Source organism: Rhamphochromis longiceps, linkage group LG23, assembly GCF_057381845.1.
Source record: "Rhamphochromis longiceps isolate RC_006_pf linkage group LG23, R_longiceps_female_GT1.1, whole genome shotgun sequence".
Taxonomy (NCBI): domain Eukaryota; kingdom Metazoa; phylum Chordata; class Actinopteri; order Cichliformes; family Cichlidae; genus Rhamphochromis; species Rhamphochromis longiceps.
The window spans coordinates 37,484,842-37,545,789 of NC_140578.1; the positions used below are offsets into that span (position 1 = coordinate 37,484,842).

The 60,948-nt window shown below is 40.0% G+C and overlaps 1 long non-coding RNA gene across 1 annotated transcript; it reads right to left on the reverse strand.

Moving 5' to 3' along the window:
* Positions 1 to 25,076: 25,076 nt before the first annotated feature.
* On the reverse strand, positions 25,077 to 60,656 carry LOC146642518 (uncharacterized). Its single transcript, XR_014909669.1, has 3 exons — positions 60,473 to 60,656; positions 52,602 to 52,741; positions 25,077 to 25,144 (listed from the first exon to the last, which is right to left on the reverse strand). It is a non-coding gene; the product is annotated as an uncharacterized LOC146642518 (long non-coding RNA).
* Between the last annotated feature and the right edge of the window lie 292 nt (positions 60,657 to 60,948).

Below are 60,948 nucleotides of genomic sequence, written 5' to 3' on the forward strand. Positions count from 1 at the left end.
AGGCGCACATGACGCTGTGACGTAGGCTAGAATCATGGCAGCAGTCAACAACGGTCCAGGCGTGGGATTTCTCTCGTGGAAATATGCACATTATCTTTTCCTTTCTATTGGTGGGTGGCACAGTGCACTTGTGGCAAGTAAGCAAGCTAGAAGACTGGCAAAGTTATGGAAGCAACACATTAACAAGAGAATTCTGAGTAAAACCAAAGTTACTTTCCCTAGTAACTAGTTACTTTGAAAGTAACGAGTAACTTGAAGTAACTGAGTTACTTTTGAGAGAAGTAACTAGTAATGTAACTAAGTTACTATTTTAAAGTAACTTACCCAACACTGCTTATGTGTAGAGAGTTCAACGGTGTCATTTTGACTCCCATAGAATCTATGTAAAATCCTGCTTTCCCGCATACCCAGTTGCCTAGCTACACATATTGTTTATACACATTTTGACATGAATTCAAGCTCTCAGTGCATGGCCCCATAAGCTCATGGCTCACTTGATACCCTTCCACACATCTGATTGGATAACCTATCTCATATAGGGCATGCTATCTAAGGCTGCTTTAGCCTGCCCACAGTTACTAAATGGTAAATGAACTGGTACTTATATACCACTTTTCTAATCCAACTGAGGACTCAAAGTGCTTCTTAGTTCAAGCCACATCACCCATTCACAATGCACGTCTATGCATTTTAAATACTTTCTATCAGTATGTAACTTATAGATGCTTCAGGGCCATTTTGGGGTCATGTAGGGCATGTGGACATGTAGACCAGAGGACATAAGGATTTAACCACAGGTGTCCTCTACTTCCAGAGCCACAGCTGCCGCTGTACATCTGCAACCTGCTTTGCAACCCATCTCCATCCTAGCTTGTTATTTTGTAATGTCTCCAACGTAATATCATATAGTCTTTCAGCTGCTCTCGGGCTTTCAATATATGATCATAGAAGCATGAGGAGGTCCCAGAACAGAGTCAGATGGGAATATTACTCTTCTTTGGTGCTGACCGAACAGTGGTTAAGCATAGGAAACAGAAAGACATGGGGAAAGACAATAAAAGAGAAATCTACTAAGTAGAGGCCAGTGATTTTAAAATCGTTTGCATAACACATGCAAAGTCTGATTGTAGGCGGTTGTTTATGAATATGTATTACTATCTTAAAAACCCCCAGAACATTTGGTTACCCTGGAGCACTGATTTCCAATGTGACATCTGAGTATTTAAAGAAATGGTAAAAACTAATCGCTCTTCTGACACTTTACAATCTTGAGAGAGTCTAGAGGAGAAAGGAAACCAATGGAAGGATATCAGAACTCAGTTGTTCAGCAGTTCAATTGTATTTATCAGTAGTTCTAAAGGATTAAGAAAAAAATCAGGTAAGGCTGTAACAAACACAACAAATCAAACAATACAGAATCACAGGACAAAATAAGCCAACCCAACCCTGTATCTAAAAAAAGGAGAAAAAGGAAATACAATAAAATAACAGTTTTCCCACTACATGACTTACTGACAAGAGGTCAAGAGAGTAATAATAAAAACGGAGACTAGAGGGGAAAACAGCAATATAAGGCAATTAAATGGGCAACCTGACTTTTACCATTTCTGTTAGCAATACAGGAGCGCTATGGGCTAAGGCCTAAACAAATAAGTATAGCAGGTGGCAAGGTTAGCCAGGAGTCCCAGACAGTGCACTTCCTCAGCCTTTATATGTCCCCAGATGGAGCGTGATTGGCTGCAGGGTCCAATAGAGAATAGAATATCCACCTCCTCCAATAGAGTAAAGGAGGAGGTGGGGCTATAGCTGAGCTCTATAGAGCCAAACACAACACATATTGACGCATGTCTGACGACTGTATTCAAAAAAATGAATATTTCACTTGCAGTAATTTATATTTACCACAATGGCTCTGTTCTGGGACCTCAGTGCCCATGTGCAGCAGCAGCAAGACCTCAGCACAGAACAAGGGAGGCATCAAGCAACATAAGACTTGATGTGATTTAGTAAGAAAAAGCATGAAAGGTTGGGCTGGGGCAGAGGTGGGTTGCAAAGTGGCTTGAAGATGCGTAGCACTGGTAGACAGGGTAAAAATCAAAGTCCTCTATGAGATAGCCAACTGGATGTGATCAGGGTTAGCTGAGCCATTAGCTTTTGTGCACTGAGATCACACGACCTGCCAGAAATGCAGCTGAGCATAAATTTGCAGTCTCTGAAGTTATCTTAAACTCAATATGTGACATAGTGTGACATACAGTCACCTGAGGGAGGATATGGTGTGGAAAACACATGAGATTTTACGTGGTAAAATAATCAAGAAATAAAGTATGCCACCTCATAAAGTATATTTGTGACATATTATTAGTCTTGTCTCATAAATGTCACGGTTGTTGTTTTGTAACATCCGTAGGCACCGTCAGCTCTTCTTTATATGTTTTCCTCCAAATATCCACCTCGGAAACTGGATCATATAGAAACGGTGATAGATGATGTTTTCAGAGCAGTGGTGACAAAAGCAATACCTCTTTTGATACACCTTCACACACACACACACACACACACACACACACACACACACTTACTCACACCACCAGCCCAAGGTGACAGAAGCTTGATCCATGTGTTTTGGAAAAGCTTCAACAATGACATTTAAAGCTGTGATTTGTAGTTGTTAAATCTCATGCTGAGTGTACACACATAATTGCAACGATAAGTCAGAATCCAAAGCAATACGCTTGGTGACACTGGTCTGCTGGTTTGTTTCAAAAGTCATTTTGTAACTCCGGCATCAGTTGAATCTCTGCAGCATGAAAGCTTCACCCCACGTTGTAAACAAATTGCATGCTAATTGCTATTGGCTCAGCTGGTGAAAGAAGAGAAGGACTGAGCCAACTTTCTATGTGCCTGGTTTTCTTGAGCTTGCTTACCATGCCTGGAGCAAAAGTAAAAGACCACTGCAGTGATGATTTCTTGTGATCAGACCTTGTAAAATGGTCAATACTGTGCTCTGTATCAACTCCTCTAAAGCTTAAGGCTATAATCGAAAAAGATCAAGACCAAACAGGGAAGTGAGGCTTGAAGATTGTTGGTTTTTTTTTCTTTTCTTTTCTGCTGGACTCAAAACTAAAATATACCCGTAGCAAAGGCCAGGTAGCATATGACAGATATTGTTCACTGAGAACAAATAAGACATTTTTGTGTTCAGGGAGCTTTTTGATTTCTGCTTTCACTCCACGTATTGACCAATATAATTTGTAAACAGTTCATTTGGAGAGCAAAAGAGGGAATGAACTCAAAAGCTCAAAAGGTTGTCTTGAAACCACTGGCTATTTAGCTAGCTTTTTATATTTTGCTGTTTAACGTTATCTGCATTTGTGAGCAGAAAGGCAAATCCCAACATTGGCCTATCAACAAGGGTCCCTCTAATTTTTCATGTGTCTGAGCGAACACACTAACTCCCTGAGCGGTCCCGTGGACCACTGTGAGCAATATCACACGTGTGCACTGTGGTCACGCCAGCATCGAATCCATCCAAGTTGCATGGTTTATTAAAATAATCCAATTACAGCATTTATGTTAGACTACTTTTAATTAAGTGCTTTAGCCCACTTACAATGAAAATTTTAAAAAATCTTGTTCATGACCTGTGTAGTATGTTCACACTATTGGAAGTAAAAATAACTTGAACTCCAATTTTGAAAACACAACTACTTTTTTTTTCTTAAGCTCTGACTTGTATTGTGAGTCTGTGGTCTGGGAGAGAGTCCTGTAACTCTCTGTCAGGAAAATACAGTAAATAATGACCATCCATCCATCCATATGCTTCCGCTTATCCTTTTCAGGGTCGTGGGGGGCGCTGGAGCCTATCCCAGCTGTCATAGGGCGAGAGGCGGGGTACACCCTTGACAGGTCGCCAGTCTGTCGCAGGGCCAACACACAGGGACAGACAGCCATTCGCACTCACATTCACTCCCTATGGGCAATTTAGATTTAGATTAATCAATTAACCTATCCCCACTAACTGCATGTCTTTGGACGGTGGGAGGAAGCCGGAGTACCCGGAGAGAACCCACGCAAACACGGAGAGAACATAAAGGAGAACAACAGCCTGATACCTGCAGGCCTGACAACAGGAGATGTATCACTCCTGTAACACCTGTAACATTCAGCAGTCGCCTCATTGTTCTGACACACACAACAAAACTATTGACTACACTACACACTAACTACACAACGTTTGCACTAAACGTCGCAAATCTCTAACATCTCAAACCACCGACGTCACTCCTAAAACTCCCCCCTTTCTAAACAATAAATGCCATGTTGCCATATCATTTTTTGATTGGTCGACATGGTACATTTTTCGACCAATAGGAAAGGGTGGTGGGTGGGTGGGTGGGGGGGTTGGTGTTGTTTTTGCTTACAGGTGGAGAGTACTTTCGAGCGTTTTCCTTATAAAACGTCGTTTTTACCGTTTCCTCCCACAGTAAACATAAACAAAGATAGTATTCAGGAAGAAAACCAAACATTGCATATATTTTTATCATAACTCTGGTTTTACGTAGCCTATCAACACAATTTAAAAACTGGTATAAAGTCCACACTTTTTCCATCAATTGCTCCGTCTGTCCTGCTCACATCTCCAATGGTTGTACATGTTATCATTAATATGGCTTCACTCCACATCAGCCACGCCGCTTTGCTAGCTAAAACACCGATGTCGGCACATAAGGACGCTGTCATAGCCTGTCAACAAGGTTGATTAGCTGCGTATATACGAATGTGAATCGCATCATTGGCTGGACTTTGGGATAAGGTGTCATCGTTCTAATCCCATACGGGAGCAGCCAGTCACTTACTGACTAACACTGCAAAACAGAATTGTTAAAGTATTAATTTTAATTTCAATTCAGGTTAGATTTTTTTTCTATGCGCAACACAGATTTTCTGTGCGTAGAGACCGTGCCAGTGTGCCAACAGCTTAGAGGGAACATTGCCTATCAGTACAGCTTTTAAGACAGTCTTCTCAAATTACAGATTCCAAGTTTCTTGATTTGTGTTCAGTGTTAGATGTTCCCTTTTGAGACCCACTTAAGAGGGATGTTGATTGCAAATCCCCTATATACAGTCACTGGGAATTAAAAATAGCATCCCTTGATCTTTCTGTTGGGGTAGAAGACACTAAAGTATCATTTTTTACTGCTGAGAGAAAACTTGAATATTTAAGACCTCAAACTGAGCTAGAACACATTCACCCCATGGGCTCTTCAGCTTGTCCAAATATTTGTCTCACACCGCTCCAGATCACCTGTGGATCGGCATATTCTCTCTCCCAGGGAGAATGTGTTGATCACATAATGATTAGAATCACATACACTTGGTCAGCACTCCTTGTTGCATTTCAACACACTGAGTACGCCTTTATCATCATATTTGGACAGGCAGACTTGTGCTACAGAGTACCGCACTGCTAGATGAAGAAACATCAAAACCCACAAAAATCCAAAGTGGGGTCAGGTGGGATGATGCTGCCATAAGTAACAGAACGTCTGCCCACAAGTTCATATCCCTTCATTTACCATGTAACTAAAGATGGTATAAATAATTTAAATACATCCCATTGCAACATTAAGCACTATACTTTAAGAAAAACATCCTTACAGTTTCTTTTCTACCACATTAATAACTGTCTGTGAAGAAACCAGCAGGGAATGCTTTGGTCTCATGGCATCTATTTAAAACACTCTGGGCCTTCCAAAGAAATCTATATGAGCCCCTAGATAGAAAAATTACACATGCGAGGTACATTAAGTACAATAAAATGTTATGCTTAGCAAGTCTGATGAGTGAAGTAAAATCCTCTGTTGTATCTGGATGTCCTCAATTGTTCAACTTGAGCGAGACTCTTATGGTGGGTTTTCAAAAACATGCCTCGTGACTTTTTTGTGGGTGCCCCGTGAGCACCGTGATTTCAACATCAACATCAAATTTCAGGCATCAACTTGTGCAACAAACACACATATATAACTATTTTAAACTTACCTATCATAGTGACGAGAGCTTAGTCTCTATCTGTGGCACGAAGAGCTCCAGCAGTTTTCATCTGAAGAATACATTATTACAACCACAAAAGAAAGGATTGGGGAGACCTGGAACATGTTCAGTCTTTTTTTATTTCTCTAAATGTGCACTGTGAAGCCTTTTGGGATATGACTTATAACAAAGAGTTACACAGATTAGGCATAATATTTTGACCACCTGCCTTGTTGTGGCCATTTTTGTTGAATGTTTATAAAATGCAATTTGTATTCATTTTTGTTTTTTCTTTAAAGGTGTAAGAATATACTGACCTGGTTTTGTTATGTAAATTTGTAATTAATTTTATTGGAGAAGCTTTTGGAAAGTGATTGGTTTATTAGCTTATGGACCCTCCCATTAATCAAGAGATTAAGAGCACCCTGGATGGGTGTGGTAAAGGGGTTTTTCGTTTTTTGTTTGCCAAATGTCAGATGGGAAGACGGGAGGGTTAGAGAATGATTTTTTTGACCACTTTTGAAGTTGTTAAAGCAAATTAAGTTAACTTTCGTTTAATTTTAAGTTTTAAGAAGTTATTTGGTTGATTTTTGTTTATAATTTTGCACGAAATAAACCACATATGATTTTTAAACAATGGAGTCAGAAGTGCGTTCTAAAACAAACCTCCCGTTGCCACCCACGGCCTTTTCTTGGACTTTTTTGGTGTTTGGAAAGTAAAAGGCCGCGACATGCCTAATATTGTTTTGGTTCCCCTTTTGCTGCCAAAAGAACCCTGCCCTGTTGAGGCATGGACTCCACTACCACTAGACCCCTGAAGGTGTGCTGTGGTATCTAAGGCACTGTGTATTCTGACAGCTTTCTGAACTAGCAGAACTTTTACAGCAATTTAAGCTACAGTAACTTGTCTGTTGAATTGGACCACATGGGCAAGCCTTTGCTCCCCATGTGCATCAGTGAGCCTTGGACCGCTATTGATAGATACTGTCCACTGCAGACCAGGAACACCCCATAAGAGCTGCAGTTTGGAGATGATCTGATCCAGTCATCTAGCCATCACGATTTGGCCATTGTCAGACTCATTTAAATCCTTACAGTTGCCAATTTTTCCGGCTTCTAACACATCAACTTTGAGGGCAAAATATATCACATCCACTAGCAGGTGCTATAATAAAGACATAATCAGTGTTTTTCACTTCACCTGTCAGTGGTCATAATGTTTTGCTTGATGAGTGCATGCTGTAAAGCCATGACGTGACTGAGGGAGAACATACAGACAAAATGATGTGAACTATGGTGCCTACCAGCAGGCCTATTCAGAGCACATGAAAAACACAGGAGCTTTTGTCCCACATCAACTCAATCTTGGCCCACCACCTGAATCATTTGTTAGATATGCTTCCCTGTGACTTCCTCCACTCCACAAAAATTAAAATCAACTTGAAGGACTGCAGTTTGACACTGAAGGAGACCCAGCACCCAACACAGAGGCACCAGTTCAAGACCTCGTGAAGGGACTTTTAAAATTTACCGCCTACCTCAAAACAGTCCAGGGGTGCAGAAGGTGTCCTTGGGTGTAAGCCTGACCAAATTTGAATCAGGCAAGGCTTTTGATTTCTATGGATCTGTTTCTAGAACTTTTTGATCTCGCCCTGCAATAACAGTTTAATTGAAGCGGAATGATTTCTTGACTTGTGATTCATAGTGTACAGTAACAATGAATAGATATAAATGGATAAGAGCAAGATTCTGTGAATAGGTCTAAACAGTATTCTTGCAGTCACTAAAATATGTGCTGTTATTTCTTATGCTGTTTGCAGTATAAGATTTATGCTGCACTTTGATGCTTCATGGCTAACACAGAATAGATCATATTTGCATTTTACCCCCTTTGCACAGCAAAGTGGTGTCATTTAGTTGTTTTCTCTGTAATAAACCACTGTGAAAGCAAGAAAATAATAATAATGATAAAAAATAAAGGCAAACTCAGTTATTTGCTTTGTGAGTCCAAAAGTTTTGGAAAACCTTTCATCAGTAAAAAACAGCAAAAGCAGCAGAAAAAGATGAGAGGCACATGCAAGGGAGAAAGAACAAAGAGACAAATATTTGCTTCTCTCAATTTACATTGTGATTTTTTTTTTCTTTAAGAAAAATTTAACTGATTATCTCCAGCAACAATGCAGAGCTATGGAAATGAATGAGCATACAGTGAAACGTGTATTCTTGCAGAGCATTTCCATAACATACAGAAGGTCTTACAGTGCCTGCCTTGGAGGTTGACTTATTCTTAAGCTATTGAAATTAAGTGCGAATGTAATGTTTGGGCCCTCGGCGCCTCTGTTCCGTGTGAGGAACATGTGCATTTCAAGTCATATCACCCTAATCCCCCAGCAAATAGAAGATGACACATTGTTGTCCCCACTGTGAATAATAATTAGCTGCTGGCAGCAAGCAAACAACAAAAAAATCATATTTAAACGGGTGTCACTTCTGCATGCTCACAACCACTTCTGCAACAAGTTTGTACACCTGGGGCTTCAATGATGCTTTTTTAAAATATATACATATACATATATTATAACCCATTACTCCCCGCCCCCTTACAATAGGAAAAACACAAACTGGGTTCAATAAATTGCTTTCTTTGCTGAGGCAATACATCACTCACTGTGCTGAACTCTGCAAAAACAGACCCGAAGCAACCACACAAGCTTCTGATTCCACTTGTGTAGCGCGGGAGACAAATCTCTTGTTACAGGAAAGGATGGGTGCCTTGTACTGCCACTCCGAAGGGAGAGAGGGCTTTGGGGCTTTTTGCACACTTTGCCATTACCCGGAAAGCTACTGAACTCTGAGTCAGGAGTGCAGCAGTGCCACAGTCTGCGCAACCCACAATGTGCAGTCTGCTTTCAGCTCTCGATGCGGTACCAAACACCACAGTCCTATCAAATAGGTAAACAGGAGGGCATGCTGTAGCTCAGCAGCAGCATTGAGGTGCAAATGAACTCAATCTAGTTTGGCTCGCCACTGAACTAAAAACAAACTACGGCTCCCTTTGCATGGAAATACAACATGCTCTCTGTCAAAACTTCCATTCACACGGCATTATCAGCAATTCCGAGCACTGCAAAAAAACATTAATCTGCAGACCGGAATGGGCACGAACAACTGATTCCGACCAATAGAGACAGGCACAGCTGTGCATCCCCCCAACACTACGCCCCCACCCGCATAGCAAAAAAAAAAAAAGTATTTCAATTAGGATTGTGGCTGGCAAGGCTAATCATACATCACTTTTAAAATGAACTGCATTTCTGAGAAGCTGCGGAGCTTGAATGAGGTGATGGTGTCTCAGGGAGGAAGACTTAAATGGAAAAATGCAAATATCAGAGAGAGCAGACATCTCGATTTTCGTTTCATCATTCGCACTCAATTGTATCTTTTGATTAGGAGTTCCAATCAGCTCGGCCTGTGGGTGACTAACTGTGCAACCCCTTGTGCCAGTGCAGTCACATCCTGCGCCGACTAAGACTAATTTTAATCATGCAAGAAGGAGATGAGAAAAATGTCATATTAGTCACGCGGTAAGTGTAAATAATGCCATTTGTTTAAATAAATAATATATACATGTTGCAAATGTACTTACTTATAATAATAATAATAATAATGGATACTTTATTGATCCCCATGGGGAAATTACTTGTTTTTCTCTGCATTTGACCCATTCACTCAGTGAAGCAGTGGGCAGCCCACTAAGCAGGCGCCCGGGGAGCAGTGTGTAGGGACGGTACCTTGCTCAGGGGTACCTCAGGGTAGCCGTTAAGTGGATTCGAACCGCCGACCTTCCGATCATGGGGCGACCACTTTACCTACTGAGCTATCCCTGCCCCCACTTATATTGCCTTCATAATGAGGATTATAGCTGTGAATTCATCTCATTTAATAATGAGTACAAAACACCTCTAGAATCCATAATCTAACAGTTTTGATCATTATTTCAGTTGTGCTGTATTTATAATTAGATTTTTGTGGATACATACAGCATAAATATTTAGCCATTAACAGGCCACCATGACTGAGAGTCCGGTAATGATAGTTCACTGTTGGTGTTCAAATGTTAATGAAACCAGTGTTCCTGTTATTGTGCGGTGTATGGAGCACACAGATTCAAGGTGAGATGTCTGTATACTTGTAATGCAAACACCTTGTACAAGTCTAAAACAGGGCTATTCAATTGAAATGAAGCAGGTTTCAAGCAAGAACATTTCCTTAAACAAAGGTCCAGAATATGAAAAAGTTCTACATGTATTATAACTCAATGCAATATATTGCATAGATTGCCAAAAGTATTCAATCACCCATCCAAATCATTGGATTCAGGTGTTGAATCACTTGTGTGGCCGCAGATGTATAAAATCAAGCACTTAAGCATGATGATTGTTCCTACAAACATCTGTGAAAGAATGGATCGCTCTCAGGAGCTCAGTGAATTCCAGTGTCGTACCGTGATAGGTTCCTCGCTACCAAATGTTCCACAGTCCACTGTAGAATCAGAATCAGAAAGGGGTTTATTGCCAAATGTTGAGCAGGTTTACAACATTAGGAAATTGCTGCGGTGCTTCAGTGCAAACATAGTGTCATAAATAGCACTTAAATAGTGTCATAAATAGCACTTAAATAGACATGAAAAAATAAAAGTAGGGATAAGAATTAAAAGTGCTACGTAGAAAGATATGTAAATGGTATCAAAACAAAATGGAAGGGATTAGAAACAACAGCAACTTAGTCATGAAGTAGTAGGCCACGTAAAATCATAGAGTTTGGTCAGTGGATGCCTAAGCATCCCAGAAACGACACAGAAAGTCATAAAGTCAAAGATAACTTTTAAAAAGACCAGTATAGGCCCTGAGGCCCTGATGGTAAAAAAGACTACATTTCCGCGAAAATGACGTCACTTCCGGTTTCAGGCAGGTAATGGCGGAAATGCAAAAGTTCGCGCTGACGTCTATTCCAACGTAGGAAGTGTTATGAACAGCTGATCGGATCGGCAAAGCGTGTTTCTGGAATATTATGTTTTTGTTCCTGCAAGCGCTTTTTATGCAGTTTTTGCAAAGCTTTATGTGGAAGGAAACCGTGACCGAGGACAAGCTGATGGCATAAGATGTAAGTACAACTCCTCTGGTTTCATATGCAAAAAAAATTTTTGCGCTAGCTTACATGGTTGCAGTCCTACCGGGATTTAAAAATAGTTATGCAAAACAGAGCGTGCCCGCTCCGATCGGCTCTAAAGGGTTAAAGTAAAATATGATTTGAATTCCAAAATAAAAAAAGAGCTTTTGAAAAAGTTGCCTTCAAATAAAGAGCTTAACAAAAAAATTATGAAATTGTGTAGTTTGAGTTTTCCTCCATTTATTATTTTTTCTTAATTACATTTCACATGTAAGCCATTTGAGTGTTAACCCTCCTTTTTGATTCAGTAGTTGATAGTTTTAGTAGGATTGCGTGGGATGAGTCACAATGCACGGACATGACTTTCAGATACCGTTGGACCCAGTGCCACCCAGTTAGGACATACCACGTTTCTGTCTAATAGCTCTTTGGGAATCGCCTTGTTGGTGCAAGCTTGTTGCATGCTTGTTTAACTGTTTTATCTTTGTTCCCATTTCCTTACTTGAATCTGCAGACAAAGTGTCTAAAGATACAGTTTATTATATTTCTTTACTAAGTTATCTGTCACATAAAGACGCTGTTTCTTCCTTTCAGTTGGATATGTAATTAAGCTTGAATGATTCATAGGTCAGTGGTAAGTAGATTTTCAGTGGAAGGTTTATTTTGGTTTGTTTAATCTAAGATACAATATAAGGTACAAGGACTGGTTTGAAAATGAGCAAAAATACAGCTATGAAAAGCTCATGAAAAACTTTGAAAGACCTTCAGAAAGCCTGGTGAACTATTACTTAAGACCACTTGAAAAAGAAAAAAAAGATACAGCAAAGTCTGGCTCCCTGGAAGCAAAATATAAAGAAATGAGAAGTGATTCAATATCGTTGCGCTGTACTCTATGAACCCAATTAGATTTTTGGAGCAGAATAGTGTTTATTAATAGTCATTTTAAAGACAGTCATAGGTAGTAAGCTAGCCTTTTGCACAGTGCTGTATTTGTTACAGTGTGTACTATTGTGATTTTTTATTTAAGCCGTGTGGAAGCAGGTCAGTAAAAGTCTTACTTGACTCATTACCTAGAGAAAATCTTATATATTCCAGGTCCGTCTCAAGGAGTAGCTGAAGATGGAGATAGATATAGCCTTCCTGATTGTGCCACAGAGGTGAATGCAGCATCAAGATGTGGGAAACTTTCCCTCACAGCCTTTTGAAGTTCAGGGAAGTGTGGCACCAGTGCTGGAAGCTAATTCTCTCTCTCTCTCTCTCCCTCTTTTCTGTCGTTCCTTTTGCTATGAGCAGCCACACTCTTAGGATACAAACTTGAAAGGAAATAGAGCCGTGGGGGAACAGAACACTGTTATTGTAGAGGGCTGGGTTCTTGTCAGCCTATTGAGTTGTTTACATCTACAAATTTCGACAAAAGCCTGTGTCCTCAAACACTGGCAGGATGCCGTGTGACCTGTAGCGAGGAGGAGGCAGAGGGGAAAACTGCAGGAGACTATGGAAAGCAGGCGACGCTATTTGAGCCACGTCCTTTTGCAAGACTGTAATCATAAGAGGGGGAAAGTAAACAAATGTTATCCATTTAGGATCAGTGCATTATCCGTGCTAATGTGAAACTACAGTAAAATTATCACATTTCCCTAGACTAAAAATAAAAAGGAAACAAATTAGTGAATATTTTTGCACTCTTTGAGTTTTACATTTGCTTATATTTGATTACAGACGACACACCGCCTGCCATTGTTTGGCTTTCCTGGCATCTCTCGGCATAAATTTGTTTTCCATTTCTGCTATCAGCAGTCGAAGTGGGTGATTAGCATGAGAAGCCACGGCAAAAAAGAACACAGAAAAGAGCAACTCCTACTCAAACTTCAATAAAAATCAACAATGTAGATGTACCGAGGGATGTCTGATTGACAGGTTACCTATTGTACTTGGCACTAATTGCTACGATGATGTTGCTGCATGCCATACAGTAAAGATTTCAAATAGACGAGTGTGTGTTGTTTCCTTGGACTACTGCAGTACAGAAGATGGAAAAACCTTTTCCCATACAATCATCCATATCAGCTCAGTCCAGCTTGTGATTGAAGCTATATGATTTTTACATTAAGTGGAATATTCAAACCTCAGACTCCATTATGTTAAAACTGCATCTTTTATACAACTGGAAATGTCACAGTTGGTGCTGACTAAACCAGGCAGATAGGAAACAATTCAGGTGATGTATTGATGATAAAAAATAATCTCTCAACAGATGGCAGTCAGGCAGGTAACAGAAAAGAAGGGGAACAATTCGACATTGGAATATCAATCAGGAAGCAGGAAACTAACGCAAGGGCGTGCAAGCACCAATCTGGCAAAGCCTTAATAATAGATATAAATACCCAGAAGTTGACTTGAATGTGGGAAGAGTTGAGGTGGCAGAGTCTGGTGGGTGGAAATGTGGGAGATATAGTAGTCATGACAGGAAATGCTCTTGCAGATCCTTCTACACCAATCTGGAGTATTTGGGATCTTTGGAAACTTTGAGATCTTGACTACATTTAAACCTCTGTGGATTTGAACAATGCTTCGTTGCACAGCGTGAGTTTGTAATGGCTGGTCCACAGGGTGCCAGTCAGGTGTATTAAGCATTCAACTCCAAGATACCCCATGGACTTTTCTGATAAACAATAACAGTTGTATCTGTGAGGCCTAAAATAGATTGAATGCATCCTCTTACAAAGAAAAAGAGCACTGCACTACGTTTAGAAAACAATGGAACATTCTTTTTTGGCTTGCTAGTAGCTTGTACAGTATGTTACTGTTTCACGGTACCGCACTGTTATGGTTAGACAAATAGAACTTTGTTTAAAAGGCAGTGAAGGGCAGCCCACACAGGTTAGCTTTAGGAGTTTCTTAGTGTTAGGCTAATTGCAAGTTAAGGAAACCACAATCTTCTGTTGAAAAACAAAAAAGTGAGCTACAGTCATGTGAAAAAGAACATCTGCTCATTGCTCTCTGCAGTCATAGTCACAGTCATGTTTCCAAACGAATTAAGTGGGTAAGCAGCAGACAGGAACTGCTAATCAAATCCACTTAATTAAGATTAATTGATTGTCAGCAAGTGTGACCACCTTGATAAAAGAAGTAGTTTGGGCAGTCTGGAACATTGAGGTGTGTGTTAACACAAGGCCAAGGCATAAAGTCAAAAATGTACTTTTGCAATTGTTAATGCTCATCATTCTGAGAAGGTTTATAAGGCCAAACACTTCAAAGTCCATCATTCCAGAGTGAGAAAGATTATTCACAAGTGGAAGACATTAAACACAGTTGCAAATCTTCCCAGGAGTGGACGTCCTAGGAAATCCACTCCAAGGTCAGAGTAGGCAATGCTCAGAGAAAATGCAGAAAACCAAGAGCAACAGCTTAGACTCTAGAGGCCTCACTTAGCATGTTAAACGTTAATGTTCCTGACAGTACAATTAGAAAAAGACTGAACAACTATGGCTTGATTCAAAGTTGAGTTGCTAGGAGAAAGCGTCCCCTCTCTAAAACAAGCATGGCAGCATAGCTTAGGTTTGCAGAAATGCATTTAAACAGTAGTACTTCTGGAACTTCTTATATGTCCAAAGGACATATTCACTCCACATAAAATGTAATAAATAAATCATATAATACAAAAACCAACTATTTACATTTTAAACTTTTAACTATTTAAATTTTCAGCTTTTTCCTTTTAAACAAATTTAAAGTGAAACAACACAAAACACTGCAAACCACAACACAATTAATATATAAATTAAAATATGAAAACAAAAAGAAGATGCACATTCTTTGTCATATAGGCCTGCATGATAAACTTTCTGAATCCTTTATCATCTGCAACTGAAAATAGTTGTGGATGATTACTATACCTTTCCAATGGTTGTTGTCCCTGGCTCTCTTTCTCTCTCTTTCCCTCTGTTTCTGTGCTACTGCGAGTGTAACTACCGCCCCTCCCCCCTCTTATCAGCACAAGCACAAGGCTCGCAGGAGTGAAGCGAAAAAAAGGGCGAAAGAGAGGGTGAGATAAAAAAATTAAAAAAAACCCACGGCTCGCGTTGTTCACTTCAAAGACCCGGCTCTAAGAACCGTTTCGTTCGCGACCGACACATCACTATGAAGCCGTAATGCTCCGACAATCCATCAAGCGGTGCAGCTCTGTAGCTTACCAAAGTCGTACTAAAACATTTTTTGACAGATTGCTGAGCGCCATGTACCACATAAAATCGGTTTGCGGTCAGTAAGCACAACCAGAATTCATACATAAGGCGCAGTGTCGATTTTTGAGAAAAAGAAAGGATTTTAGGCCTCGTTAGCGCGGTAAGCTCGTTAGCGCGGCTAGCTCGCTAACACATTGACGCCGTCCAGCCCCACGCACGAGGCGATCCACGGTAACTCGTTAACGGAGATTTGCCGTGTTCATCTTGTCGTTGCCTGCAGGTGAAGCTATGGGGGAGGGGGAGTTGTGTTCAGTGAAGGAGAGGCAAGGCTGAGTAACGTTGAGTAGAGACAAAAGTGGACGAAAGAGAGGCAAACTTGCGGCTCCACAAGTATAATTATAACGTAACATATACTATATCGATATAAATGATATTTTCACATCTTATATCTCATATGAAAATATATCGATATTTTTAAAAAACTCGATATATCGCCCAGCCCTATAATACAGAGTACCATGTTTAAAGAAAGCCAAACACACACATAAGCACAAACACCACATACTAACTAACTGGGTCATGAAACAGGACAATGATCCATAAAGCATAATTGATGTCCATTTATGTTTTGACATGATACCCAATCACGTTACAGTTGTTGTTGATAAGAACTGATAAGAAAAAACGTGTAAATTCTCAGATTTTATATTTGTTGTCTGTGTGTTATTATAAATGTAATAAATTTAATTCCTTGAAAATGTTGTGTATTCTCCTTTAATGTACATAATACACAGCATAACAGCTCTTATGGAGCTTGGCTTTTACACTTTTTCCATTAAATTTCACTCTCAAATCTCTTCCTATATTACTCACAATACAGTTAAACTACTGAAATTAATTTGCTTGGCTTGTCCCAGGTAATGTTACCTTGAAATTCTACTTATCTGGTAAACCAATTTCACACAACTTTTTTTTATTTCATTTTCAAACATATCTTGAGCTCAAGCTTGTTTATTAGACTTCACAGGGATCCCCCTGGAGCCAGTAAGATTTTACTTTATATAACATGTGCAGTAGTACTTCCCAAAACCTGTAAACACACTTTGATGTTAAAAATCAGCAGCAGTCCCCTTTAAAAGGATACCATGCTAGCATGATAGTAGAGCAAGAAATACAAGGTAAACAAGGACCAGCTTACCAAAATATTGCTTTTTAAAGTCCTTATTCCAATTGTGACCCATTAAGTTTAATTGAAAAGGATGCTTGATACCAGCTTATAACACTGTGTCTTTATACTGTTTATTTAGCATTTTTATGTAGCTTAAATTTTGCCTCTCATCTTTTTTTCCTCTTCTTTTTATCCAAATAATATACTTCCGGATGTTTTAAAAAATTACTCGGCTAACTCAAAGCACCAGAAGCTGGTAGGCAAATCAGACGACAGATTTTAGTAATCGAACCACAGGCACAACCGACGGTCAATATTTGTGGCACAGTGCCACGCTGACAGTCTGCCGGCAGACAAACATAATGATGTGGAACTGTGTTAGTAAGAGCAATGTCATCAGAAATTATCCTGCATCTGTATAAATCTTGCCTAATCTCAAGTTCCTCTCTCTCATTCGCTTTTTTTTTTGCTTATTTTCTGTCTCATTGTTTGCCAAAAATGCATGGCAACCAGAGTCCCCAGGCTGTAGCCAGCTGAGTTCAGCCCACACAAGCAGGCAACCTGGCTATTATAGATTATCATCAGGGTGACAAATAAGCTGCAGCGAGCGGCGCTCTTTTGTGTTTGCCCTCCTGCGTGTAGGCAAGGAAATATACAAACTTCCTCCAAACCGCTATTCGGTAAAGGACCTCACAGGGGTTTAAGAGACTTGAATTGCCGTGTCAATCTTCAAGACATCTGACAGGCACATAATCAATCTCCCAAGTGATTAAACCATGCACGCTAATTCGTGTGAACAGGACAAAATGTACATGAAAGCGTTGCTGTCACAGTGCAGTGACTGGCAGCATCTGGCATTTTTCTTAAAGACGGCCACAACAATTTATTTCCCCACTGGCTTTTTTGCATCATGAGGACGAATGTGAGACAACAGGCAGTTAGAGATTATATAATTACCCCTGCACACATGAGGTTTCTTTCTTTCGAATAATGCAGCCGATAACGTCTGAGGGTAAAACAGGAAAGATCTTGAAGCAAAAATGAATAAATAAATATTTAACCCGAGTTCGGGATATCTTGATAACTGTGTCAAGTGAAACCAAGAGGTTTTTGCTTGAGGTAATGTAACATGACAGCATTAGCATTCCTCCATAAAAAAAGTGTACAAATATTAAAATGTCCTCAAGATCCCAACACTGACACAAGAAAATCTTTAGCAGTGTCATATATCATACACTCTGGGTGGGTTAAGAACTGATGCTCTTTGAGAGTTCAATGAGACAGATGATATCTTTGAATAGTGCATATTCATGTCCTGGATACTAAAAAAGTAGGATTTGAAGCCCAATATGTTTTAATGAGCTCGCTTCCCAGGGTGAGCTACTAAATTTCTCATTTCAGTTCCAGGCAGAGAAGGTTAAAGGAGCTCTCCTCTGCCGGCGAGAGGAAGAAACAAATTGGAGAGCGGTGGTGGGTAGATGGCAGTCCAAACCCTTGCCAGGTTACATCCACGGAACTTCTTCTCTGTGAATCACACTGTAAACATATACATGCATATGAGCCGCTCCTCTTTCTTGCTGCATAATTCATACAGTATCCCTTACCGTGCAGAAAATGAATATTGCAATACGCTCGTATTTTATTCAGGTTATTTGCAGAGTTAATTGAGCTATGGGAAAGTCCTCAGAGGACAAAGAGTTTCATCTAATCCCATCTTATTATATCTAACCTCACAGTCTGCTTTAATTAACAGAGCTGCTGTGATTGCGTTCTAATTATGCATATGTCAGTTTGAGTCCGACAACTCCCTTCTTGATTAAAAAAAAAATTCTGATTATGATCAAAACAATATATTTCTAAACTGAATAATGTTGATGTACAGAATGTAAAACATAAAGTTTAGGTTCCTAATCTGGATGCCGGACCTGCTGAACTCTCACTGGACAATAACCTGATTGCTGAGAGAATACTTTGAATCTAAGATTCTAGTTGTTATTATAAATATATTCATTCAATGCCATTTTCCCCATTGCATTGAAAGCTTCCCCTCCAGTTGTGCTTCTGGCATTACTAAGTGACCCCAAGTCTTTTGCACTATGCTTCACTTCATCCATAGGACAGCAAACTGTCTGCATTCCACAGAGGAGAAGTGTCTTGTCATGGTCCTGGGTCGTGCGACCCAGTGTTTTGTGTTTAGTCTATTTTGATGTTTATTGATTGTTTAGGTTCATTAAGTTAGTCCAGCCATCTGTATATACCACCCTTGCATTACGTCTCCCTTGCCCTTCGTGTGTTCATGTCTGTGTGTCTTGTACTGTCAAGTTCATGCTGTCAGTTATGTCACCTCCCCCTGTACTACGTCTCCCCGGTTCATGTCTCATGTTTCCTGTTTTACTTTGAAGGCCTGCATTCACTGTCAGTGTATTCAGTTTCACTCCTCCTGTCCTGTCGTTAAGTTCATGTGTGTCAGCTGCGTTCCCATGTGTGGCCACTTCCCCTGATCATTCCTCATGTGTATTTAGTCTCTGTGTTTCATGTAGTCTGCGTCGCGTCGTCTGTGTTCCCACCCCCTGTGTTCCATATCTCCAGCCATAGCCTTTCCATAGTTTATGTCCAGTTTAGGTTTCTGTTTAGCTACTACTCTTATGCTGCCCTCACTCTGGTTTGTTCCTTTCATCAGCCTTAATAAAAGGCTCGCTTTTGTTTAAAGCTCACTCCCGTCTGTTCACTTGTGTACGCACCTGGGTCCATTACACGCATTCTCCACTCGGTCCGTCACAGCGGACCGTGACATGTCTTGCCTTGCTAAGTTAATAAACTAAGATCAAGTATGTGACAGTGATTGCACTGTCATCAGGCATACACCCCCTGCTGTCCCACTTTTACAGTAATGAGGAGGGACGTTCATTCTTCTTCTCCTTAGAGGAAAGAAAAATCACATCCAATAGCAGAGGAGGTTGCTCTTTTATTTTTCTCTTCATTTTTAACCACTTTCTTTCTGCTTGCACCCCTCCTGACCTTAACAGTCCTCATCTTTCGCTGGACCTCTTTTTCATCACTTGTCCTTCTGTCCTCTACATATGTGATCCACAGCCCGGTGGCTAAAAGCCTCAGCCACGTGCCACCATATCTTATTTTCTACATGCCTGTTTCCACAGAGTTGGAGTGATTCCTTGTCACAGTATCTACCTCTTGTACATGAATCATGTAAAATGAATGCGATCCCCTTGGGAGAAGTTAAAGGATTAGGTCCGACTGTTCATCATAGGGCATTTCATAAAGCACATGGTTGCCATTAATGCAAATGCATGCCTTTTTGCCTTGGATAAATTTCCATAGACGTTTTCACAAATGGACTCCAGACAATGTTGGGGGAATCAGGTTGGGACGTTACCCGAAGCTGCCCTTTCTTACATGCAGGAACGTGTCCATATGAGATGCATTATCTGACCTAGAAAGAGTCAGTTTGTTTTTAGGAAAGTGTGCTACACATTGACTTTGTAAAAAGTGGAAGCAGCTGCCATATTGTCACCTGGTGGTTAATGAACTGTTGTTTTCACCTTTGCTATCTTTGTGTTTTGAAACAGGATACGACGAGTGAGGGGTCAATGTAACTTTAATACCACAGCCTCACTGGTGAATCACTTCTGATCTAGGAGTTGGACAATCTGCATAATTCTCTTTTTTGGCTCTAGTAGCCTAATGGCCATAATTAGCATTTTTTTTTCTCCCGTCTGATCTGAAACTAGTGATTGATCCAATAAAATCATCAGGATGTGGTTGCTGACGTCACACAGCAAAATAACCAAGGGATATTTTCTTATAGATTTCTATACAACCACAACCACCATCTGCTGGTCAGTTAAAAGGCAGCATCTTTAAGGCACATCTGCACTGGCGTCAGTCTTTATAATTGCTGCTCCTTGGATACAGCAGGAGACAGGACACAATGTCCATCAATCACCTGCTCCATTCCCAAAATGGGTATAATCACACGTCTCCTAGACCTTGTACGAAGGAGATGGCATGGGATTGCACCGCCATTTTTTAAAATCTAGAAAAGTACAGAGTTGCTGTAAATGGTAAATAAGTACCGAACTGGAAAACAGTTTCACACAATAGTCATCGTGAGATTTTGAGGTTACATTGTGAATTCCACGCAGTTCTGTGCAAGTGACATCTTTTAAAGATAAACTGCTGCGCTTGGACCTGTCAGTTGTATTGAAAATATCTTTCTTTTCCCCTTAACTTCAAAGGAAGAGAGAGTGGCAAGAGGTGTTGGAGTTTGAAACCATCTTTTTTTTTTTTTGTCTTCAAATGCCTAATAAAATAGTGACTGCAGACATAAGCCACTTCTTGAAGAGCCCACAGATTTTGTTCTGGTGAATCAATTATTGATGGCTCTATCTTACTAGTGCTCAAAAAGTGGCATGATCAAGGTGCGACAGAAAAGCTCAACTTTGGAAAGTTTCAGCACACAGTGAGAAGGAAAACAGTAAGACCCAGAAGAGTCTACTTGTGCACAGTCAGTTTCTTTTTTTCTACTTCTGACTTCAAAAGTATTGCAGTTTATCTCACACTAGGCATGTCTGTCCTACTTCAGATATACCAGCTCTGAAGCCTAGCATCATTTAGTTATTTGGTTATTAGCACAAAAGAAGCTATTTGTCCCAACGAGTAAGGCTTAGCATGAAAAATAAAGTTCCCTACCAAACGTGACAAACGAGTGGGCTTTGATAATTTTTTTTTAAAGAGGAAAAAAAGATCAGAAGACACAGGTCCAAATTTACTGTAGGCACATTACCCATGCAATTAAATTAATAAAGCAGCAGCCCAGAACATGCAACTGCCTACACAGGCCTGGCCTAAAGTGGTCACATTGAACAAGCACTGGAAACGACAGGCTTCCCCCCCCCCTTTATCCAAAGGTGAAGCAAATGAGATTAACTATGTCATGTGAAAGTCTGGGGTAATATTAAAATAGGAAAAAGAACAGACTGAAAATAGCTGACGGGATCATTCCAGTCGGATATTTAGTCAACAGAGAATTATATAAAAGGAATTTCTTCCGGCTGTAGATATTTCTGTGTTTTTTCATAAATTTTTTTCCATTTGCGTCGAGTAATTACGTGTTTGCTTTTGTACCCCTCAAATGTCAGGTTGTGGATGGTTTGGGAGATGTTCCATCGATTACTGTACTCCTCACACGCACATACACATACAAACCAATCAATAAATAAAGCGCTCCTGGAGCATTTTTCAAAGAGGTTTCAATTGGGTTTAAAAAAAGAGACGCAGACATGACATCAGCTCTGATCGACTATAAATCTAACCTTTAAAGCTTGAGTCAGTATTCTTTTTTAGTCCTCATTATACAAGCATAATGTGTGGTGGAGAGCAGCCAGTTTGAGAGGTCAGATGCTGTAGCAGCTGAGCCTGACGGCTCTGCATGTTGAAAACTGGCAGAGGGATATTTTATTTGAAGGGCACTTGTCCTGGATAAGTACCAGTGGTCGCCTGTGTCATATTAGAGAAAGTGACACAAAATGACAGCAGGAGCCCACTGTGACATAACTGCACACAGTGATGATGATAAAAAGAACATTTAGTTTGATAAACTACAGCCATGCAGGCATCCAAGTACTGTTTTAAAAAAAACTGATATTTCCAATTCATCCCTACATCTGCAACTACTTTGAAAATCAAGGTTCGTATCAGTGTCCCTGTATTGGAACCGTGTCCTCCATTATTTTATTTTTTTTTGACAATGTTGTCCCAAGGCCTTAAAAATGCTTACAGTATGTTCCAAAGTTAAAGGGTTCCTGTGAAGTTACAGCTATTATCTTTTTATTTATATTGTTTTTTTGGGATTTTTTTTTTTTTACAGGTCTCAGTACAGTAAATACCTTTCTGTGAGTTGCTAACGTCATTTACGTTGCTACGCTAGCTACTGCATTACACAAGAATTTACAACTTGTCCAGCTGACCACGAATGATACAAAAATGTTTTTGACTGAAGAAGACCAGTTAACATTCATAATCACTACAATGTGTGGTTTTATCTGCAGTGCTTTGTAAAAATAAAAGTCTGCTGTTGTTTGCTAGCAAGCTAGCAGTTGGGTTTTTTTTTTTTTTGTTCTTTGATGCTAAAAACCTCCTTTTACCAGCTAAATATAAATGTAAGTACTTATGTAGCAGGATGTAAGTAATTCTCGCACAGTGTCACTAATGTTACATGGCTACAGTTCAATATGACTATAAAAATATTTAAAAGATATTAGCTCTTCTGCTTCAATGCCTACAGAGAAAAAAGACTTAATAAACACCAGTCATTAATTGGCAATGTTCTTAGGCGCTGTAATGCTGTATGTGTGTGTTATGTATGTGTGCTATTTTCTCCTCTCCCTCTCCATGGCAGATGATTGAGCACAGCTGATTCTACTTGCTAATCACCTGAGCCCAGAGTCAAAAGCTGAGAGAAAGGGCTCTCCTGGTGCCAGTGGGCTGTTTTGGCAGCATTCAAGCTGTGTGTATGAGAGTTGTTGTGGACCTGAGCTCAGTATTCTACACCTTCCTTTGGAGAGAGATTGTCTTTCCTTTTGTGCTTTGTTGAACCTTTGCCTCCGCTTTTGGTATATTTGCTTGTTTGAGTTTAAAGTTGTAAGTACTTTTTTGAAGCCCTTTTTTTCCCCATGTTCTACTTCCTCCCCAGGAAACATTTAGTTTTTCCCTTTATCTGTAGCCTGTTCTGGAGAACACCACACCATCTTATAAAATATTTTGACTGTAGTGATTGTAGCATATGTGTGAATATACGTCTGTATGTACCTTAACCCCTCCTTAACGGATGGACCAATCTGAACGAAACTTTATATATACAGCAGTTAATATATGTGTTTTTCTTTTAATAATGGTATATACTATATCCATCTCATCATCTTCTGTGAATGCAATGTTACAGGTTCCATTTGCATTTGCTTCACATGTCAACTTAAAAATGCATCGCCCGCAAATAATGATCTCCAACATTTGTATCCAAGATGGAATTTTGATTGAGTCGCCATAAAATACCTAATAGAAGAATTAGGCTTCCATCAGTCCTGATGTTTTTCAAAAGCATCTTCATCTTTAACGATTTTTTTTATGGTAAGTCTATTTGAATTTTAATGTTTAGTGACTGCTGCTGTTATTAAGAATAACAATATATTAAGTTTGTGCCATATATTTAAAAAAAAAAAAAAAAAAAAAAAGCTCATCAAATATAAAGAACTGCAACTAATTACATAACCCCTCCACCTTGCTTTATGAAAGGGTTCATGAGATCTAGCAGGTGGGCCATTTATATGGATACACCGTAATAACATGGGAATGGTTGGTGATATTAAAGTCCTGTTTGTGGCACATTAGTATATGTGAGGGGGCAAACTCCTCAAGATGGGTGGTGACCATGGTGGCCATTTAGAAGTCGACCATCTTGGATACAACTATCCAAGATGGCCATTATTTACAAGTTTCTGACCACTTATAAAATGTGTTCAATGTGCTGTCCATTGTGTTGGATTGTCAATGCAACCCTCTTCTCCCACTCTTCACACACTGATAGCAACACCGCAGGAGAAATGCCAGCACAGGCATCCAGTATCCGTAGTTTCAGGTGCTGCACATCTCGTATCTTCACACCATACACAATTGCCTTCAGATGACCCCAAAGATAAAAGTCTAAGGGGGTAAGATCGGGAGACATTGGGGGCCATTCAACTGGCCCATGACGACCAATCCAATTTCCAGGAAACTGTTCATCTAGGAATGCTCGGACCTGGCACCCATAATGTGGTGGTGCACCATCTTGCTGGAAAAACTCAGGGAACGTGCCAGCTTCAGTGCATAAAGAGGGAAACACATCATTATATAGCAATTTCAAATATCCAGTGGCCTTGGGGTTTCCATTGATGAAGAATGGACCCACTATCGTTGTACCCCATATACCACACCAAACCATCACTTTTGTTGTTCCAACCGTCTTGGAGGGATCCATCCAATGTGGGTTAGTGTCAGACCAATAGCGGTGGTTTTGTTTGTTAACTTCACCATTCACATAAAAGTTTGCCTCATCACTGAACAAAATCTTCTGCGTGAACTGAGGGTCCTGTTCCAATTTTTTGTTTTGCCCATTCTGCAAATTCTGTGTGCCGATCTGGGTCATCCTCGTTGAGATGCTACAGTAGATGGAGTTTGTAAGGGTGCCATTTGTGCGTAGCTAATATCTGCCGAAGGGATGCTCGACTAATGCCACTCTCCAGTGACATGCTGTGAGTGCTACGCTGTGGGCTCTTGCTGAATGAAGCTGAGACAGCCACTGATGTTTCTTCATTAGTGACAGTTTTCTTGCGTCCACATTTTGGCAAATCCAACACTAAACCAGTTTCACGAAACTTAGCAAGCAGTTTGCTAACTGTAACATGGGAGATGGGTGGTCTCGTAGGGTGTCTTGCATTGAAATCTGCTGCAATGACCCGGTTACTGCGTTCACCAGATATCAACACAATTTCGATCTGCTCCTCACGTGTTAACCTCTTCGACATGTCAATGGCTGTGAACAAAGAGAAACTTGTAAATAACTCATGAAAGAATAAAGTTACGTTGAAACCAATCACACCATTGTTTTTCTTGTGACATTACCAATAAGTTTGATGTGTCACATGGCCCTCTTCCTATTGAAAAAAACAAAAGTTGTATCCAAGATTGCCAACTTCTAAATGGCCACCATGGTCACCACCCATCTTGAGGAGTTTGCCCCCTCACATCTACAAATGTGCCACAAACAGGACTTTAATATCACCAACCATTCCCATTTTATTACGGTGTATCCATATAAATGGCCCACCCTGTATAGTAAAAGTCTACTTGCACAGAAGAGTTATGCCTCTGTGGACAAACCTCACATCTGGCCTTCCAAAAACAGAAAACACCTTAAAAATGATTAGAAATAAGCTTGCTGATCAGTGGATCTCCTAACCACGTTGTCCTGTGTTGAAGTGTTTGCACTGCGATACACAACTTGCCAAAATGTTTAGGATAACCAGTTCTATTCTCTGCTGTGGATATAGTTAGAAAACTTGTATATGAGTTCCAGTGGACCCCAAAATGAAGCTGCTTATACCTCTTAGGCTACGTTCGCACTGCAGGTGAAAGCGCATCAAATCAGATTTTTTTGACCCTATGCGACCCATATCCGATTATGGTATGACAGTGCGAACGGCACAAATCCGATATTTTCAATTCCGATGTGGGTCACTTTCGTATGTGGTACTGAATCTGATACATATCTGATATTTTAGAAGCCGACTGCTGTTTGAATGGTCATGTCGCATTAAATCCGTCTTTTATGTCACTGACACAGACAGACGCCAATTATCAGTGCTGGAGAAGACATCGCGAACGCTTCCTGGCCATCCCGTGTAGATGTTAGTGAAAATGTTGGGAAGACAACGTTGGAGAAACGTGAACATTTTATTTATACTGTATAATTTGCAGGTTCTGACAGAAATCTGCAACTATCCTTTGAAGCACCGCTCCTCTCTAAAGCAGCAATAAGGATAATTATTAGGTTATTTACATTATTATGTAAATAACAAAATAACTTAAAGCAAAAGTTGGAAAACATAAAGTCCAAAGTCTTTATATTAAGGGCCATCAGTCAAACAATATTGTTTGCTCTGGGTCTAAACAGAACGCGTTGTGTGTGACGTCTTCTTTTGCACATGTGGGCCGTTTTGAGGGTTCACACTAGAGCGCGTTTGCTGTCGCATTTTATTTGTAGTGTGAACAAGCAGACAAAAAAATCGGATTTGATCAAAAAATCGGAATTGAGCATTAAGACCTGCAGTGTGAACGTAGCCTTAGTCTCCAGACTACACATTTACACAATCTGTATGTGCATGTGCTAATGACAAAATGCTGTTCAAAATACTGTTCACAACACAAATGCTGGCTTTAGTATTTATGAAAAAGCACATTTGTAACAGCCTCTCAGGCCTCAATATGTGTATGAATTTGGTATAGAATGAACAGGACAGGAATTTTCTCTACATAATCTCACTTACGCAGACGTCCAAGTTAAATTGACAAAAAGGACTCACATGGTGGTTTATGGTCCAAAAATGCACAAATTTGGCTTTAAATATTTTAGGAGGAGCTTCTGAGAATCAAGCTATATCAAAAACTTAGGTTTTGTCAAACAAAAATCTTTAAAGACAGAATAAAATCCAACTCTTTGAACAGGACACTAAAAATTCTGCTGTGCACACTTTAAAAGACTTTTCAGTTACTAAATCAAAATCTTACTAAACATAATTTATTTAAAACTGTATCCCTACAGACACTAGCCTCACTGAAATCACTGTGTATCCGGACATGAGTGATAGCTGCTGTGTTTAACCAGACGGATGGATGTCAATTTTGTTACCAGTGCTGGTATTGAAATAATGCTAGTGTGACAGGATTGATACTTTGTTTCTGTTCAATATGTAGTGTTAAACTGATTATTTTTCTGAAATAAAAAACACATACATACATACATACATAAACATGCACTATACTATTTTATTCATAGCCTAAAACACAATTATTAAACAGAAGTTGCCCCAAAGAGCTTTGGAGAGAGGCACAGTTAAATTCAAGGCCTCTAAAAAGCCCAATTTTAAAGTACACTAAAGGCTGAAAGGTAGATTTTGTTGTGTTAACTAAGTATTGTGGAAAATCAGCACTTTAGAGGTCATTAAAATGTGTTCAGAATTTGGAAATTTATGATATTGATTCATCCCAAAATTCATAGGTTAAAAGTATTAGTATCTGTATCTGCAGTACCGGCTCTGCATTTACTCTGTATGTAATCAATACCAAACTTTGCAGTATCACACAGCTCTACTGGACAGCAGTAATGAAAAGTTCATGGAGCAAGTTTAAAAGTAAAGTAGTTCAGGGACTCACATTTTCATAACTGCAGCTGAAAATGGCATCCAGCTTTGCTGTTTAAAACCTAATCTTTCACTCCGGCTTGTTTGTGAAAGTCAGAGGCGACGCAGCTAAAACATGACTCCTCCTCTGATCGGACAGGGGTCAAAATGACGATTCTTTATTTAATTTTTTTCCAGGAAGGGGGACGGTGACAAAGTTGCTTAAGATTGAAAGGGGTGCTCCAATTTCGGTTACATTCCTCAAAGTGACGTATACGTTGCAATTTATAAGGTGACATAAATGCCTCTGCCAGCAATATCCTGCCGCTGCTTCCCCCTCCTCCTCGAGCCCGGCCATGCTTTTAAAACGGCAGAGCCAGCGACATGCATCAAAGCAAACTGAACTGACTCAGACGGACATGCGTGACATTGATATTCATGGCGATCACGCAGGTCATTTAGGCCCGAAGTAGAGGGAATTATGCAGAAAGTGCAGAGTGAGGCAGATTTGTCAGACTGTGGAGCGTCTGGGACCAAAAGATGCCCTTGGACCAGCCCCTTTTTTTCTTTTTTCTTTTTTGGTGGACTTTCGTGTAGGGACAGGAGTGGATGTCTGTGTGTCCCAACGTGCACGATCGTGGACACGTGCTAATTTGTCATTGTCTCAATATGTCTTCCTGTTGATGAAGGTCTCGTAGACCAAAATATCAGTTTCTCCTCATGAATATGTAAGCAGGGAGATGAGGACAGCCTCTCAAAGGCATTTGAAGAATGTGCATCCTTGTCAGAACATCTTTACACTCCAATCATATTGTTTCTCATTTAGAGGATTTAGCATGTAATAAAAAGAAACACGGAGACCTGAACAAAAAAAAAAGGAAAGACTTGCACTACTACTTCAACTTTTCTCAACGTCTTTAAATGTCACATAAAACGTCAGATGGGGTGGGTTTTTCCTTTTTTGGGCGGAGGGGTATAAAATATACAGAAATTTGCATGTTGTGCTTGACAGATTCACCCTATCTCTTAGTAGAAGTGTATTAGCAATGCTGCAGTGATGAGCAAATGGAAGCAATTCCAGTCACCACAGCTTGCTCATGTCATTCTCTATCTAGGTCACAAGAACTGGGAGACCGGCAATGCTAACTGGCATCATTACTCCGCTAAGTGCTCGCCCCCTTTTGACTTATTGTGCATTTCTGATGTACTTTTTCCCAAATCCTTTTTTTTATTCAATACAGCATTTTTTTCTTTCAAAAGCTGCAAACAAAGGCAAGAGAGAAGAGTGGAATCCAAAGTCTGAGGCTCTGAGGCTTTGCACTATTATCAGAGGATCAAACATCACATTCTTTGATCTGGAGTGATTTTTAGGAGGGGGGAAACTCTCAAGTGAGGTCATCAAGGCTACAGAGGATGACTGGTATCAAAGTGATTGGGATATGAATGGAAGCACAGTCTTCACAGGAAATACCAAACCAGGCTGGTAACATGTCTTTGAATAATCCAGCATAAAAAAAAAGAAAAGAAAAATCTGGCGACGATAAAATGTTACTGATGTCGCCAAGCTGTATTTTTGGTCATCAAAAGGACTCCACAGATTTGATCACAGCATTTCTAATGCATTGTGTAATCACTATTATAGGAATGAAAGAAAACAAAATGTACAATGTGTTTTTTCTAGTGAAAGAGGGAAGACCAGTAGATTCCAGTTGTTTCTGGCTCTACTATGCCAATGCCCTTGGAGAATTTGCAGTTAAACTGTCTAGACGGGCACATTTTATCAAATCTTTTTGAGCTACAGCATCTTTTGTTATCATTTGAGGAATCATCCTAATGTTCTTATCAGTTGATGTGACATACTGGTGAGAATTCACAATGTAAAGTTTGCCAAGTCACTCAGATAAGACTGAAATGGAAGGCAAATTCATTCAAATTCAACTCTTTTCTACTCGGCACACCAGACTGTGGCTACTGTCTGGTTCATGTCGTTTCTTAAGCGTCCTAAAAATGGCAAATGTTTACAGTGCAGGGCCAGGTTCTTTATGAGGCCATATGTGCTGGTCAGGTCTGTTTTCAGTCAGGCTCTTACAATCTGCTTTCACTTTTTGCCTGGAACCTGACGGATGGCCTCCTTTTGCCAGCAGTTTAAGATCAAGGAAGTTCAGCGGTATCGCAAGGAAGTGCACTCTAGAGCCTGCCACATGGTGTCCATTTAGCTGCTCTATGTCTTAGCGATTGAGAAAATGAATCTCATAGTGTTCACAGCATGTGTGTCAGATTATTTTGCATTAAGAACTACAGTCCTGTTATTGCCTTTCTCTATCCTTCAAAACGGAATGTCATATTCATGTCATATTCTAAACTGCAAAATATCTTTGACATTGCACACACTTTTGACTACCCCCCCCCCCCCACACACACACACACACACACACACACACACACACACACACACACACACACACACACACATACAGTACTCAGCGTAACCACACCTCTGCTAACATTAGCCTCACTATTTACATACATTATTTGCTATCAGTGTTTAATTGGCATTGACTGAGTTGTCGTTTGCTCCGTTGCCAAACAGGCATACAAAGGCTGCAGGCAAATTGGACATACCTGTTGCCTAACCTTTCTCTTCTGTTAACATCTAGCTTATTGATACCTAGCACCCCAACTAGCAAAGAAAAACGTAAAATTCATGTAATGGGCTAATTTATTGCTAAATATAGCGTTGAATCTAAAACTGTAATTTGACTCCGACTATGCTAATGATAGCTAGGTTTGCATTTATTGGCATGTAATATAAGAGTTCACAACATCCAATAGCTGGCACAACAATCACAGTCACAAATTTATACAGCAGATTGTGCAGACCATAGGGTACAAACTCTTGTTGTAAGCTAACCAAAATATTATAAATATAACTGAGACATACGAAGTTATGTTATTCATACTTTGTTCTGAGGTGGGTTCCCAGATAGCCTCTGTGTGGGGTTAAATGTAGATAATGATCAAACTCGTCCAAACCAAAGAAATCAGCATTTAGAGTTGGAAACATTTTATTTAAAGCCTGAGTGGCAGAGGTATAAAGACTGGTTAGTGACCAGTGGCAAGTTAGTCTTCTTTGCAAAATATAAGCGACCATAGCAATCTGCTAGGGACCAAAGCAATGATTTTTGGTGCACGTTACCATGTAGTGTTTAGGAAGGAGGTTACGTGGTTGGTTTTGTTTTGTACAGTATAAATGGAGGCCGTTGCATTGAACTGTTGCTACATAAATAAAACCAAGCTGAATCTGTAGTGCTGACACAGCTGGACCTGACATGAAAGCAACACTGGTTCTCACTAAATAATCACGACATTTCCTCTGCTTTTTAAAGCAGACCTCACTAGACTGGAAGGCTGTTACAAAAATATCACATTTGCCAATGTGAAAGTGAAGGAAATGACTGTTTAAACAGCAATATCCCAGGGTGGAGGGATCGCAACATGCTTAAAATGAGTTTAGGGGGCAATAAGATGCAATAAAAGTTGTGTTTTTGTGGGTTTTTTTTAACAGGTACACTCGTACCTTAATGGATGTCTTGCAAAATTACATCACACAGGTTCAGTGGTTTAGCCTACATTAAAATGTGTAGGTTAAATGTAGCAACAAAAAACAGGTGTTTATCAGCTCTCCTTTTTTCCGTGCATGGCCTCATAAACAGTGAATGAGCAAAGACTAAACTGATTTGGTGTTTTTTCCTGAAACGTGACAAATGGTTTCAAGTGGAAGAGGTTTACATGACTAGGAAGTTCATTGTTTGCCAGTGACCTGTTTTCTATCTTTCTATCTTAGATCTCAGCGATAGTGAAATCCTTAATGTGCTTTTTTGTGCTTTTCTCCAAAATGTCTCATTTTTTATTTTCTGCTAGTTTAAATTGTATACTTCTAAGCTCTTGGGGAGGAAATAAAGTCAATGGTGGAGTATAAACTTAGTGAGTCAAACTAAACAACCATTTTTTTCTTTTCTCTTATCCGGTTAAGTGCCATTAGACTTAAACCCTGTGGAAAAATTAGAAACTTGGGCGATGTTAAGTTCCTTGTAATTTCCTTCTGAAATGAAGGAAAGCTAGTTATTTTGAAACTCAACCCTAAGATGTCACATGTGTCACGTCAGAAAAGTCTGCAGGCCAACACCTGACAAACACCATCCTTCCCACGGGAAACATCTTGCGGTAATCCAATCTGTACACACCACCAGCAATATAATCATAATCATTCCTTTATTATTTATGAAGACCTGAAATGAACTCAGTAAAGAATCCCTGGCATCAATAGGATGCCTGCATTTACATTTGTTAAAATAAACAGGGTTAGGTCTGCTTCGTGCTTTGCTCACCCACCAGGCGACTCATCTTTATGCTGAGTGGCTACAGAGGAATCGCTTCTTGATTAAAAAAAAAAAATAATAATAATAATAAAAAAGAACCTGGGGTTTGCATTTACATTAAACGATGGAAATGTATTCTCGAGCAGCTTGTGATAAAGCCATATAAAGGAATTCAACGAGACCAAAAAATGGGTCATAGGATTATGGCAAAGTATTTCACAAACAATTGTCTTCTTAGTGCTGCAAATCTTCACTGCCCTGCAGGATTATCTGAAGAAAAGGATCACACATCAGAAACACGGGATGGAGATGGAGCTTCAGCGGAGCACTTTTAAAGGATGTTAAAAGCAGAATTTCTCAATTTGTTTAAGTGAAACTCGACGCAACCCACTTCCTTGTCTTTTCCACTGCATCCAAAGCTGTTTGTGAGGAGCTTTTATATTTACACACACACACACAACCTCCCAGTTGAATGCACAGCCGAGGTCAAGGGTCATTAGCTCATATGTCACACCTTGACAGCCTCACTCTCCCGTTTCAGCAAGGAGACGTGTCCCTGTGGTCGTCCCTCCAATACCCATCAAGCCCCCCCACACTTTTAAGTCAAAGCAATCGGCTTGTCAAGAGCCAAGACATGAACTGAAGTTCATCACTGTGGCCTCTTGCCAACGATTAACTGTTTGAAGTTGCAATGTGACTGACTGTATCGGATGAATTCCAAAGAGTGCAAATTCAGCGAGGAAACACTCGCTGAAATATTTATAAGAAAGTGGGGCGGCTATAGGCTGTGTGCCAAATGTTGAATTTGTTATAGAAACCCTGCATGTGGGAGTACATCATTGCATTGTGCTGGAATCATTATTTAAATCAGAAAAATGCAACTATGACTCAGAGGAGTCAACATGTAATCTATGTGAACTGGAAATACCAAGTAAAACTGCATTTTCTTTTTCAAAGTTTGAAATGCCAGATGTTTAGTGCAGTTCAGTGCATTTTTCCGTGCAGTGATTAACAAAATAAATTGAAATTCAATTCAGTGTACTGACACTTTGTAATACCCTCTCTATATAACAGTTTTTGCCTTTCCTGCTCTGGATTCTGTTTGCCTATTGTGCTGGATTAATGCTTTTTATTTTATAATACTTTGTCTGGCTATTGCAAAGCCAACATTGGCTTGTGGCGTTCTTGTGCGCTGCTGCTCTTAAAGCTGGAGGCTGGTTCCAAAAGCGAGTCGGTCCTCAGACTCTTTACTCACCCTTTTAAAACTGCATCATTGCAAGCTGAGGTGCCTTAAGTGAGTGCAGTCGACTGGCCCACTGGCTATTGAGTAGGCCTCACCTTGAAAAATGTGATTCATGAACTGAACATCTCAACAGTGTTTTGCATTGCTGGTGATTTCTTGCCTGATGTAAGGGTTCATTGTATGGAAAACCAGTTGGGAAAAGCAAAAAATCTATAATTTTGTATTTGTAAATTACTTAGGACTGATTAACAAGTTATTTAGCATCACCAGTTGACCTATCAGGCATGTCGTTGGGCTGTGGAAGGAAGCCAGAGTAACTGGGGACAACCCATACAGGAAAGACAGACAACCATTCACACTCACAATCAAACCTTCTGTGTATATTTCCCATGTCTCTATCTGTTAGCATTGTGATAGATTGTCAGCCTGTCCAGAATGTACCCCACCTCTTGCTTCTTAACAAACTGACAGCTGGAATAAGCTCCAGCCTCCCTGTGACCCTGGATCACAAGCTACTGGTCCGGACGGGATTCCCGGCCGCGTCCTCAGGTCATGCGCGGCTCAGCTGGCTGGAGTGTTCACGCACATCTTCAACCTTTCCCTCTCTCTGTCTGTAGTCCCAGCCTGCTTCAAAATGGCCACCATCGTCCCTGTACCCAAATCCTCCACCATCTCCTCATTGAACGACTGGCGACCTGTAGCCCTGACCCCCATCGTAAGCAAATGCTTCGAGAAGCTGGTCAGGGACTTCATCTGCTCTGCACTACCCGACTCACTGGACCCTCTACAGTTTGCATACCGCCACAACAGGTCCACTGATGATGCCATAGCCCTGACACTACATACTGCCCTGTCACACCTGGAGAAGAGAGACACGTATGTGAGGATGCTGTTTGTAGATTACAGCTCAGCATTCAATACCATCGTTCCCTCGAAGCTGGACAGGAAACTGCAGGATCTAGGACTGAGCAGCTCCCTCTGCAGCTGGATCCTTAGCTTCCTGTCTGACAGACGCCAGGTGGTCAGACTGGGCAGCATCACCTCATCCCCCATCACACTGAACACTGGTGCTCCACAGGGGTGTGTACTGAGCCCTCTCCTGTACTCACTCTACACCTACGACTGCACAGCCACTAACAGCTCCAACATCATTGTGAAGTTTGCGGACGACACTACAGTGGTGGGTCTTATCACCAACGGTGATGAGACGGCTTACAGGGAGGAGGTCAGCACCCTGACCCACTGGTGTCAAGACAACCATCTCACCCTCAACGTCGCAAAGACAAAGGAGTTGTTAGTGGACTTCCGGAGGTGCAGAGAAGTACACACCCCCATCACCATCAACGGCGCTGCTGTGGAGAGAGTGAGCAGCTTCCAGTTCCTTGGCGTACACCTGGCTGAGGATCTTACGTGGTCAGTACACACAAACAAAACAGTGAAGAAGGCGCAGCAGCGCCTCTTCTTTCTCAGGAGACTGAAAAGATTCGGCATGAGCCCCCGCATCCTCAGGACCTTCTATCACTGTGCCATTGAGAGCATCCTCACTGGATGCATCACCACCTGGTATGGCAACAGCACCGCCTACAACTGCAAAGCTCTCCAGCGAGTAGTGCGGTGCTCTGAACGGATAATTGGAGGTGAGCTTCCCTCCCTCCAAGACATCTACAGGAAGCGGTGCCTGAGGAAAGCGGGGAGGATCATCAAGGACTCCAGTCACCCAAGCCATAAACTGTTCAGACTGCTTCCATCAGGAAGGAGGTTCTGCAGCATCCGGTCCCGTACCAGCAGACTGAGAGACAGCTTTTTCCATCAGGCCATCAGACTGCTGAACACGTCATAGACACCTCAGCTTCACTACTGGAACTTCAACATTATGCACTCCACACTGTATATAAATGCCACTTGTTTTGCACATATTCAACTCTGTATATTTTATATATTTTATTATTATTATTATTATTATTATTATTATTATTATTATTATTATTATTTTATTTTATTTTTTTACTATTTAATTTGTAAAAATGTGTATACACACACACACACACACACACACACACACACACACACACACACGTAGGAAAATATTTAGTATACACATCCAGAAATGCATACACTATTATATATTGTACATAGATTTATTAGTTTCAGGTTGGCCATTCTTGTATTTTGCTCGTTTGTGTTGTTGTGTTTGCACATCTCTGTTGCTTGTGGGGCTCGCACACAAGAATTTCACTCGCATGTGCTGTGCCAGTGTGCCTGCACATGTGATGTGACAATAAAAAGTGATTTGATTTGATTTGATTTGGATTAGACAAGTGTTTAAGAAAATGGATGAATAACTATCAGGCATCTATGTCTGTGTGATAGTCTCTGGATATGGCTTGCTATGCAATCTTGCTGATCACAAGAGTATGTTGCAGCTGTTTTGATCTTCTATAAACACTTTAAAGTGCAAACTGAGCATTTCTTGGTGGCTCTTACAGTAAAGGAAACAAACAAATTCTTGGGCACCGAACACTGTTGTTCTATCAGGTGTTGGTGGCGTTGAAAAGATGTGTTCAACATGTGTTTTGAGGATTGAATATTAACAGAAATTGCCTCTTTTTTAAGAAATATATCAGATATAAATCAGATAATCAGAAAATAATAGAGAGAATAATAAAGAGAAAACCCCAATAAACTTGGCAACAGTGGGAAAGAAAAACTTCCTTTTAACAGAAATCTCTGGCACACCCAGGCTCAGACATCTGTTGAGACCAGTTGGGGGTGAGGGGAGGGAGAGCAGAGGAGAAATTAATAATTACTAATGACTAAATTCAGAGAGGTTTCTAAACACATAAACAGCGAAAAGAGATGAGTGAAAAAGAAACACTCAAAGTGGAATAGGCCTAGTCTGCTGGGGGCTTCCCATGATGCACTAAGGGAGGATCCAGGGTTACCTGATCAAGCCCTAACTATCTACTTTATCAAAAAGGAAAGTTTTAAACCTAATCTTAAAAGTAGAGATGGTGTCTGTGTCCCGTATCCAAACTGGAACCTGGTTCCTCCAGTTCCCCTTTTAAATATCCTAGGTTCTAAAGTAAGCCAGAAGTCTGAGAGCGATCAGATAAACTAGGGCTTGATTATTCAAGACCTTGTATGTGATGAGAATGATTTCGATACTAGTTTTAACAGGAAGTCATTGAAGAGAAGAATGCAGCAGTTTGGATCAGTTGAAGGCTTTTCAAACGATGACACTCATCCAGTGTGAGTGAGGAGTGATTTATAAGCATCCAGGTTAGACCAGTTGGGACTGAGACCCACCTCACAATGACATCAGTGCCATGATGCATTGGATTATGCACATCTATGAGATGCCAGTGGTTTTGACAAAACGTCAGTATTTGACTCTCTAGGAATGAAGACAAGCTGGTGAAACGGCCACATGAAATGTCGCTGGATACCACAGTTTGTGTGGAAAATCTGTGTGTAGCAAAAATGAGCAATAACTTTTGACTGATTGTTTGGTGAAACAACAGTTTAACTAAATGGATTCAAGAAATGTTTACTGAAGTACTCAAACCGCAGTTGCTGTTACCAGAGTAACAGTGGATTCTGCCAAATTAACCCAGACAAAAGCAATTGCAAGAACCTGTAAGGCTATTTGCCTCTTTGGAAATCTTGGTCTGGCCAGCACAGATAAGAAGCTGAGTTTGTTCGTCTTCGCCTACCTGGTTCACTCGAGGTTTCTTGCTGTAACCCTGCCAGTGATCCTGGATTAGTGTCCATGCAAACAGCTTTGTGACAAGAGGACCCAGAGTGGGAATCTGCTTGTACTAAGAGCCTTGCTCAAGTTGTTTTTACAAGGTCAACAGCCGCACCTGAAACGGCAGATGACAGGGACAAGTAGTTCAAGGACTTCCAACGGCAACCGAGAATAAATGAAAAGCCTTGTCCTATATTCAGAAAGCCATTAGGGAGAAGCGAGGTCAATAATATTGAGAGGGAAACAGCAGAGTGCTGTTGGAGACAAAGTGGCCTTTTATGTTTTACTGAAAATGAAGAGACTCATTGACTTGTGCCAAATCTTTTTTCTTTTGACATTTCTCTCACTCGTGTTATGACTTTATTCGTCGTCTTTTGGTCTTTGGATGCCCTTTACACCTCAATATATCCCATGGCAAGCGAGCTGTGAACATAAACAGTGAAAGCAAGGAGAAGTATGTAAGAAGATAAATTCTCACCATAAAACATGCCGGTTGACTCAAAAGGGAAAAGGTCAGCCACAAGTTAAAAAAATAGGGTCAACTCCCCTTAAACTAGAGAGATCTTTCAATTGGGGGTTATGTTTAACATCTACAAGGTCACTGGCAACCAACTTAGGGTTAAGGTTGGGATTTTTGTTAGCCACATGCTAAACACACCAACTTTCAGAAACTAGAAGCTTTCTAAAATGGGAATATTTGCATTAAAAAGCAGTCAATAATAAAAAGACTGAAAGCAAGCATGTCTAATTCTCTCATATATTGCCAAAGGAGAACAATTGTTCCAATCACATGCAGCCACCCACCTTCAGTGCCCCCCACCCCCAAATCAGCCTTCTGTACACCACTGTTTATGCTCTGTACAAAAACACTTACCTCATGCTGACTTTTTCCTCGCTGGTCATATTTAGATTGCCGTGACAGCCTACCTGAGCTATCTGGGCCATGGTAAACTTTAGCGAGGCCTCGTTTACTCCTCTGGCTCGAATAATCATCACAAGACGCTGTAGCCTCCTGCTACGAAGAAATTATTTATCCTTTTCCTCAGCTGGGGCACAAACAGGACATGCTCACTTTGAGCCTCCCTCTCACATTTTAGGCGTTTCAAATAAAGCCCATTTGGATTCAACACTGTCCCCCGCGCGCATGTTTTTATCTCATTATGCTGCTTTTCTTGCGTGACTGCTAGATAATACTAAAACTAACAAAATTACGCTAGTCTTTCTGGTTAAACTCCAGTTCCGGAGGCTAAGATTGTATTTCGTTTAGACATAATCGGAGTGATTTGTTTCTCATGCTGGACAAAATGTTCCCTTGCCCTTGTTTTGCTCAAATTAATGTTTAGAGTAGTGGAGAGGCAATTACTGTACCCCACTTACCAATAATAAATCCCAAGTAGGAATATTAAGTCAAGTATAATAAATTTGCTTTTACAAAAGTGTTTATTTTACTCTTTAAAGGGCAACAGCTTTTTGACTTAAAGTTCTGTTTGTGTGAGTCAACCATAAGAGTTGGGCACTACTGTAGCAGTGTGTGATTAATAAGTGTTTACACTATGTATATTTTGACTCTAAAAAACTGCTGTTAAATCCGGTTATAGATGCATTGCTGTAAGGAAGAGAGGCAAGAAACGCTGTTGCCTTGGCTGAATGTTTCCCTGGGAACGTTATGAGATGAAGGGTAAAATTATCCGACAAACAAATGCTGCATAGATTGCGAATGGTGGCAGACTCTTGAGGCGCGTAAAAAACATGAACACTAGACTGTTTGTGCATCCTGGCTGTAGTTCTTCTCCACAGTAAACATTATACCAACAACCTTAGGGGTTAAAAAAATCAACATCAAAGTGCCAAAAACTGCAGTAAATCCGTGGCCCGCTAGTGTCTGTTTAAATAAACTAAGTCAGCTCCCACAGACTCCATGTAACAGTAGAAATGAATGTTTTTACAGCTTTATCTGAAAAACTGTTTTTGTATCTAGCGCCAGTTTCATGCTTCATGACAACTATGCTGCCCTCAGAGATTTTGGTCCATATTTACATAATAGCATCCCACAGTTGCTACACATCTGTGAAGTTACTCCACTGTTCAACCACCTACCAAAGGTGCTCTGCTATAGAGGTCATTTGAGTGCAGTGAACTACAGATTGAAATGATCTGACCATTGTGACATGTTGCATTTTCCTGCTGGAAGTATTCAACAGAATTTGGGTGCCTTGTGACCGTAAAGGGATGGACATAGTCAGCAACAATAGTCAGGTAGGCTGTGGCATTCAAACAATGCTCAGATGTTTCTAAGGGTGCCAAAGTGTGCCAAGAAAACACCTACACCATTCCACCAACAGCAATAACCTGTACCACTGATGGATTCATGGTTTCATGTTTACACCAAACTCTGGAAACATTGCCTAGTCTTATGAGTCTCAAGTTCTTCTGCAACAGTAGAGTCAATCTTTTATTGTCCAAATTTGGTGAGCTTGTGTAAACTGTAGGCCAAGTTTGTTTTTAGCTGACAGGAGTTGCCAGTGCATTGTCTTCTGCTGCTGCTTCAAGGTTTGACATGTTATGCTAAATGTAACAAGTAATAATTTGAGTTACTGTTGCTTTCTTATCAGGCTGAAGTAGTCTGGCTGTTCACCTCTGACCTATGACATCAGCAGAGCATTTACTCCAAGAGAACTAATGCTCACTGGATGTTTTTCTCTTTTTACAGACCATCCTCTGTAAACTGTAGAGATGGTTGTGCCAGAAAATCCCAGCAGATCATTAGTTTTGAAATACTCAACCATCTCATCTAGCACCAACAACCACATTCAAAGCCATTCGAATCAATTTTCTCCCCCATTCTGATGTTTTGATTGATTGGTAATTTATTTCAACATGTGAACAATATACAAGTACATTTAGAAAAGAAATAAGAGAAAAAAAATACTATACAAATTACATACAAAAAAACATTCTGATTAATTTACATGTTGAAAGGGAGTGGGAAGAAGTATACACTTATTTAATCCCACCCCTTTGCCATAAATTATCAGTGAATATTTAGTCAGCTTCCTTACTGATATAATTTGTAATAAAAATAGTGAACAGATTTCTGATATACTATATACTATAATATCACATCATGAATTTTTTGTTTGTTTGTTTGTTTTTAAATAGAGATGTTCACTTAATTTAAATATTTTCCTTTTCGTTATAGATCGAGAAGATCATATTTTTATAACTCTTTTTGAACAGTTTTATGTTTGGACATTGCTTTAATTCCATATTCAGTTTGTTCCATAGTTTCACTCCATGAACAGAAACACAAAAGCCTTTTCTTGTAGTACGTACCTTCATTGTTTTGAAGTTACAAAAACCCCTTAAATTATAACTTCCTTCTTTCAAAAAAAACATACTCTGAATATTACCTGGCAGTTCTTTATTTTTTGCTTTGAATAGAATTTGTGCTGTTTGGAATTTCACTATATCGTCAATTTTCAATATTTCAGACTGCAAAAATAGTGAGTTTGTATGTTCCCTATAACCTGCATTGTGGATGATTCGAATTGCTTTTTTTTTTTGAAGAGTAAAAAGTGAATGTAATGTGGTTTTATAGTTATTGCCCCAGACCTCTGCACACTAGCTTGGGGCAGGGATAGCTCAGTAGGTAAAGTGGTCGCCCCATGATCGGAAGGTCGGCGGTTCGAATCCACTTAACGGCTACCCTGAGGTACCCCTGAGCAAGGTACCGTCCCTACACACTGCTCCCCGGGCGCCTGCTTAGTGGGCTGCCCACTGCTTCACTGAGTGAATGGGTCAAATGCAGAGAAAAACAAGTAATTTCCCCATGGGGATCAATAAAGTATCCATTATTATTATTATTAAATATGGTGAAACCAGTGAACAGTAGAGAATATGAAGTGATGTTCTGTCGAATACCTGTTTTGCCTTGTTTAGTACTGCAATGCTTCGTGATACTTTGGAATGAATATATCTTACGTGAGCTCTCCAGTTAAGTTTTTCATCTATTATTACCCCCAGAAATTTATTTTCACTGACTCTTTCAATATCAACACCATTTATTTGAATCTTTGCATTCGTATTTAAACTACTATTTCCAAATAACATCAGTTTAGATTTATTCAAATTTAATGATAATTTGTTTTTACCAAGCCAGAACTTCACTTTACTTATTTCATTAGTCATATCCTCCAATAAATTCTGCAGATCATCACCAGAGCAAAAAATGTTTGTATCGTCAGCAAAGAGAACCATTTTTAATACTTTGGACACTTTACAGATGTCGTTAATGTACAAGTTGAAGAATTTTGGACCCAAAACTGACCCTTGGGATACACCACAAGCAATGTCCATACATAAGGAGCAACCACCATTTATTTTCACAAACTGCTTTCTGTCACTTAAATAACTCCGGACCCAATCTAAAACTACCCCTCTGACACCATAACGTTCCAGTTTTCTTATTAATATATCATGATCTATAGTGTCAAATGCCTTTGTCAAGTCTATGAATAACCCAGCCACATATTGCTTTTTGTCTATGGAATTTGTGATGTATTCTATTGAATCTAATAGTGCCGATGATGTTGATCTGCTTGATCTGAATCCGTACTGACTCTCAGTGAGTAGTTTATGTTTATCTATAAATTTTTCCAGTCTGTTTTTAAACAGTTTTTCAAGAACTTTTGAGAATTGAGGTAGTAAAGAGACAGGCCTGTAGTTTGTGAAATGGTGTTTGTTTCCAGATTTGTATAGAGGTATAACTTTTGCTATTTTCATTCTGTCTGGAAATCGACCAGTTTGAAATGATAAATTACAGATGTATGTAAATGGTTTTATAATAGCCTCAATGACTCTTTTAACCACTATCATATCAATATCATTACAATCCAAAGATTTGTGATTTTTACATTTTTTGACAATTTCAAGAACTTCATTTTCATCAACGGCTGTGAGAAACATAGAATATGGATTTCTGTCAATCAGTGTATCGGTTTTTTCCTGTGCTTTCCCAGGATGAGTGATTGTTCTTGCTAAATTTGGTCCAGCAGTTACAAAGAATTCATTGAGACTATTTGCCAGAACATCCATATTGTAGTCTTCATGGTCATTACAAATGAAATACTTGGGATAGTTCTTTTGTCCAGTCCCACATTTTATAACACTGTTCAGGATTTCCCATAATCTTTTATTATTATTTCTATTTATATCTAATTGCTTCTTATAGTATTCCTTTTTACTAAATCTAAGTATATTAGTTAACCTATTTTTATATCTTTTGTATCTGATTTCAGCATCTTCAGTTCTCGTTCTTAAGAACTCTCTGTATAGAGCATTTTTCTTTATACATGCATTTTGCAGACCTTTTGTTATCCATGGACAGTCCATATATTTCTGTTTCCTACTATATTGCTTTATTGGACAGTTGGTATTGTACAGTAATGTAAATATTCTAAGGAATTTATTATAAGCACTATTAACGTCCTGTTCCTGATATACTTCACCCCAGTTTTCCTTCAATAAATCTTTTTTAAATGCATTCATTCTTTCTTCTGTTCTTACTCGTCTGTACTCTTTTTTTACTGTCCATTTTATTGATCTTGTAATTCCTATCATAGATTGTAAAAATTGGAAGATGGTCACTTATGTCGTTAATCAGGAGTCCACTTACAGTCTTATTTTCAATGTCATTTGTAAAAATGTTGTCTATGAGAGTTGCACAATGTGATGTAATCCTGGTAGGTCTAGTAATTTTAGGGAATAGGTTCATACAGTGCATTGTGTTTATAAATTCCTCAGTGGTTTTATGTTTATTTGGGTTTAGCAAATCAATATTGAAGTCTCCACAAATGAAAACTTTTTTGCGAGCTATTTCAATAAATGTTTCTTCTATCCAGTCTTTAAATGTCTCAATACTACTACCTGGAGCTCTGTATATACAGCTAATGATTACATTTTTACTTTTTTCTTTACAAATTTCAACTGTAATACATTCTAGTACATTATCAATCACCATCGTCATCTTTTCCACCACATTAAATTTCAAGGATTTGTCCACATACAAGGCCACTCCTCCTCCTCCTTTGTTTCGCCTAGTTATAAATGTGAATTCATAACCCTCCAGTTCAAAGTCTGTTCCTTTTTCCATATTGATCCAAGTTTCTGATAAGGCAATGACACTAAATGGATGTGAAAACTGGTTAAGATATTCTTTGATATGACTAAAATTAGCATAGAGACTTCTACAGTTAAAGTGGATAATTGATCATTTATTCTCAGTTTTAATCCTCTGATTGTAGTCTTTATTTGTATAGTAGCAGCAATTGTTAGTGTTAGATGAGAAAAAGTTGTTGTCTGGATCTATTTCATATTCCAAGTCATGTGTATTGTGATCCATATAGTTAAATGTTTTCAGTTCCAATTGATCATATTCTGCAACTGTCTGACTGATGCAGCTGATTCTTCCAGATGTATCTGAGTTCTTCCTTCCAGTGTGTGTCATAAGTGAGTGTGTGGTTGTCTGTTACCTTGTTTGCCGTCCAGATCGTGTTGCTCACTGATATTTTTCGAGATCCGCCATATTTTTAATGGTCAGAACTTTGGCTTCCTCTGGTGATCCGTTTAGTTTAATGAATATTTTGCAGTTCGTCGTCCAAGTGCTTTGGATTTTTCCCAGCTTCTTAAGGTGTCGCGCTTTTTTGGCTATTTCAGCGTTGTGTTTGGTTAGATGTTCATTGATAAAGACATTAGATCCTTTTAATTTTCTTCCTTGTTTCAGCAGCGTAATCTTGTGCTTTCGATTTACAAACCTTAATATAATAGCCGGTATGTTAAGATAAGATAAGATAAGATAAGATAACCTTTATTAGTCCCACACGTGGGAAATTTGTTTTGTCACAGCAGGAAGTGGACAGTGCAAAAGTTATGAGGCAAAAATTAGAATACAATAAGAATAAATACAGTACACAACTGTACAGAATAGAATAAAATAAAATACTATATACAGTAGAATAAAATAAAATAAATATACAATAAGATAAAAATAGAATACAAATACTATATACAACTGAGTAAAAATACAACGATGACAGAAAGGATTATTGCACTTAGTATTATTGCATATGTATGGATGTGTGTGCTTGATCAGTTAAAGTCTTTATTATGGAGTCTGACAGCAGTGGGGAGGAAAGACCTGCGAAATCTCTCCGTCCCACACCGTGGGTGCCGCAGTCTCCCACTGAAGGAGCTGCTCAGTGCTGTCACAGTCTGCTGCATGGGGTGGGAGATGTTGTCCATCAGGGATGACAGCTTAGCCGCCGTTCTCCTGTCACTCACCACCTCCACTGGGTCCAGAGGGCATCCTAGAACAGAGCTGGCCCTTCGGATCACCCTGTTCAGTCTCTTCCTGTCCCCAGCAGAGATGCTGCCGCCCCAGCAGACCACACCATAAAAGATAGCAGAAGCCACAACAGAGTCATAGAATTTCTTCAGGAGTGGGCCCTCCACTCCAAACGACCTGAGTCTCCGCAGCAGGTACAGCCTGCTCTGCCCTTTCCTGTAGAGGGCGTCTGAGTTATGAGTCCAGTCCAGTCTATTGTTCAGATGAACACCAATGTTGCCGTTCCTCCTGGGAAGAGGGTGGCATGCTTCGACAGAGTTACAGTCCAGGGCAATCCCTTTGGACCGCAGGAAAGCAGCCACCTGTTGTTCCGTGGAGCTAATGTCAAGCTCTCCAGGTTCCTCATTGCTGTCAGCGGTCACCGCCTGAGCGTATGACCGGGGTTTAATATGGAGCCCAGTGATGATGACGTCGTTTATCCTGGAGTATTGTTCCAGGTCAGCGACCTTACTTTCCACGTATGCAATCTTTTTATCTTTTTCGGCATTTTGGATGCGGAGGAGCTTTACCTCTTCCACAATTTCAATGATATTTTTCTGCTGCAACCTGATAGTAGAAATTTCCTCCATTATGTTCGCTTTGAGCTTCAGCAGATCACCTTAACCATGTGTACAAGTCTAAATGCATTGAGTTGCTGCCGTGTTTTTTGTTGACTAAAAATCTGTGTTAACAAGCAGTTGAACAGGTGTACCTAATAAAGTTTATTGTTAGGGAATATTGTATTTTTGTTCAATAAATGTCACAAAAACTTCTCAGGAAGGTGCCGGGTTACAAATATTTGGTGTTATGACTGCAGCCCTTGGGCCTTTTGGGTTTTTTTTGTTTTACTTTTCCTTTTTTCGTGTTCTTTTCTCTGGGGGGGCGGGATTTATGCAGCCACTCGCTGATGACAAATGGTTCCAACTTCCCATTTCACAGATGATTGTCACTTGCAAATTATGCGTAGATTTGTGACTCCTTCAGTGCTGTTGTGTGCTCTTAACAAAGAATTAATGTATGACCTTGTGTCTTTGCTGCTAACTGCTAGTCAGTCCCAAATGGCCTTCTCTTCATCTTACACATGTTACGAAAGTAACAAATAATGGATTACATGCTTATGGAACACAGTTCACACTGTACACAACAATTTGCATGATGATTTATGCAGCAGACTCTCCATACGTGCACCAGGTGAGACCTTATTTGAATAGCAAATAGGTTCTTCTGCTGTCAGTGCTTTGGGAAGGGATGATATTTTGACAAGAGTCAGAAGGAGTGACAGAAAAAGATGATGACAGGGAGGCGACAAGGTGGTTACCAGCTGGGAGAGAGAAAAACAGCAGAATTGTATATGTATGTGCAGATGCAGGGGTGGTAGAACACGGAGGGAGACAGAAAAATGCATGTGTTCAGGCATGGAATAGAGAAATGAATATATGCATACGGGGTTAGGTGGGGGGAGGAGGGGGGTGGAAAAAGAGGAAGAGGAAACTGAAAACAGGACTGTTTGTACAATATGAGACAAGACAAAGCTACACAAAGAGGGAGAAAGGAACAGACTTGGGAGCGAGGACAATGATGAAGAGACAATACGGGACTAAAGAAAACGAGAGCTGGAGCTCGCTCACTGTGTTTATAGGTCCCAGATGTCCGGAGGTAATTGTGCAGAGGGATTGCTCTGCAGACATCTGGCTGCTGAGAGTGCCATATTCTTTCAAGCAGACACACGTTCGCACAAATCCATCTCAAGAGTGCCACATAATCCCATTTGATGCATTGCTTAAACCATATAACCTAGGTTAATTTAAATCATTCAGGTTCCCCTTCTTTGATGGAAGCCACCAAATGAAGGGGGATTCTTTTGAGAGTTGGCTAGAATCTCCCTTTAGATGAACTTGTAAATTCTCGAGGTCTAAAAGTTTTTCTTTGAAAGGTTTCACTAACAAACTGATTTAATAAAAGAAATAATCTACTTTGCAGAACACCACTGTGCAATACCGCAGGAAGCAAGTGAAGAATAGCATGAACCAAGCTGTGATTCTACTGCTTCTGACAGCTGAAGTGCAACTTTGGGTTTTGATATGCTGTTTGGACATCCATCTTTGTCAGCTCTGTAAATGGGGAGAAAGAAAGTCCCACTCTCTTCCTCCCGGCATCACTTTTGTCTATTGGCTCAGGTGGATTGGGATTTGGTTTAAGACGTGGTGGACTGTTTGATGCTGTTGCCATGTTTCCAGTTTGTGACTGCTTTAAAAATTTGCTCTGATGCCTGCAGTCCACCTTGAGGAGCCAGACTGGAGCTTTTTCTATTCCAAATCCTCTTCCTTTCAAGTCTGCTGGTTCATGTGCGCCTTCGGGGAAGTGATGTTGAATTCCGGCTGGCAGAACGCCTTTGAAACTATCTGAAATGTTTATACAATCTATTATTGAATTTTGGTTATTGTAACAACACTGCCAGAGCCAATTCATTCATATGGTCTGCAAAAGCTGTCCACGGGGTTACTTGAGCAGTCTTGCTGACAGTTTCTTATTCTCTATCCACATTTGGTTCTATCCTTTCCCCAATTAGCCAATCATAAGTGATGAGTACCATTAGCTGGACAGCTACCTGTACTCCTCATTAAAATTTTAATCAAGGGCAGTCCAAGGCAGTGTGATTGCTAACAGTGCTTGTATAGGTCACCCTGTCTGAGAGAGACTGAGCATTCTCAATCATGCATTTTGTCAAGGAAATTGTGGGTGGTGGAACTGCTTGATGCTTTGGGTAGTTTGCATATTATTATTCAACCCGCCTCCATCTGCTGTCATATGAACCTTAGACCGCTCCACATTTGAAGGGAAATAAAAAGTATAGTTGCTATCCAGTAAAATTGCTGTTACTCATTTTTTAATGATGGCTTTAAAATAACTGTTCTTGAATACTTAATACAAACAGATTTTTCCCAAGAGGCATTGTGGCATCAACACCTACAATACGAAGGGCATGCACTATAGAAACAATCTGCCAAAGCTTTTTTGGCAAAGACTTCTAGAGCATGGAATCTGGCTTCTGGGCTGCCTTTTTTTTTTTTTTTAAATTGATGCCTTAAAGGCCTTAGGTACAAAGTGATACTACAGTCTGTTAGGCAGCAATAATGCCATGTTAAGCCCTCTCAGCAAGCCAAGCTCTAGAAGGTGGCTGCCAGGCAGTACCAGATGCCTAACAGGAAGTAAAGCCATACAGGGGCAGTCTGTCAGGCAGTTACATATGAATTTAGCCTCCCAGGGAGTCAGGAACACCAGATTGCATTAAGAGGGCCATATGCCCAACAGAGAGCAACAAATACCATGGGGACAGGTTATTAAGTTGGTCAGAATTCCCTTGCTTCCTTTCTTAGCTAAATGGTCAGTTGTGCTGTGCAACCTTTGATGTGACCTGTTGCCACTGTAAAATGCCTGCGCTTGAATTTTCAGTAGGCTGCGTTCTGTCCACATTACCTTTGTGTTTATTGTGAACTGTAGCTCTGTTGTAAGTGCACAGATATTATACAAAGTATCAGTATATTTGTGCACGAATACTGTACCTTTATGCATTCGCCTCCAAATTAAACCTTAGGTGCTGAAAACATCCTAGCAATAAAACCAAAAGCTTTTCAGGGCCCAACTTAATTAAGTAAAGATTGCGGTTTAGGTTTAGGTTGTGCAACTACACCATGAAAAGTGAAGGTAATGCTAAGGGTCTTTTTCATAAGTGTCCATATGTAGCAAGTTAGAAATAAGAGACATTTTTAATGGTAAGTGGTAAATGGCCTGTACTTGTATAGCGCTTTACTAGTCCCTAAGGACCTCAAAGCGCTTTACAAGGCGACCACCCAACTCTTGAGCCACGATCGCCCCTTGCCCATTTGATGGTAAACCTCCGACTAGGCTTATATCCAACACCAGAATCCTTCTTTATGGATAGAAACATGCCTTAAAGACATGCTTAATAGAAATCCATTATTATGCAATCTTCTATACACCAATAGAGTTAGAATTTTCCAGATTCTTGCGTATTCTGAAAGAAACGGGAATTCTCATGCCTAATCTCCTGGTGTCCAGGCTCTAACACATGAAAATGTGCGTAAACATGTTGATTTATTCCAGATATTGGTACAATTACTATTCCATTTAATTTTACTTTATAATATAGCGACCCTACATTAATACAGAGAAAACCCCAATATTCTTACAACCCCAAGCACTTGGTGACAAGGGGAAGGAAAAACTCATCATCAGAAAATCTCAGAGAGAACTGGGCTAAGGAAGGGCAGCCATCTAAAGCAGCTGGTGGGAGGTGAGGGGAGAGAGACAGAACAAAAGGGAGATTAGACTCTCTTATCTCTGGATAGTTGACAACAAGGTGTCTAAACAACAACAGCTGTTTATAAGCTAACATTATGCCAGCGAACGTTAGGCTTTAATGTCCTAAAAAAATCACCCTTTCTAAATGATGTGAAGGTAATCAAATTTTTAATCAGACAGAAAGTTATTCACTTAGTCATTAGGAAAATAAATTTCAACTAGGGGGGCTCTCTAACTGGTGGGGAGGTTGTTATATCTTTGCAGGTGGTCTCCTCTCTACAGGAGCTCACTCTGCAGGTGGGGGAGAGATATAGCAAGGTAGAGAATGAACTCAACCTGGGTGTCTATTGGGCGCTCATGTATGTACCGGCTGCCCGCTGGCTGCCGGCAGAGCCCGCGGGCACGCCACTTCAACCCCCTCTGGCCTCTGCTCCGTAGCTGCAGGGTGACCTCTTGTTTGGGGCTCTACTCAGCTCTTCCCAGGAGGGTGGCACGGTTCCCCCCTTTTTGGTGGTCCTCCTCGGGTCCTTGTACTCTGGGGCCTTTGGATATCTGGGGCCTGGATCTCCTCCATGCCTGCTTCATACCCTGGGGGACGGGGCTATGGCTCCCCACACTCCCTAGCAGATCGTTACATGGAGAAACCTTTGGAATACAAGCATGCTGATCCACACAGGTATGCACACAGGTGTACACACGGGTGTTCACAGACGCAGACTACACCTTTCTTGGCTGCTGCCTCAAAGCACATTGTGTGCTGTCTATCTTGCGTGCTGCACAATATCGTTTAATATTTAGTATCTACTGTTATCTACTGCTAGCTAGTTTATTGTGATGGTGCTGTTTTTTTTATTATGTTGCTCTTTTTTTTGTTTGCTTTCTCTTCTGTTTTTTTTTCTCCATACAGGTGATCCAGGTGTTTTGTTTGTTTTTTTTTCTTTCTTCCCCCCTTTCTCACCGTCTCTTCTCCCCTCTGGTTTTCTTTCTCTCCCTCTCTTTCTTTCATTCTTTCTCCCTGTCCTATCCCCCAGTCATGTCTGTCCCGTTTGTAGCAACTGAAAATAAAATAAATACATAATTATAATAAAGGTCAATCAAATGGACCAATATGGCAAGGCCATGATGATCCACTTGGTAAAATAAATCCGCTTGGCATCTTTCTTGGCCTTAAGACAACAATTCTGATGGCTAAAGATCCAAACGGGACACACACAAAAAAAAGGAAAATAAATTTCACTAACACAGCTAACAAAGGCTAACAACAGGACTTACCAACAGAAAAGTTCAGTATATCCTCAACAACTCCCTTCTGCTCAATGACAGCGATACTGAGGTAAGCTTTACTGTGATAGAACTCTGATACAAGCCAGTGAGTCAAAGTTTTACAGTCCTCAAGAGTTAATAGATATGGATGCTTATTATACAGCATTAACAGCTGAGGTAAACAGTGGACTGAAAGTCTATACATATAGCAGAAATACTCTGGGGCAGATCTGATCTTAAGTCACTTTGCTAATTACTACAGTGAACGAAGTGATAGCAGAGTTTTTTAGGTGACTTTGGATTAAAAATGTAGAATACCATCAAATATTTACATACACATATCCATGTTTTATTTCCAGATTTCTTGCTAAGTACTCATATTATTCAACTGTATTGAAATATAGTCTATTCAAAAAAGTTTTTTTTTACATAAACAGTAGTAGAAACACCGACCACTCTTTAAGGGGAAAAGCAAAGCAGCTGGGCGCAGCCGCTATGGGGTACAGAGGGCTTAAAGGTCAGGCAAGATTTTTAAATTCTATACATGGATGAGACAACTCTGGGACAAAAACATTAATATTTGATCATATCTGGAGTACACAGTGCAATATTACATGCTACATTGTAGCTGCAGATGCCAAATATTTTCAAAACTCCCACTAACATAAATGGACAAAAGTCAGAATGTCGCAAAGTGATTTCAGTCTTGTTAATTAACATTTTTAAACCACAAGCTACTTTTCATTCCAGGCCAAATAAGGCTATAGCTGCCAAACCCTCAAGCGTGTTGAAATGAAAGGCTGGAGGTGTATTTGATTGCTGATGAATTCAACATTTAGTCTGTAAGAGGAAAGTATGTTATTTCACCCTTCAAAAGCTACAGAAGCGTGGGCACCTGCGGCATGCTGTTTAAATAATCCCTCTCTGCGTAAGTATGCAACAAGTATCAACCTGCGTTTCAGCATTTCAATTTGTACTTGTTAATTCCTTTTAAGGCTTCCTCTTTATTTGAGGGAATCTGAATTCAGGCATTTCAGGACTTTAGGGACAAGAGGATAAGCTATCATTAAGATGCAAGAAGCAATGAGAGGGAAGTAGCATGGGAAGAATGGTTGGACTTTCCTTGTTCTGAGATTCACATTTTTAGTGTCACATTCTCATCTGCAGAGACTTCTCAGGAAAAAAAGTCTGACTTGATGGTCATATGATTTGTGGCTCTCATTCTTTTGACATTTTTCTTTGCAGCATTTTCCCTTGAGTGCCATTTGAAACCACCTATCTTTAAATGACTGGACATCACAGAGACAGCTCCCAGGATTCCAGGCTTCAGAGCTGGCAGACCCATCAGTGCTTAGTGAACAAAGTGCCTTCTTCACAGTAACCCTTCCATCTGTAAATGCTCGTCAGAATATTTAGAATAGACTTCTGTAACTTTTCAGAGTTCTACAGATGTCTCTCAGTGAAAGAATTATTTGTAAAACATTATGAAGCTGCATTAAATAGTCCAGAATGCATGGTGCTTATGATGCTCTTTATATCTCAAGTTATTGCTCTAACTTGAGGTATTTGCACCTTTTTTTGTCTTCCTTGGTTCTGTTTCTTTATGCCTTTGTGCTCACATGTAAGTACACATGTGCACACTTACAAAAACAATGCAGTTTTGAGATCCCTGCAGCGAGAGACTACTGTGACGTTGGTGCAGCAGGGCAGCTTGTCCCTGAGGAAAGTAATGGCCTACCCTGCAAAAGTCATATAAAATAACTTCACACAAACACAGGCAAAAGCAAGGAGGAGGATTTAAAAATTAATTACTTTCTGTCTTATCTTTACATAGTAAGCTCCTGAGATTAGATCAGTTTTTGTTGCAAGGGATGGAAAATATACTGTATCTTGTTTTTGAAAGAATCCAATTGTCTAGGGCAATTCAAGGAGGGTGAAAAAGATAGCAAAACCTTACAAGCTATCTTGGAATCAGATTTAGAGTAGAAATCACCTTAAGCCAAAGATGGCATATAAAAGATGGATGCAGGCATTTTGGTAATTTCCAAATTTATATATCTATAATTTTGGCAGGACAAAAAAACAGGACAGGATAGAAAATTAAAAAGTAAAATTTTGATATAAAGCACTGATTGCATCGTAACCAGTCTCAAATGTCCTGCAGCAGCTTTAGTCAAAGCCACCAGTCTGTAGACAGCATCCACCTGTTAATGGAACCCACTGCGGCATTCTTCTACATATTAGATGTTGAGAATCAGACAAAAATCTTACATCAGTGCTTGTATATGAGTAAAAGAAGGTGAAGCTGGAAGCAAACTATAATGGGCCCTTTAGTCTCACATCATTAGCTTTTTCCAGGTCCAGATGATCCCTCAGTTCTTTCAGTTACACAAATAGAATGTAGTTTAGCTAGCAAGTTGACATTCAATTCAAATCACTTTATTTATGTAGCACTGAATCAGGGCAATTCTATTGGAAGGTAAAGACAGAAACCTCCAACAATCAGACGACCCCCTATGAGCAAGCACTTGACAACAGTGGAAAACTCTCTTTGTGTGAGTGTGGGTGTGAATGGCCGGTAACCAATCACTTCCAGTTGTGATCATGGCCTCAAGAAACTTCAGGCAGGAACACCTGTCAGTAATCTACAATCAGCGCAGTATTCTTCACACGTTTGACCTGGACATGTGGTATAGCTGCTCAGGCCTTTTGATGCTCATCTGTTCATTTGAGCTTAGCTCTGCTTTTAACTTACTCGATTCTCTTCCCCTTCTCCTCAGAGAACCAGCTGGACAGCCTGCCCGCAACTTGCTGGCTCACCTTCTTTGCCCACTCTCACCCCACATGCTGGAACGTTTACCTGCCTCACACAGCCAAGTGCTGCCACCATTAATCCTGTGGAGAGAAGGAGAAAGTGTTTGGTCTGGAAACTGGGCAGTTTAGAAGTGGTTTCCAGAAGGAGCAGATTGGATTCTTTGTGAGTGGGAAAACAGAATCTTGTACTTGTATACAGGTGAGAATTTAAAGAAAAGATATATACAATTTGGAACATGTATAATTGTTAGCTATTTACACCGATTATCATACATAACTTTTCTGTTATTTGTAAACTCTGATCTATCTGTAAATCATAAGCCTAAATAGCGTAATTTGTGCTAAATTACTTACTACTACAGTCACCTCCACAGATTGAAGCAATTATCTAAAAAGAGACCAAACATACAGTCATACATATGCTATGGCCATCATAGTACGATGAAGATGGTGATGATGACCTACATGATTTAAGATGACTAAGATGAGCCCATGCTCAAAGAGATTATTCATTTACATGTTGCTATGTGGTTTGGATTATGCCAAAAGCAAAACCTAAATTCCTATATGAAAATCTTCCTTTGGTCTGAGGGTGATTATGTTCTGATTTATTAAAATATTTGATGTGAAAGATACCAAAAACCCATGACCCTTCATGATCATCAATCATTTTCAAACACTTAGCATTAATAAGAGGCTGAAGAGGCCTAAAATGCCGAGTAATTCCTGTGAGAAATGAGAGGATCGAGCCAGAATTGGGGTCGTTATGCCATCACTTAACAAATGGGTAAGGAACTTGTACTAGCACAGACAACTGCTAATTAGCACTAGCTAGTTAGTACCATTAAACAACACAGTTTTACTCAGTAAAAATTTCAATGTACAATGAACTGGACACCAGCCTCTATTGGTTGTTAGATAATTGCATTAGAAAAGTCACCAGCATCACAAAGTCCAGAGTTCAGCATCTTGAATTAGCTAACATGAACCCGGTCAAAGCTAGCATACAGCTGTAACTGCTGGCTGTCCCTAAGACGCCATAACTAAGTACCAGAGTGTAAATATTTTTACAACAGTCGCCTAAAGGTGCTTTATCCTGTAAGCAAAATATTATAATAAACTTAAAACTTAAAAAGCTCAAAAGCTACAGCACGTCACTTTGGAATAAAGTAATTTCCCAAACAAAACATACAAGCCACTCTGTTCACTTTCATGTCGTTAATAATTCCAACTGCTGGAACATTCCAGATTCTTTGAGCCACTGTGTGCATATGTGCTTCCGCGCCATTAACACACAGCCTCCACCTGAGATACTGAGAGATTACGAAGGAAGACACCGTCCTGAAATATTTAATGAATTGCTCCTTTTGTTCCCTATCTCAGACTTATAGGAAAGGACAGGGAGCTTTAGTTGGCCTTCCTGAGCAGCCGTGACTAAACTGGAAAAGAAACAGTGGAGGAAGACAAAATGCTCCCTCCCACCTCCATAACCCGCTGTTCAGCCGAAAGGTACACAGTGTGAATAAGTCTTAAAATGGATTATGCACAGTGGACCTAGGAGCGGTTAAAGTTGGGAGTCAAAAACAAAATTATGTGCTTCCTTTGATCTGAGGCACATTTAGGAGGCAAAACGGATGTGTCACCCAGAATGTATTTCTACATTACAGTTGGTTGCTGCTCGCTTGCATGATCAAGCGACGACATCAAAGGAAATACAGAGGGCTACTGAACCCCCCCCCCCCCCCCCCCCCCCCCGTTAGTTGCTATTTTATGGTCCAGAGCTGTTACTCTGGAACTAATCCTAATTTTAATTTATGAAGTTGGAGAATTAACCCTCAGCACCACATCACTGGTGGTTATGTGAAGCAATCTGTGACAAAATCGTTAGAAAAGTGGAAACTGACAACGGGTTCAACCCCCCCACCGCCTTTACTTTATGCTAGTCTCCTCTTTATTCCTCTTGATCAGTGAAGCGGGAAATAGATCCCACAGAATCAGTGATGTAACCAAGTTATCTAATAGGCAATTGAAAATGGTCCAATTTACATCAAGCACAACTTGATGTAAATGACCTTCTCCATGGCACGCTCACCGCCGTCAAACATCCTGTTAGCGATACTGCCACAATCAGCTCTGCACTTGGCTGTGTCACATTGATATGGCTCGCCACGTCTGAGGAAATCATGCGCGCGCACATACATGTACAGACACAATTCGTGCCACTCAGACCAAGGGTTGTGACAAGGTGTCGAGACAGCGCTACTTGGCTGATGGCCCTCTGGTCCTCTGGGGATGACTGGGGGAAAATACTGTCACCGATGGTGTGTATGTGTGTGTGCGTGTACACATGTGTGTCCTTAACTTGTGAGAGACGGTGGCTTGAGGACCATTACTGATATAACCCGTGACAGCCATGTAACAACACAAGGTCATTATATCCAAAATGCAGGCTTAATGATAGCTGCGTGTACAGTAGAAGGAGTGAGGATCATAATAATGAGCTCTTTTAGAGTGTTATTCCACTACTTGAGCTTGTGTGCAGGAGTGTGTGTGTGTATATGTGTGTGTGTGTGTGTGTGTGTGTGTGTGTGTGTGTGTGTGTGTGTGTGTGTGTGTTGTGTTTTTCTTTTTTTCAGAGATCCTGAGTCATTAGTGGTTCGTCTCCAATGATAATTCAGTTCAGTTCAGCCAGATAATTTTGATTTAGATGAAAGCAATGAGCTGACAGAGGGCTCCTTTCCCCCCATGGTCGTGTATGTATTCAAAAGGAAAAGAAAATGAACCTCTAAGGTAGCTATAGCAATGCCCCATTTCTTTTCTTTTTTGGTTCTCATCAAGAAAAGTTCTCAAATGAAGTTGTTGCTGTTTTCTCTGGCAACATCCAGATGATGGTGATGCAAAGGATCGGGTAATTGTTGGAGCCGTGTGGAGCTGCTGATGACAAAGGAAATGAAAATACAGGAGTTGTTTTCACACTGTAGACTGTACATAAAAGATGGATGCAACCACTCTAACAACACCCACTGGATTCTGTCAGTATTTGCTGATTGCTTAAAATCAGTTAACAGCATTGCACTTTATGGATACAGATGTTGGTTTCTTGAAAGGCCCAGTGTCAGCATTTTGGTTGTCAAAAACCAGAAGTTACAATGTAGAGGCTGAAATGGTCCATCAATAAATCCAAAGATATTTGCTAATTAGCGCTAAATAACCGATAAAAAGTGTATATTTAATAAGTCAGCAGTCGGAATTTCCAAGTTCCTAGTCAGCCAGTTTAATCTGGAACAACCCATCAACTCGAATTTCCCTCTCAGAAAATCAGACTACCACCAGCAACTCCCGAGTTAACATGCAGTCCATGATGACTACTGCACTGAATGTAAACAGTAGTAAAACTGTAAAACCTTTTATCTGTACTGCCACTGTTGTGTATTTGTGACTCACTAAATAAGCCATACACAAAGCACCAGGCTATGCTGCAGCTGTGTTAAGGATTTTTAAGTTATTATGCTGTATTGCGAGTGACACACAAATGTTTCTACCTTGCTAAGAACCCAAACAAATCCTGCTTTTCCTCACTTTTCCGGACGCTCTGATGTTGGAACTCAGGGTTGACGTCACTCCCAACTTCCGAAATCTGAGTGAAAATATTACGTTTATACAGCTTTGTCTTGTCATTTACATCCGAGTTCAGGGGTATCTGGAACGTGGCAAAGAGACACGAGGAGTTCTTGAAACCTCTTGCTGATTTTCACCATCTCCATCTTTGCTCATTGACCGAGATAAATGAGAACCATAACTTAGAAAATTATGTTCACTTGAAACTACCAAATGAGCCCATTAGGAAAGCGTTAATTGTAGTATTAAAGCAAGGGTGCAGAGAGATCATTTTCCCATAGACTTCTAGACAACCCGAAGTGGTTTTGCAGCTGCAAAAGTTGATTGTGGGGTGCTGGGCATTTAAAAGACAAATCAAAGGAAAGTCTATTTGGTAGTGGCCAGCTAGCAGTCTGGATGATTGGCAGTAGAATTTCCACTTATGGTACAATGACTTCAACAACTTCTGGTAAGATCTAAATAGAGGATCTTGGCTGTTTTATCGTTCAGACTGTTTTATTTATGTTCACCGGATATAACTGAACTACCCAAGTTTGCAGGAATGCCATTTAGTGTGTTTAGTTAAAGAATGGATTTAGTATGTAGCTGTGGGCCTACTAACAGCTTGAGAGTTGTTTTTTAAACAAGATGTACATGAACTCTGCACGGCAGCCCTCATCGCCCACATTTCTTCCCTTTCCCCCGAGGCTGTATTACTCTCTGCTCTGCACCGTACAGCAGATTGTGTGAATCACATGTTAACGGTCCACGGCCTGAGTCCGCACAATTCACACTTGCTTTCTCCCACTCATGACAGAAATCTTTAAAAATCAGTTGAGAAGTGACACATCATTGATATGATGCCATGGAACTTTCCTTTTCCCTTTTTGACTGTGCGTGACACTCAGTACAAACTGTTAAGTCACAATTGATTCACTGCAATGAGAAGATACATTTTAAAGTTTCACTGTTGAAATGATCACAGATTTTTAAACACACACCCACACATATTATTGTTAGCTAAAACATTATACACATATATACAATTTTAGCTAACAACCAAAAGCTTTGCTGCTGCAAGGTGTTACACTCGGTTACATGATGATGTTAAATCCTGATGCAGTTGGGGGGGTATAGTAAAATCATCTTTTCGATCTGCAAGAATAGTTCAAAAGGAAGAAAATGTCACAGGAGTCCAGTATTTCCCACATATTTCAGTTTTTCCTCACTGAAATATTAAGCTCACAGTGTGAACAGAAGGTCACTAGCACGAGGCAGATGTGAAATTGGTCAGATCAGTATCCCTTAAAATGCACATATGCGCTGATAATGACTTATCAATCACAGGAGAATAATCTAGGGTGTGCTCAGTGACCGAGTTTAACAGTGTGACGTAAATGACAAGATAAAGTTGTGCGAATTTCACACAACTTTATCTTGTGATTTCTTAGCAATAATGTTAGGGATGGAGATTGCTTAAAAAATGGTTTCTGACTGCAAGTCATAAAGTGGCTTTTTTGCTTTAAGATGGTGACAGACAGAGTCAGTAAGCTATTAGTCTGCTATTAATTTACAGTTGCTCAAGTTGTCAGTTATATAAATCTGTTTGTGATAATATAGCAAATAAGTTTTCCAACATGCCCACTCTGCAATATTATTGAGAGCATATCAAGATAATATGATGCACAGAATAGAAATTTATACTGAAAATTATTTGTTTCACTTGATGAAACTGATGATTATTATTTAAAATATTTTATAATAGTTTTGCAGATTAAGTGCACACTACCTTAATTTTATAAATTGTGAGTTTTTAAGTTGATTTGGGAAAAAAAAGTTTACACTGGTTGATCTGTTGAATTACTTTTGCATATTTCTTCAAAACTACAATATTTTAATACAACTTTAATTCCTTGTTGTATTTCCCATTATTTCTCACTTTCTACCTGATAAACTTGAAATAAATGTCTATTTGAAACTGAACCAGAACCTGAAAACCTGTTAGAGCAGCTTGCAGATACCCCTAGCCATTATGGCAGATGGGAAGCTACTAAACACTGTTATCTGTGAGGGCTGATCAATTCCTACAAATAAATGTTTACTTCAGAGTTGTAAGCCTTTCAGAACTCATTGTTACAAGACAGAAAATCCTGGTTTTACTTGTTCTTTACCAAAGTTTCTGTTCAGGAGTGATTTTATTGTTTGTGTTCATTAAAGACTAACACAGTGTTGGTCATGCCAAGCATGTTCTGAGCTCCGGTGAAGATATTTATCACCTAACTGCTCCCCTGAGGTTGCTTTATCTATTCGGTGCCTCATTATCAACAGATCTTTTTCAAATCAAGAATCCCCCTCCAGGGAGATCACTCAGATCACGTTGTGTGGAGGGGGTTGGGTGTCCTCAGAAAACCCTCACTTGGTTCTCCACGAGTCTTTTAGGTAAATCTCGAGAGCAAAACTCTCTAACAAAGACGCTTGCTCGCTATAAGTGGTTCTTCTCCGTGAGGTCTTGATTCAAAGGGTAATCGTCGTCTAACTACCTACACTTAATCTCGAGGACGTCATTTAGGAGCCCATTAATAAATTTACCCTAATTTTTGTTTTCTTTAAACAGTTTTTTTCCACATTCAAAACTGTAAGCCCATGATTGTGGCACAGAGTCACTCTGAGTCGCAAAGCATGGAATTAATAAAAAAAAAAAAATCAATCATGGAGCTTGCAGGCTTAAAGGATTTTTCCCCTCCAGATATCCAGGCTTGTTTTCTTCCCTTCAGAATAAGCTATTTGCTGCCACTCAGTTCTTTACTCGAAACAACTTGAAAATTGCCTTGAAAATCCATCAAAGTAAACAGAAAGCCTTCATTTCTGTTTTGTCAGTTTGTTTAATCGGTGTTTCATTGTGCCACGGCTGAGTGTCTTCATATCAGCGCTGCATTACGTTACACTCTGCTTACTGCCAATCACCTGACACAAATGGGAAGGGATGAACGAACGTGTCTGTCTGGGAATAATACAGAAAAATGTACAGCATGGTCACATCCTTGTTTTTCTATGGAAAATCTCTTTTAAAGCCAGGACAGTATTTCATTTGATCATAAATGGTGGGGGGAGATAATTAAATGAGGTCTTTGCACAGCATTTTTGCACAACAACTACCAGTATGAAGCAGACTTGGACAGTGACAAACTGCACCTCAACAATGTGGGCTCATGCTGTGATAGAAATGACTCAAATCTGGCACAATGCAACATTATAAAATTGTTGAGCTACCTGTGAGTGGGCATTTCCAGGTGCAGTTGTTCAGTGTTGCAGTACTTTAGATGATCTGTTCATGGGTTTGTTACAAATACTTTGTATTTCAGCCAGATAGCTTGGAACATATTTTTTCTCTAAAGAACACATGCTGTAATTATCCTTTAAAATCCATACAAGCAATTTGCAAGACTTGGACAAATATTCATGTTGCTGCACATCCAGCATCACATGGATAGATTTGCAGCATTACTACCTTTAAATTTCCTAGCAGGGCTGCAAGTTTTTTATTACAACATTCAAAGAAATCTAACATAGATTGCAGCTGTATTACAATGCCAAGAGTACTGGAAGTGAATAAGGTGATGAAACCATGCAAAATACCATTTAGAAACTAATGAGCAAGAAATGACACAAATAACAAAATAAGTTTGCAGGACAAATAATGTTTGGTAAAAAAAAAAAAAAAAAAAAAAAACAATAACATGAGGCATGTCATATGATAAAAATTTAGATTTCCATTTATTGTTGGATTTTTTTTATTTATTTATTTTTTATATTTTGCTCCAGTAGGAACTAAGCTGTGATAAGAAGAAACAAGCAATAGAAGAAAAGCTGTGACATGTATATAAATTCCACATATTTCATATCTTGCAATCTGTTTTGAAATCCTGGTCCCTAGAAGTTTAGGAATTTACATAACAAAGAACTACAGTAAAAGAAAACACTGAAAATTGGTTTCTGTTAAGTTTCTTTATTCTGTTTATTGGTTTGAAGCCTCGACATTTTGGCTGCAGTCAGAATAGCTGAAGTACCAGAACTACTGATATGTGGACAGGAGGGTGAATATATCAGCTAATGCTAACAGCGTTGATTGCTGCATCTGTACACAGTAGTGGAGCAACATGCAGAAACAAATTCGGGTTATGCAAAAGGTGATTAAAATAGAAGAATTTCACTCACCAGAACTCATGAGACGATGACTTGTGTCCTAGGGGATCTCCTCCAGTTCTGGACCAGGGCATCACTGAGCTCCTGGACTGTCTGATCCTCCTCCAGGAACTGGAACAGGTGGTCAGGCATTGTCCTGCATCAAGAAGACACCAGGACCCACTGCACCAGTATTGTGTGATAGTGGGTCCAGGGATTTCATCCCAATACCTAATGACAGTCAGGGTGTGGTTGCCTAGCCTGTAGAGGTCTAGTCATCTCTCTGTGGATTTGTCTCCACAAACCATCACTGATCCACCGCCAAACCGTTAATGCTGGAGGATGTTGCAGGCAGTACAACAATCTCCATGCTTCTCAGACCCTTTCACACTTGTCACATGTGCTCAGGGTGAACCTGCTCTCATCTGTGAAAAGCACAGTGATACATCTGGCATTCACCATAGAATACAAAAAATGCCAATCAGGTTCCACAGTGCTCATCCTGTTCC